This window comes from Bufo bufo, chromosome 9 (genome assembly GCF_905171765.1).
Source record: "Bufo bufo chromosome 9, aBufBuf1.1, whole genome shotgun sequence".
In the NCBI taxonomy this organism is placed as follows: domain Eukaryota; kingdom Metazoa; phylum Chordata; class Amphibia; order Anura; family Bufonidae; genus Bufo; species Bufo bufo.
Window position 1 is genome coordinate 6,124,872 of NC_053397.1, and position 72,089 is coordinate 6,196,960.

At 44.9% G+C, this 72,089-nt stretch overlaps 1 protein-coding gene across 3 annotated transcripts; it reads left to right on the forward strand.

The window, feature by feature from the left end:
- Positions 1 to 22,442: 22,442 nt before the first annotated feature.
- On the forward strand, positions 22,443 to 56,260 carry LOC120979167. Of its 3 annotated transcripts, none has more exons than XM_040407730.1 (22): positions 22,443 to 22,662; positions 28,943 to 28,972; positions 29,088 to 29,376; positions 29,749 to 29,903; positions 29,985 to 30,023; positions 31,852 to 32,137; positions 32,315 to 32,469; positions 32,646 to 32,669; positions 34,916 to 34,945; positions 35,283 to 35,327; positions 35,420 to 35,452; positions 35,999 to 36,284; positions 36,357 to 36,514; positions 38,156 to 38,200; positions 41,258 to 41,299; positions 41,378 to 41,636; positions 42,982 to 43,136; positions 44,003 to 44,050; positions 44,858 to 45,143; positions 45,505 to 45,668; positions 55,295 to 55,339; positions 55,549 to 56,260. In XM_040407730.1, the coding sequence occupies exons 1-22, from the start codon at positions 22,458 to 22,460 to the stop codon at positions 56,145 to 56,147; spliced, it is 3,378 nt and encodes a 1,125-aa protein (XP_040263664.1). In that variant the 5' UTR covers positions 22,443 to 22,457; the 3' UTR covers positions 56,148 to 56,260. The 3 variants fall into 3 exon arrangements, with proteins under 3 accessions (XP_040263664.1, XP_040263665.1, XP_040263666.1); XM_040407732.1 differs by lacking the exon at positions 22,443 to 22,662 and adding an exon at positions 27,820 to 27,951; XM_040407731.1 differs by lacking the exon at positions 34,916 to 34,945.
- The last annotated feature ends 15,829 nt before the right edge of the window (positions 56,261 to 72,089 follow it).

Sequence of the window (72,089 nt, forward strand, 5' to 3'; positions counted from 1 at the left end):
TCTATGCATACATATGGTTATATATTTTTGTTTTTTCTTTCATTTAATTTTCATGAGAAGAGTTAACTGGAAGTGTGGCACCTTTTCCTGGGGGCGGTTACAGGCCTGTGGAAACAATCAGTGAACACAGGTGCACCCTCCCCTTTAAAAGGTCTCACTTTTAATGTCTTTCTGTGTCATGAAGAAGGGCTGGAAATGTCTCTGATAGCCCGAAACATGTAGACAAGACAAGACTGCTAAATTTTGTATTTCTTGGATGAGTTTTTAACCGCAAGCTGAATAAACGCAATTCCTTTAAAGTGGAGCTGGATTTTTCTCAACTTCTTTCTGCATTTGCTGCCCGCACCTGACACGGGCCATCCGTGCTCACAACTAAAGGAAGGGCAGGTGAGAGCTGCTACATTTCTCTTTTTCTATCCTTTATATTAAATACCAATTAATATTATATCACATATTATTTAACATTTCCCCCTCTTGAGGGTGAGATAATCTTTTCAAACCCACAACATAAAATTTTACGATTATCTTGGACTCTTCCTTCTTTTTTTTTTCTATATATTAATTGTCCATCAATTATTTATTTGACAACAAAATAATAATGTGGGGGATTGGGTCAGCACAACCCGTATGTAGGTGCATATCACTATGGCGAAATACATATACAAACGGAAAATGCAAATGTGATCGCACACTACATCCAGCACTCTGCACTGCCTCCATGCTGGATGAGACATTAGTGTACATTTTGGCCAAAGCGTAATAAGCCACTCACCACGTCAAGGTCGCCTCTATGGAGTGGTCCCTAACACTTGTTCCTACCTGTTTATGGGCCATGACAGCCACATAAAGTCCAGGGAATGCAGGTCAGCATGCACGCCAAGCACACTCTGCTTTTAACCCCCTTCCGGTGCCATTACAGCTTTCATCGGATCCAGGGATGCAAGTACCAACATGCATGCTGAGCCCACCATATACTTCTCCTGGAGCCAAATGGCTACTGGTAGGTTCTATATAAGCAGACTCAGTTTTATACTGACTTTAAAACCAGCCTCCAGGACAGATTGACTGGTCAGGTGTGCATGACTCAAAGGAGATCGCCACGCCTCCAATATATACTACAAAGAAAAAATGTGGGGGATTGGGTCAGCACATGATTGGGTCATGGCCCATGAACAGGTAGGAACTAGTGTTAGGGACCACTCAAATGAGACGACCTTGACGCGGTGAGTGGCTTATTACGCTTTGGCCAAAATGTACACCAATGTCTCATCCAGCATGGAGGGCAGAGTGCTGGATGTAGTGTGCGATCACATTTGCATTTTCCGTTTGTATATGTATTTCGCCATAGTGATATGCACCTACAGGCAGGTTGTGCTGACCCAATCCCCCACATTTTTTCTTTGTAGTATATATTGGAGGCGTGGCGATCTCCTTGGAGTCATGCACACCTGACCAGTCAATCTGTCCTGGAGGCTGGTTTTAAAGTCAGTATAAAACTGAGTCTGCTTATATAGAACCTACCAGTAGCCATTTGGCTCCAGGAGAAGTATATGGTGGGCTCAGCATGCATGTTGGTACTTGCATCCCTGGATCCGATGAAAGCTGTAATGGCACCGGACGGGGTTAAAAGCAGAGTGTGCTTGGCTTGCATGCTGACCTGCATTCCCTGGACTTTGTGTGGCTGTCATGGCCCATGAACAGGTAGGAACTAGTGTTAGGGACCACTCAAATGAGACGACCTTGACGCGGTGAGTGGCTTATTACGCTTTGGCCAAAATGTACACCAATGTCTCATCCAGCATGGAGGCAGGGCAGAGTGCTGGATGTAGTGTGCAATCACATTTGCATTTTCCGTTTGTATATGTATTTCGCCATAGTGATATGCACCTACATACGGGTTGTGCTGACCCAATCCCCCACATTTTTTCTTTGTAGCGTATATTGGAGGCGTGGCGATCTCCTTGGAGTCATTGCACACCTGACCAGTCAATCTGTCCTGGAGGCTGGTTTTAAAGTCAGTATAAAACTGAGTCTGCTTATATAGAACCTACCAGTAGCCATTTGGCTCCAGGAGAAGTATATGGTGGGCTCAGCATGCATGTTGGTACTTGCCTCCCTGGATCCGATGAAAGCTGTAATGGCACCGGACGGGGTTAAAAGCAGAGTGTGCTTGGCTTGCATGCTGACCTGCATTCCCTGGACTTTGTGTGGCTGTCATGGCCCATAAACAGGTAGGAACAAGAGTTAGGGACCACTCAAAATGAGACGACCTTGACGCGGTGAGTGGCTTATTACGCTTTGGCCAAAATGTACACCAATGTCTCATCCAGCATGGAGGCAGGGCAGAGTGCTGGATGTAGTGTGCGATCACATTTGCATTTTCCGTTAACAAAATAATAATAATATTTGCTGAACATATGGTAAACTGTGATTGAATGCTAATGAAATAGATTTATAGGGAACCTATAATCAACTTTTTACTGACCTCACTGAGGGCAGCATAAAATAGTGACCGAAATGCTGATCTCAGCAGTGTGTCCCTCATGAGCTAAAAGTCAGTGGTTTCTGAGAACCGCCATCATAACCATTGCAGCCTAAGCCTTGAAAAGAGTCAAATCTGCCTGAGAAGAGTCCTGGTTGTTATAATCTCCTGCTCTCCCCCCATCTACTGATGATTGGCAGTTCTCTCCTAGAGAGAAAGAGAGAAAACTAGGTAGAAGCCGGTCAGTCATCAGCAGGTGGGCAGGAGATCATGAATAACCAGGACTCTTCTCAGGAGGCCGGGACTCTTCTCCAGGCCCAGTCTGCAATGATTGTGATGTTGGTTCTCGGCAACCACTTACTTTTAACTTTTAAATGACCGACCGCTGAAATCATCTCACCTGTCTCTACTTTATGCTGCCGTTAGTGTGGGCAGCATAACGTTTATGACAGGTTCCCTTTAAGAACTAATCTAATATCTTATTAGGCATCATCTTCTCTTCATCATCTTCCTCTGGTCTCGTCATGGTCTTGATATTGTAGTTTCACTTATTCATCTTAGATTTGACTCACATGAAGTCTATGATAGATTGTTTGATAGAACTGTATGAAGATGACGTGCAGTCCTTAAATTGTTCATGTACAAGATCTATCACCTCTGACAACTTGTGGTGACACAGCTTTCCTGAGCTCAGATTTTGACTTACATATCAGGAATTCCTTGGTCTTCTTCAGGAGCGTCATGTAACTCACTCTGACATCTTTGTCTTTCCCCTTCTTTCTCACCAGGTTTAACATGGTAGAACTTTATAAGGCATTTGGAGTAACTGTCCATTTTGCCTCATGTGAGGTCTTCACGCTCTCAGCACGGTTGTTGACAATCAAGTAAAATGAACGTAGACCTTTAACAAAGCATTTAGCTTTAGTATCACAAGTATCAGATTCCTGAACTTCACAGAGGTGTTTATGGCAATCCAATGGAATAGCTTTTTTAGGAAAAAAAACAAGCACCCTAGGCCGTACATAGGCGCTAAATATCTCACTTCTGGAACCCTAACTATTCTAACTCTAAATCACTTACTGAAGCTCTTCAGCACTCGCTCTCCTTGAGCTCAATTCTCCGTTTTGGATGCCAGTCCTTCTGTCACAGACCTTTCTGTGTGGACAGAACTTTCTTTCTATGAGCTTTACCTCTGGAGTTGTCTATGGACAGGTGTGCTTCAGGTGCTCTTCACCCTTGTCTTGGGTCACTCTCCAGTGCCGCTTATCTTCACACCTTTCCCAGAATATGAGATAGATTTCTTTACCTCCAAGTCTTTTCCGGGGACTCTGTGCACATCAGTCTTTATGTTTATAGACGTCATGAATATTACAGTCTCTAGAAAACATATTTCCTGTTGACTTTAGTCTTGATTGAAGATATCTTCTTCTTCTTTCCTATTGCTACACCAAAGTTGGTGATTATAGCTAATCTATAATATCACAGTGTACCATACCATTCATTTATTACCATATTATATTTCAACATAATATTAATGTTTATATATTATTGAAAATATCATTCTAATATAAAATCCTTTATGTACAGTCCCTGACAAAAGTCTTGTCGCTTGTGTACAAATTGACCTGAAGTGCCGCTAAAATATATTTCTAATCAAGATTTTGTTACAAGAAATGGGTCATTTTAATCCCAACAGCTTTTGTAATAATGTTTCTGTGCAAAACGAAACTGACAAAAAGTATTCTAATATTCACAGCTTGGTAAAGCCCATTGAGTCCATTTTTGCCAAGACATAAGTGTTGTCGCCTTGTCATATGAGCTTCACCTGTGACTAATAATGGATCAATTAGGTCTCAGGTGTGTATAAAAAGAACCCCAGTACACTAGACCTTCACATCAACTAGACCTCTGCAAACAGGCCTAAGATTCACCCGGAGACTAAAGTGTTGATTATCAAGAAGCTGAAGACCAGATCCACTGCTGATGTGGCAGACACCTTCAATGTGTCTCAGCGTCAAGTTCAGAGGATAAAAAAAAGATTTGAAGAGACTGGAGATGTTTTGGACAAGGCCAGGTCAGGCCGACCCCGCAAGACAACTGCTCGAGAGGACCGTTTGTTGGCTCGAAAATCCAAGGCCAGTCCATTTTCCACTGCAGCAGAGCTCCACGAGACCTGGTCCCCTGAAGTCCCTGTGTCAACCAGAACAGTTTGTCGGATTCTGTCTCGAAATGGCCTCCATGGTCGAATCAGTGCCCATAAGCCAGCCCTAAACAAAAGACAATTGAAAAAACGTATGGCATTTGCCAAGGGCCACAGCCTGCTAAAAGGATGGACGCTGGAAAAGTGGCAGAAGGTGGATTTTTCAGATGAATCTTCTGTTGAATTACACCACAGTCGCCGCAAATATTGCAGGAGACCTACTGGAACCCGCATGGAGCCGAGATTTACCCAGAAAACAGTGAAGTTTGGTGGAGGCAAAATCATGGTCTGGGGTTACATCCAGTATGGGGGTGTGCGAGGGATCTGCAGGGTGGAAGGCAACATCAATAGTCTAAAATACCAAGAAATCTCAGCTACCTCTTATATTCCCAACCATAAAAAAGGCCTAATTCTGCAGCAGGATGGTGCTCCATCGCATACTTCCATCTCCACATCAAAGTTCCTTAAGGCGAAGAAGATCAAGATGATCCAGTATTGGCCAGCCCAGTCTCCAGACATGAACATCATTCAGCATATGTGGTGTAGGATGAAAGAGGAAGCATGGAAGACGAAACCAAAGAATATTGATGAACTCTGGGAGGCATGCAAGACTGTTTTCTCTGCTATTCCTGATGACTTCATCAATAAATTGTATGAATCCTTGCCAAACCGCATGGATGCTGTCCTTCAAGCCAATGGAAGTCATACAAGATATTCAATTTGGATCTCACAGCACCACTACTTAATTTGCTGACATATTTTTGGATTTGCAGTAAAGTTGTCCAATTTCTGTATAGGCGACAAAACTTCTGTGTTGCCAAACTTTGACCTTTCTGTCTTGATTAAATGATAAATCTTTTTTCAGTGAAACTAATTTATTTCAGTGCATTAAACATCATTTGGGAGGGCTTCAGCTTTTCATATCAGCTATTTCTAACACCAATTGATTAATTAAAAGTCAGGTTAATAGCAGGAGTTTCTACAAAATAGAGAAGCGACAAGACTTTTGTCAGGGACTGTAAGTGTAGCCTTTTTATCTTTATTCCTTCAGTCATGTATCTTTGTGGAATTTTTATTACTAAAAATTATATTGATTAATTTAATTGATCATACAAAATATATCTTTGCACAGTAAAACCAAATCTTTACCTTTTTAATAAAGTAATATTCTGCATGAAATATGACCTATTACTCTATTAAATATCATTGTGTTCTTCTTCTTTAACCACCTCCGGACCGCTGTACGCACAGACGCGTCCTGGAGGTGGTTGTTTCATTCCGAGTGGACGCGCCGGCGCGTCTTCTCGCGAGACGCGAGATTTCGGTCTCAGCCGGCCCGCGCATGCGCATCGCGGGCCGGCAAAAGTTCGAGGAGAGTTGCATCAGCAACCTGCCAGCCAATGATCGTCGCTGGCAGGTTGCTGATTTTTAAAAAATCGAATCACAAGCCAGATAACAGATCATATTAGTAAATATGATCTGTTATATGGCTTCTCTGCTCCTCTGCTGGTCCTTTTCGTCGGTTGGATCCAGCAGAGAAGCAGACTGAACTGTGAGTACCCACCAAACACTGCCCTTAGCCCCTGATCACCATCCATCACCCCCATCATCCAAATTAACCCCTTGATCGCCCCCTGTCAATCACTTAGTGAAAGACAAAAAGTGATCAGTGTAAACTGACACTTTTTTTTTTCACTAGTATTGGCTGTTAGGTTTTAGGGATAGTTTAGGCCCCTTGGTTAGGTAGTTAGCGTCAGTTAGCGCCCACCCCACCGCACCGCAGTCACTTTTATTCGCTGATTAGCGTATCGCTAATCAGCATTTGTACTTTTATAGTATCTGTAAGTGATCAAAACTGATCACGGTCAGATCTATAATAGTATTAGTGTCACCTTAGCTCGCCCTCCACCCAAAACGCAGTGTTTGCCCGATCAGGCCTGATCGGTCGCCCACACGTGCGTTCACCCACGCCCGCCCCACCGCAGTGACAAAAAATTATTATTTTTTGATCACTGCACATTCATTTTACACGCACTGCGGCGATAAAAAAATCTGTTTTGATATTTTTTATCAACCGCAGCGGCCTCCGGTACTTCGCTAGCCTCCCCTTTGTAAGACAGGTTTGCTTTTTTTCTTGGGTAGTCTCAGGGAATACCCCTAAATTTAGTAGTCCAAAATGTCAAACAGGGGGTATTCTTCTGAAGAGGCCTACAGGATTCTGACCCAGTCGGATGAGGAGTGGGAACCCTCATCTGACGAATCTAGCGGGTCAGAATATGAACCTGTGGAAAGCAGTGGCTCTCTGACCCAAAGTTCGGACGAGGAGGTGGAGGTCCCTGATAGCACCAGGCGTACCCGGCCCCGTGTCGCTAGACCACAGGTTGCGCAGGATCCGCTTCAAGGGCAGCAGAGTGGGGCTGTCGCTGCCGGATCACGTGGTGAGGCATACACCAGCAACGCAGCCCTTCCTGGACCTAGTACCAGCACTGCCGTACAACCTGGTGAAGTAGCGAGCACCAGAAGGGCAGTTGAAGCTGGTACGGTGGCACGTGCAGTAGTTACCCCGTCGCAGCCACCGCGCAGACAGGCCCGTAGACCCCCTAGAGTCCCTGAGGTGCTGGCAAACCCTGATTGGCAGTCACCAACTTCAGCCGCACCTGTAGTTCCCCCTTTCACCGCCCAGTCTGGAGTTCGGGTTGAGACGGCTCAAATCGGTTCGGCCCTGGGATTTTTTGAGCTGTTCTTGACTGCGGAGCTCTTGGACTTAGTCGTGGCAGAAACAAATCGGTATGCCACACAATTTATAACCGCAAACCCGGAAAGCTTTTATGCCCAGCCTTTCCGGTGGAAACCAGTCCAAGTTTCCGAACTTAAAATTTTTCTGGGCCTTCTCCTCAACATGGGCCTGACAAAAAAGCATGAATTGCGATCATATTGGTCCACGAACCCGATTCATCACATGCCCATGTTCTCTGCTGCTATGTCCAGGACACGATTTGAGACCATCCTGCGTTTTCTGCATTTTAGCGACAACACCACCTCCCGTCCCAGAGGCCACCCAGCTTTTGACCGGCTCCACAAAATTCGGCCCCTCATAGACCATTTCAACCAGAAATTTGCAGATTTGTATACCCCTGAGCAAAACATCTGCGTAGACGAGTCCCTAATACATTTTACCGGGCGCCTTGGCTTCAAACAATACATCCCAAGCAAGCGTGCCCGGTATGGGGTCAAATTGTATAAGCTCTGTGAAAGGGCCACAGGCTATACCCACAAATTTCGGATCTATGAGGGAAAAGATCAGACCCTGGAGCCGGTCGGTTGCCCTGACTACCTGGGGAGCAGTGGGAAGACAGTCTGGGACTTGGTGTCACACTTATTCGGCAGGGGGTACCATCTTTATGTGGACAATTTTTACACAAGTGTGGCCCTCTTTAGGCATTTGTTTCTAGAACGGATTTGCGCCTGTGGCACCGCGCGAACTAGTCGCGTGGGCTTCCCCCAACGGCTTGTAACCACCCGTCTTGCAAGGGGGGAGAGGGCTGCCTTGTGTAACGAAGAACTGCTCGCGGTGAAATGGAGAGACAAGCGTGACGTTTACATGCTCTCCTCCATTCACGCAGACACGACAATCCAAATTGAAAGGGCAACCCGTGTCATTGAAAAGCCCCTCTCAGTCCACGACTATAATGCGCTCATGGGAGGGGTGGACTTCAATGACCAGATGTTGGCTCCCTATTTAGTTTCCCGCAGAACCAGACGCTGGTATAAGAAGGTGTCTGTATATTTAATTCAATTGGCGCTGTACAATAGTTTTGTTCTCTACAGTAAGGCTGGGAGAACAGGATCCTTCCTCAAATTCCAGGAAGAGATCATCGCGAACCTCCTTTACCCAGGAGGTTCCGTGGCCCCATCCACCAGTGTAGTTAGCCGTCTACACGAGCGACATTTCCCCAGTGTCGTTGCTGGTACCTCAACCCAACCGCCACCCCGAAAAAAATGTCGTGTCTGTAGCAGGAGTGGAATAAGGCGTGACACCCGCTATTTCTGTCCTGACTGCCCTGACCACCCTGCCCTATGCTATGGAGAGTGTTTCCGGAAGTACCACACACAGGTACACCTAGCATAGGGATTGCATCTCACAGGACAGGCACACAGGGCTATTAGGGCCCTTTTACTCACAGCTGCTGCAAACCTCTCCTTTCACCTGGGATAAAGTGCATAACGTACTTCGCCACATCTTTGGGCGATTTGCGCTTTGCACATTGTCCCATGGGGAAGGAGAGGTTTGTTCTATAAAGGTAAAAAAAACTAAACAAAAAAAAAATTACCGGTAAGTAAAAAAGTTAAAAAAAAGTTAATATGTTCTGTTCTAAAGTTAATAAAGTTATTGCTTTGCGGCCTGGTTTTTTCTTTTTTTTTTTTTTTTTTTTACCTTTCAGGTGGACCAACCGATCGACCAGCTGCAGCACTGATGTGCATTCGGACAGAAGCATTGCGCTGCTGTCAGATTACACGCAAGTCGGTGTATGCGGCGCTGCAAGACGAGATTTCTCCTCTGCAGTAAAAGATACGTTTGCCGAGGCATATGAGCTGAGGAGGTGGCGGTGTTCATATACTTTGGCAAACACTTTGTATATATAAAAAAAAAAATCCCGGCAATGATTTATTCATCCACATCGATTGATGTGAATGGAGAAATCTGGTTTGCCAGGACATACGAGCTAAGTGGGCATGGATGTTGGGCGGAGCTCCTATGTCCTGGCAGGCGCCTTTCCCCTCCTTTTTCTTTTTTTGGCAGAGATTTTTTCATCCACATTGATCGATGCGAATGAAGAAATCTGTGCCGTTCATTTTTTTCTTTCAGCCCAGAGGCTAAATCTCATTACCTGTATGCTCAATATAAGGAGAATAGCAGAAACTCCTAATGCTGGCCATACATGTAATGATTGCGGAGACCCTCAAATGCCAGGGCAGTACAAACACCCCACAAATAACACCATTTTGGAAAGAAGACACCCCAAGGTATTCGCTGAGGGGCATATTGAGTCCATGAAAGATTGAAATTTTTGTCCCAAGTTAGCGGAAAGGGAGACTTTGTGAGAAAAAAAATTAAAAAAATCAATTTCCGCTAACTTGTGCCAAAATTTTTTTTTTTCTATGAACTCGCCATGCCCCTCATTGAATACCTTGGGGTGTCTTCTTTCCAAAATGGGGTCACATGTGGGGTATTTATACTGCCCTGGCATTTTAGGGGCCCCAAAGCGTGAGAAGAAGTCTGGTATCCAAATGTCTAAAAATGCCCTCCTAAAAGGAATTTGGGCCCCTTTGCCCACCTAGGCTGCAAAAAAGTGTCACACATCTGGTATCGCCGTACTCAGTAGAAGTTGGTGAATGTGTTTTGGGGTGTCATTTTACATATACCCATGCTGGGTGAGATAAATATCTTGGTCAAATGCCAACTTTGTATAAAAAAATTGGAAAAGTTGTCTTTTGCCAAGATATTTCTCTCACCCAGCATGGGTATATGTAAAATGACACCCCAAAACACATTCCCCAACTTCTCCCGAGTACGGCGATACCAGATGTGTGACACTTTTTTGCAGCCTAGGTGGGCAAAGGGGCCCACATTCCAAAGAGCACCTTTCGGATTTCACAGGTCATTTACCTACTTACCACACATTAGGGCCCCTGGAAAATGCCAGGGCAGTATAACTACCCCACAAGTGACCCTATTTTGTAAAGAAGACACCCCAAGGTATTCCGTGAGGGGCATGGCGAGTTCCTAGAATTTTTTATTTTTTGTCACAAGTTAGTGGAAAATGATGATTTTTTTTTTTTTTTTTTTTTTTACATACAAAGTCTCATATTCCACTAACTTGTGACAAAAAATAAAAACTTCCATGAACTCACTATGCCCATCAGCGAATACCTTGGGGTCTCTTCTTTCCAAAATGGGGTCACTTGTGGGGTAGTTAGACTGCCCTGGCATTCTAGGGGCCCGAATGTGTGGTAAGGAGTTTGAAATCAAATTCTGTAAAAAATGACGAGTGAAATCCGAAAGGTGCTCTTTGGAATATGGGCCCCTTTGCCCACCTAGGCTGCAAAAAAGTGTCACACATCTGGTATCTCCGTATTCAGTAGAAGTTGGGGAATGTGTTTTGGGGTGTCTTTTTACATATACCCATGCTGGGTGAGATAAATATCTTGGTCAAATGCCAACTTTGTATAAAAAAATGGGAAAAGTTGTCTTTTGCCAAGATATTTATCTCACCCAGCATGGGTATATGTAAAAAGACACCCAAAAACACATTCCCCAACTTCTACTGAATAAGGAGATACCAGATGTGTGACACTTTTTTGCAGCCTAGGTGGGCAAAGGGGCCCATATTCCAAAGAGCACCTTTCGGATTTCACTCGTCATTTTTTACAGAATTTGATTTCAAACTCCTTACCACACATTTGGGCCCCTAGAATGCCAGGGCAGTATAACTACCCCACAAGTGACCCCATTTTGGAAAGAAGACACCCCAAGGTATTCCGTGAGGGGCATGGCGAGTTCCTAGATTTTTTTATTTTTTGTCACAAGTTAGTGGAAAATGATGATTTTTTTTTTTTTTTTTTTTTTTTCATACAAAGTCTCATATTCCACTAACTTGTGACAAAAAATAAAAACTTCCATGAACTCGCCATGCCCATCAGTGAATACCTTGGGGTCTCTTCTTTCCAAAATGGGGTCACTTGTGGGGTAGTTATACTGCCCTGGCATTCTAGGGGCCCGAATGTGTGGTAAGGAGTTTGAAATCAAATTCTGTAAAAAATGACGAGTGAAATCCGAAAGGTGCTCTTTGGAATATGGGCCCCTTTGCCCACCTAGGCTGCAAAAAAGTGTCACACATCTGGTATCTCCGTATTCAGTAGAAGTTGGGGAATGTGTTTTGGGGTGTCTTTTTACATATACCCATGCTGGGTGAGATAAATATCTTGGTCAAATGCCAACTTTGTATAAAAAAATGGGAAAAGTTGTCTTTTGCCAAGATATTTCTCTCACCCAGCATGGGTATATGTAAAAAGACACCCCAAAACACATTCCCCAACTTCTACTGAATACGGAGATACCAGATGTGTGACACTTTTTTGCAGCCTAGGTGGGCAAAGGGGCCCATATTCCAAAGAGCACCTTTCGGATTTCACTCGTCATTTTTTACAGAATTTGATTTCAAACTCCTTACCACACATTTGGGCCCCTAGAATGCCAGGGCAGTATAACTACCCCACAAGTGACCCCATTTTGGAAAGAAGAGACCCCAAGGTATTCGCTGATAGGCATAGTGAGTTCATAGAACTTTTTATTTTTTGTCACAAGTTAGTGGAATATGAGACTTTGTAAGAAAAAAAAAAAAAAAATCATCATTTTCCGCTAACTTGTGACAAAAAATAAAAAGTTCTATGAACTCACTATGCCCATCAGCGAATACCTTAGGGTGTGTACTTTCCGAAATGGGGTCATTTGTGGGGTATTTGTACTGTCTGGCCATTGTAGAACCTCAGGAAACATGACAGGTGCTCAGAAAGTCAGAGCTGCTTCAAAAAGCGGAAATTCACATTTTTGTACCATAGTTTGTAAACGCTATAACTTTTACCCAAACCATTTTTTTTTTTACCCAAACATTTTTTTTTTTATCAAAGACATGTAGAACAATAAATTTAGAGCAAAATTTCTATATGGATCTTGTTTTTTTTGCAAAATTTTACAACTGAAAGTGAAAAATGTCATTTTTTTGCAAAAAAATCGTTAAATTTCGATTAATAACAAAAAAAGTAAAAATGTCAGCAGCAAGGAAATACCACCAAATGAAAGCTCTATTAGTGAGAAGAAAAGGAGGCAAAATTCATTTGGGTGGTAAGTTGCATGACCGAGCAATAAACTGTGAAAGTAGTCTAGGTCAGAAGTGTAAAAAGTGGCCTGGTCTTTCAGGGTGTTTAAGCACTGGGGGCTGAGGTGGTTAAAATATAACTGTATAAATCTTGGGAGACATAAGTCTGCATTGACCACCTGTGGACATCACTCCTGTATAAACAAAACATGAGTGCTTTACCATAAAGTAATCTAAGAATCTTGAAAACCTTACAAATGTTCAGTTTGAGTAAATATATATATATACAGTCCTGATCAAAAGTTTAAGACCACTTGAAAAATGGCAAAAACCATATTTTATATTGTTTGATCTTAACAAGGTTCCAAGTAGAGCTTCAACATGCAACTGTCATGGGTGAAGTTGCAGATAGCTGAAACTTATAAATAAACGACCGACTGGCTTGATCCCAAACTAAGGAGCATATAGGTGAGACCTTTAAAACCCTAAGAGCTCTCTCTGACTGCTATGCACATGCAAGGATCTCAATGGTAGACGATTGCATGCCCACGTACCTAAGACTGTGTGACACCTGAAAACCCTATAATAGTGAGGGGACACGACCACCGGCTTCCTGCACTTAATACGGACGGAGTCAGGGTCACCTAGAATCAAGCCAGCAAGGAAACACAATAAAGGAAAAGACTTATCTGAGCAAACAGCAGCAGCCTCCAGCAGTGAACACTTCATCCAGGAACTAGTATAAACCAGAAAGTGAGGCAGTATGGGAGGGAATATAAAGGAAGATGATTATGTCTAAATAAGTGACACCTGGGAGAAGGAAAGGAGATGACAAAGTGAAACCAAAACAAAGAACGTCATACAAGAGGTAGAGAAGAATGTCTGCCAGAACTTCTCACAGAACTGGCTGTGACAGCAACAAGAAGAAATGGGAGTGAGACAAAACATTTTTTGAGCATTCAATTAATTAAAAATAACGATTAAACTGAAACAGGCTGTTTTTCAGCTGATCCAAATTTTAGGACCACATGCCTTTAAAAGGCCAAATCTGTGCAAAGATGTGGATTCATTGTCATTTTCTGTCAGGTAGTCACACGTTGTGATGGCAAAGGCAAAAAAACTCTCCCTTTTCGAACGTGGTCGGGTTGTTGAACTGCATAAGCAGGGTCTCTCACAGCCGCCATCGCTGCTGAGGTGGGACGCAGGAAGACAGTCATTTGGAATTTCTTAAATGATCCTGAGGGTTATGGAACAAAAAAGTCAAGTGGAAGACCCAAAACAATTTCATCAGCACTGAGCCGGAGGATCCAATTGGCTGTCCGTCAAGACACTGGACGATCCTCGACCCAAATTAAGGCCCTTACTGGTGCTGACTGCAGCCCCATAACCATCAGACGGCATCTGAGACTGAAGGGCTCCAAAAACAAAAAACTTCTTCAAAGACTTCGTCTCCTTGAACGCCACAGAACTGCTCGTTTGGACTTTGAAAGAGAGAGCACCAAACATGGGACATTCAAAGGTGGAAGAAAGTTTTATTCTCTGAGAATTTTTTTTACCTTGATGGTCCTGATGGTTTCCAACGTTACTGGCATGACAAGCAGATCCCACCTGAGATGTTTTCTACGCGCCACAGTTGAGGGGGCGCCATAAAGGTCTGGGGTGCTTTTTCCTTCTGTGGAACAATGGAGCTTCAGGAAGTGCAGGGGCGTCAAACGGCCGCTGGCGATGTCCAGATGTGGCAGAGAGCATTCCTCATGACTGAGGGCTCTCGTCTTTGTGGTAACGACTGGGTTTTTCAACAGGACAACGCTACAGTACACAATGCCCGCAGGACAAGGGACTTCTTCCAGGAGAATAACATCACTCTTTTGGCCCATCCTGCGTGTTCCCCTGATCTAAATCCAATTGAGAACCTTTGGGGATGGATGGCAAGGGAAGTTTACAGTTCCAGACAGTAGATGGCCTTCGTGCGGCCGTCTTCACCACTTGGAGAAATGTTCCCACTCACCTCATGGAAACGCTTGCATCAAGCATGCCGAAACAAATTTTTGAAGTGATAAATAATAACGGCGGAGCTACTCATTACTGAGTTCATGTTTGGAAGTTGGATTTCTGTTTTGGGGGGGTTTAGTTTTTTTTTGGAGGTGTGGTCCTAAACTTTTGATCAGCTGAAAAACAGCCTGTTTCAGTTTATTCGTTGTTTTCATTAAATTGAATGCTCAAAAAATGTTTTGTCTCACTCCCATTTCTTCTTGTTGCATGTTGAAGCTCTACTTGGAACCTTGTTAAGATCCAGCCATGGTAAATAGGATTTTTTTGCCATTTTTCAAGTGGTCTTAAACTTTTGATCAGGACTATATACACTCACCTAAAGAATTATTAGTGCCCCCATACTAATACGGTGTTGGACCCCCTTTTGCCTTCAGAACTGCCTTAATTCTACGTGGCATTGATTCCACAAGGTGCTGATAGCATTCTTTAGAAATGTTGGCCCATATTGATAGGATAGCATCTTGCAGTTGATGGAGATTTGAGGGATGCACATCCAGGGCACGAAGCTCCCGTTCCACCACATCCCAAAGATGCTCTATTGGGTTGAGATCTGGTGACTGTGGGGCCATTTTAGTGCAGTGAACTCATTATCATGTTCAAGAAACCAATGTGAAATGATTGGAGCTTTGTGACATGGTGCATTATCCTGCTGGAAGTAGCCATCAGAGGATGGATACATGTTCTCATTCTGTTTACGCCAAATTCGGACTCTACCATTTGAATGTCTCAACAGAAATTGAGACTCATCAGACCAGGCAACATTTTTCCAGTCTTCAACAGTCCAATTTTGGTGAGCTCGTGCAAATTGTAGCCTCTTTTTCCTATTTGTAGTGGAGATGAGTGGTAGCCAGTGGGGTCTTCTGCTGTTGTAGCCCATCCGCCTCAAGGTTGTGCGTGTTGTGGCTTCACAAATGCTTTGCTGCAGACCTCGGTTGTAACGAGTGGTTATTTCAGCCAACGTTGCTCTTCTATCAGCTTGAATCAGTCGGCCCATTCTCCTCTGACCTCTAGCATCCACGAGGCATTTTCTCCCACAGGACGGCCGCATACTGGATGTTTTTCCCTTTTCACACCATTCTTTGTAAACCCTAGAAATGGTTGTGCGTGAAAATCCCAGTAACTGAGCAGATTGTGAAATACTCAGACCGGCCCGTGTGGCACCAACAACCATGCCACGCTCAAAATTGCTTAAATCACCTTTCTTTCCCATTCTGACATTCAGTTTGGAGTTCAGGAGATTGTCTTGACCAGGAGCACCCCCCTAAATGCATCGAAGCAACTGCCATGTGATTGGTTGACTAGATAATTGCATTAATGAGAAATAGAACAGGTGTTCCTAATAATTCTTTAGGTGAGTGTATATATATATTATTCATTCATATTAAGACCAATATATTACTAGCATATAATATATAATAGCTTCCTGTATATATAGTTGTGCATGTGTGTGTAGTATCAATAATAAATCATCACTATAAATAAAAAAAACTATTTTGAAAAAAAATCAAAAAACAAACCTTATAGAAAGTAAATCCCATAAATTATTACCATGAAACATTTGAAAATTAAATTTAAAAATCTACATGTGAATCTTTATGATTCTATATACTGGATCATCAAATATTAAACTTTATATAATCTATAATGTTATAGAACCTTTAACCTATAACACTAGGATCAAGTGTCTTCTTGTACATGTGTGGCACTTTACTATTATAAGGCCGCAATATTATCCATATTCTTAACACAATTTAGACAAATTACCTTTATCTCATTTCCAGTATAAATGTTAGATATATAATTGTTAACACAAATAATAAATATGTTGTATAATCCTACAATATATCTGACATTATTATAAGTAATATGACCTCTTGTAACTACTAATTGTTTGTTCATTTCTAACTCAAATAGTGTATGCTTGGTCATAGAATAGCATTCATACATACTCACATAACACAGCAGCTGCTCACATCTCTCTTACATCATCACACGCTCATATAGCCAATTAACTTCAATTAATAAAATTATATAATTTAACCCATACGTATGTATATTTTGTAATGCGGATTATAAAATAAATTTCAGTTATAAACCTGAAATACTTCATCCGTGGACCACACATAAACAATCAATTTAGTATGTTGCATAAACTTCAGATCTTTGAATTTCTAGAATTAGACCTTTGCATAAACATAGACATACCATTAACCTATTCTTAGACAACACAAATGTCATCATGTGTTCCTGTCCATCAACTGACCACATGCTTTCTCACCATGGCTAAACACAAGAACCATGCTTCATGCACAATGTAAGTTTTCTCTTTACTTTTAGTGTTATTCTGTTACATAGATTAACAGTTTGATTACTAGATATTCCATGTAATTATGAAAGTTATTTAGTAATGTGGAGAAAATAGCTATGGAAGGAAGATTTTTCTTTCGGTCAAATGCTGCTTCTCAACATATTTCCCAGCAATATTATCTGTATAAAGAATATACAAAAATCTTATTCTTCTATTCTCTGACCTCCTGCAGTATATAGAGGATCCTGCTACTTCTATAAATAGCTTCTGTCTTCTATACTATATAATTAAATTTTATCAATTTTATTTCTTGTTGCCCTTAACATATATATGGACCCAACCTCTACGTGTCCTTGTACAAAAATAGAAAAGAGAGGATGGAGCCATATTGTAAATACATGGTTTATCCTACAATGTGCTGATCTTACAATAAGTATCACATTCCTCTGTATATACTTATGTATACCATATAATAATGTCATACATTGTCTTATAATTAATCAGAACTTTTATTTAGCTAACTTTAATGGAAAAACAAAATCTTATCCTTATCCAGGCCAAAACCATTACCTATATGTCTGTCCTCAATAGACTTATTTCTAGCCAATACTTAAAGAGGACCTTTCACTTGTAAAAACTATGTGAACTAAGTATGCCGACATGTAAAGCGGCGCCCGGGGATCTCACTGCACTTACTATTATCCCCGGGCGCCGCTCTGTTCTCCCGTTATGCCCTCTGGTACCTTTACTCTGTAAGTTATAGTAGGCGGTGTCTGCACTTGTCCTGTGGGCGTCTCCTTCTCCTAGGCTGCAGCGCTGGCCAATCGCAGCGCACAGCTCACAGCCTGGGAGTTTTTTTTCTCCCAGGCTGTGAGCTGTGCGCTGCGATTGGCCAGCGCTGCAGCCTAGGAGAAGAAGACGCCCACAGGACAAGGGAAGACACCGCCTACTATAACTTACAGAGTAAAGGTACCAGAGGGCATAACGGGAGAACAGAGCGGCGCCCGGGGATAATAGTAAGTGCAGTGAGATCCCTGGGCGCCGCTCTACATGTCGGCATACTTAGTTCACATTGTTTTTACAAGTGAAAGGTCCTCTTTAACCCTCTTCTTATAACTTCTCTGTTGATAAGATCCTCGGAATATCCTGCTCAATGTGACTGATTTCATTTAAGAAATCCATTGACTGCATTTTCTTAAATTTTTTATCAATAATGACAGGACAATCACATTTAAAACCCATCTGGTTCTGAATATCTTTACCCTTGGTCTATAAACTTATATCTACCTCAGAAATCTGACCTTGTTCCCTCTGTAGATCCTGCTCTGGAGTCGGTCTATTTGTAGATGGCTGACACTGAGAGTTATGTTCAGTGACAATTGGTGTCTGTGGATTTGTGTCTGTGACTGAGTTTGTCATATGATAAAGTCTAAACATTACATGTAACTTTCTACAGTCCTCATAAAGAGTATATTTGCTTCTTTTAAATGTATATGAAATTTGAGTCTTCTTAGGCCGGATTCTGTCTATTTTTACATCTACCGCTGTTCTATCTACAGTCGTGGCCAAAAGTTTTGAGAATTAGATAAATATTGGAAATTGGAAAAGTTGCTGCTTAAGTTTTTATAATAGCAATTTGCATATACTCCGGAATGTTATCAAGAGTGATCAGATGAATTGCATAGTCCTTCTTTGCCATGAAAATGAACTTAATCCCAAAAAAACCTTTCCACTGCATTTCATTGCTGTCATTAAAGGACCTGCTGAGATCATTTCAGTAATCGTCTTGTTAACTCAGGTGAGAATGTTGACGAGCACAAGGCTGGAGATCATTAAGTCAGGCTGATTGGGTTAAAATGGCAGACTTGTCATGTTAAAAGGAGGGTGATGCTTGAAATCATTGTTCTTCCATTGTTAACCATGGTGACCTGCAAAGAAACGCGTGCAGCCATCATTGCGTTGCATAAAAATAGCTTCACAGGAAAGGATATTGTGGCTACTAAGATTGCACCTCAATCAACAATTTATAGGATCATCAAGAACTTCAAGGAAAGAGGTTCAATTCTTCTTAAGAAGGCTTCAGGGCGTCCAAGAAAGTCCAGCAAGCGCCAGGATCGTCTCCTAAAGAGGATTCAGCTGCGGGATCGGAGTGCCACCAGTGCAGAGCTTGCTCAGGAATGGCAGCAGGCAGGTGTGAGCGCATCTGCACGCACAGTGAGGCGAAGACTTTTGGAAGATGGCCTGGTGTCAAGAAGGCCAGCAAAGAAGCCACTTCTCTCCCAAAAAAACATCAGGGACAGATTGATCTTCTGCAGAAAGTATGGTGAATGGACTGCTGAGGACTGGGGCAAAGTCATATTCTCCGATGAAGCCTCTTTCCGATTGTTTGGGGCATCTGGAAAAAGGCTTGTCCGGAGAAGAAAAGGTGAGCGCTACCATCAGTCCTGTGTCATGCCAACAGTAAAGCATCCTGAGACCATTCATCTGTGGGGTTGCTTCTCATCCAAGGGAGTGGGCTCACTCACAATTTTGCCCAAAAACACAGCCATGAATAAAGAATGGTACCAAAACACCCTCCAACAGCAACTTCTTCCAACAATCCAACAACAGTTTGGTGAATAACAATGCATTTTCCAGCACGATGGAGCACCGTGCCATAAGGCAAAAGTGATAACTAAGTGGCTCGGGGACCAAAACGTTGACATTTTGGGTCCATGGCCTGGAAACTCCTCAGATCTTAATCCCATTGAGAACTTGTGGTCAATCCTCAAGAGGCGGATGGACAAACAAAAACCCACTAATTCTGACAAACTCCAAGAAGTGATTATGAAAGAATGGGTTGCTATCAGTCAGGAATTGGCCCAGAAGTTGATTGAGAGCATGCCCAGTCGGATTGCAGAGGTCCTGAAAAAGAAGGGCCAACACTGCAAATACTGACTCTTTGCATCAATGTCATGTAATTGTCGATAAAAGCCTTTGAAACGTATGAAGTGCGTGTAATTATATTTCACTACATCACAGAAACAACTGAAACAAAGATCTAAAAGCAGTTTAGCAGCAAACTTTGTGAAAACTAATATTTGTGTCATTCTCAAAACTTTTGGCCACGACTGTATACTTCTGATATGTGATGGAGGCATGTTCTGTTTCATGTGCTTCCTCATAATGTCCAGAAACTTTTCAGCCTGAAATAATGTTTTTTTTTCTCTGATGACAACACAAATATAGAAGGATTTAAAAATGTAAACTTTCTAACAAACATGTGAATGATATGTGAAAGTTTGGCATTCTCAATAACCACTTTGTATGTCCGTTCAAACATGGACATAAACCCAAATGTGGATTCCTTTCTGCCAATTTTTTATTCCTTTAGATTTTCATATGTGGACATGCTGTCCCTTCTAGTGCACCAAATCAGCTCTTTTATTCTTTGAACATCATTATGAAAAATCCACAAGTTTGAATCATTATCAACCTGTTTCATTGCTAGATTCTTAGAAAAATTCACAGGAAGCCACAATCTAAATAATCGATTCCTTTGTTCATTTGATAATTCAAATCTGTCTGTATGGCTCTCAAAAATCTCAGAATTCCTGCACACATGGAGGTTTGCATAATATGTGGGGATTTCATTGCATATTTTCATTAACTGCTTCTGCAATTTTAATTATAAGCTGGCCTCTTTAATATGCAATGTCTGCTGGTGTATAGATTTGTCATTGTCTACTGACACAAAGTCACTTTCAGCAGAGATCTGCAATGTTTTCTCTAGTTGTACTGACCCTTCTTCATCTATAAGGTTACGGTCACCTTCAGCAGAGATCATACATATGTGTTTCATCTCATCCTGCTGATTTCTCAAATCATCATTATTCTTACTTTCCTCTACTTTATTGCCAATTCCACCCTCGGTTGATGCATCTTTACAGATCACAGCATCTGTGGTTGGAACTGCACTGGTACAATTATATATGGATCTATCTGACACTAATAAAAAATACCTTCACCATATGGACAATATTCCTTATTTTCTCTTTCTCTTTACTGACTAAAATACGGATAAAAGTCTATCTTCTCGTTTTCCTGTTCACATTCTGCATATAAACTAAACTATATCATCTGCAGATCTAACTGTTCACTAGGCATACACTTAAATTGTAAGCTACTCTTATCAGCAATAGAATGTATTATTTCCATACTCACAACCTTAGTAGATTCGAGGCTGGGCTTCGTTCATCAGCATGTCTTGGTATGTCTGGCACTTGTTGACCTCCTTTAGAAGAGTAGATTCTATGACTTATTAAAGCTTGAAAATTCTTTTTGAGTTCACTCTTCCCCCTCTTCAAGCTTTATATAGCGGTATGGTAGCTCGCCAATTGTAATATCTCGCCAAATGTAAAATAAATATTTATGAAAAATATCAAACTGATTTGTTAATCCTCTCCAAATATAGTGTATGTGTTATTTGGAGTAAAGAACACCAGAAGGACTTGTTCACCAGGATTCAACAATAGTTATATAAAAAATTAATAATGTGATTTATTTTAGGTCTTCATAAAAGTTGATTACTTACAAAAATAGTTTAGGAAAAGTTCTAGTCTATTGTCCATGCATGAATATGAATGTCCTTAAAGTATCCTTTCTGAAGGGGAGTAATTCCTTCTCAGGCTCCATGTGTGTCTTCAATCATGTTCAGCAGCAAACAACCCCCAACACAGTGAGAGTAAGAAGACGACCGTCTCTGTCCGTCATTTATACCATAGATACAGGCGTGTCTTACTAATGTACATTGTCATATATGGAGACTTCAAATATAGGTCTTGACGTCCTCATACGGACCTCCCATTGCCAAGTGTATTACTATAGATGGTGTCAGTGTGTAGTGTAATAAATCCTTTATATTAAATACCAATTAATATTATATCACATATTATTTAACAATCTGATGACCTATACAGAGCTATTCTGTAATACTGCATATGAAGTCCCTGTTCAGACTTGTTTCCTGGTGGGTGCAGGCAGGACATGACCCCCCAAGATTGTGCAAGAAGCCAGATTTTTTTTCTCATGTAAACGCAGGTGCATTGTACTTAGTGGCTTCACAACACATTGCAGCAGGTATACCGCCAGACACACTACCTTTACACCGTGAACCTAAAGACTTGTGTGGACAGCTGGGTGCACTGAGAACTGTGTGCATAGCACTATCATGGAGGACACATTTCCATGGGTTTCTGCTCGTCTCTGGGGTTCGGACGCTCTCTAGCCCAGCGTCATCACGTATGGAGGGGTTTCCCAGAAATCTGTGTGGGAGGCACTTGTTCGGGTCTGCAGACACTAAGAATAAACCTTGGGGCATATTCACATGTAGCAGATCTGACAATCACTTCCATTCACTTGACTGGGGCTGTCTCCGCACCACATGGATTTCTACAAGCATCAGCCATGTGTGAATAGACCTAACAAAATATCCATAATGAGGTGACTCCAGCATATCAGGACCTGCGGTCAGCTCCCCTGCGGCTTCTGCCGAAGGTGATGTTTGTGACACAGCAAATGAATATTTCGACTGATTTATGTTACTTTGACCTTTTCACGGTCTCTCTGCAACATATAAAGAAGAAGAACCAGTCGAAAGGGTGGAAGCTTCCTGCGGAAACTTCTCTGCTCCACACCATGACCAGAGCTCTGGCATGTGCCATCATTGTGCTCCTCAGCATCCGGGGATCATATCATGGAGGTGGTGAGTTACAGGAAAGAAAGGGGATAGTCTAAATTTGCTTAGCAAAATTTATCTTTCCTTGATTCCAAAGGCAGCACAACACAAAGGGTTAATGTCTTGCTCCTCCCGTCTAGGACAGAAGTTAAATTATTAGTAAATCAGACTAACTAACTCCCCTATAAAGCAGTGCACACCCACTAGGTAGATGTGTTTTTTCCAAGCAGTGTATTTCTTAAGGGAGGGATATTTGTGCTGCCTTTGGACTCAAGGAAAGATAAGTTTCGGTAAGCAAATTTAGACTTTCCTTATCGTCCTTCAGGCAGCACAACACAAAGGGATCTGAAAAGCTGTATTAAACAAGGGCGGTCAAAATCGCAGCCTTAATAATTACTTGTCTGTCAAAGACAGAATTGCAAGCACCAGATGCATCCAACTTATATTGTTTTGTAAAGATGCATGGAGAAGACCATGTAGAGGCCCTGCAGAGTTGATCCAATGCTTATTTTTTTCTCTCCTCTGTCCAAGCAATTAAGTGGACGGAGTGGAGTGTGCTGTAACTCCACCTGGTAACTGGAGTACTCAGAATTTAGAAGCAGAATTTAATAGTATTCTTAATCCAAGCAGTGTAGGCTTGCTGGTTATTATACTGCTGGTCAGCTGACCTGAAGGACCCTGGTTCTCCAATAACCAGTAGATGAAGCTTGTCTTGTTCATCAGATTGAGGATTCTGATAGATGAATTTCTTAACTTACATTCATGTCAGATGAGAGCTTTGGTAGGATATAGGGCATCAACCTTAAAATCGAGTCTTTTTGATGTACTTACAGATATGGCCCTTGCAAAGTCTGACACCTTCTTGGCTGATGCACTTGCCACCAGAAATAAAACCTTCCAAGATACAAGTCTTACTGGTGCTTCTGTAAGAGGCTGAAATAGAGATTCAACCAGGGTCTTGAGGAGAACAGCCTGATCCCAGGCTGGAATAGGAGGCTTAACCGATTAAATTAAGAACGTAAAAAAAAAATGCATGAATGCATGAAAGCTCCATCTATGCAAGCAGTGGGGGTCGTGAAATGCGCTCTTACAGTGTTGGATTTTAACCCAAACTGGAAACCTTCCTGTAAAAAAAAAGTAAGACTTCAGACTGATCAGGCTTCTGCAAAGTTTCCTCCACCACATCTTACAAGCCCTTCTCCAGTCCTAAACAGTCAGATTCCATCTATGGTGGATTCTGTAGGCCTGCTTGAACAAGAAGGTTCGTCTGGACTGCATCTCCAATAATGTCCTCTGGAAAGTTGTAGCCAGTGAGGGATCATGCCCTCTTGGCCAGATGAGCACTATGGCTGAGACTCTTGTAGAGGAAATGGAGGAAAATTTGGATGAAAAATTCCCTCCCAACTGAGAGACAGGCCAACAATTTTTTCTGGTGGACCTGCTGGATTCAGGGAGCAGAACTTCTTGAACTTTGTATAGGAGGCTTTCCCCTTAGCATCTAAATGGGGGTACCCCATCTGCACACAATCTGTTAAAAATACAGTCGCTGAGACTTCAACTGTGACCTACTTACAGATCCGTCTGATTATTCAGAATACCTTGAATGTGGATGGCTGTCTACGGTTTAAGTCTAAATTTGACTGCATTGACTGTACCGTGGATCAGAGCAAATCCTGTGCCAATTGGTGATATAGCACATGTGGAGATACTATCTGTTTGCTCCCCCACTGACTGATTCTTGAACCTCCCCTAAATGAAGAGCTAGATATAGTGCTCCCAAGTCTATTGGATCACAGATACATCTATTGAGGAGATCGCCTCCCCTGAACTCAAAGAATGTGGAAGTGTACTTCCCGACCAGACTTATCGGAATGGTCAGAAAAAATCTACTTTGTTCAGTATTTCTTGGACGAAGCCATCAATACAGGTCTTCCCGAGTTTCTGGCTTGGTCACCACAAGACAAACCAGACTTGATAAACATTGGTCTCTTCCTGGAACAATGCTGGTTTGCAATGTACACTAATGCCCATGTTATGGCTTCTATCTAAGAGGTCAGAAAAATATATATTTGTAGAAAGAGCAGCTGCCTGGCCTGATCTGATAGCGATCTTGACTAGCGACAGGAGCGGCGGATGCACGGGAGGAAGGGGGGCTTGCACAGAAGATGCTGGGGAGCCCTGTTCAAATATTTGCTGTGTGGCCCAGTTATTTCTAGTTACTCCACTGGCACTTGGTGATGGGACCTTAGAACTCACATCCACCTTGATTTCTGGATGAGAGCTTAAGCAACCAGTTTCTGGAGTCTAACTGGAAGCCTAACTGGAGTTAGTGCCACCACTTAGTAAAAACACCAGGTGATGAAACCAAAGGCCAGTGAATTGAAGATGAGCTATCCTGGTGAGTGATGGCCAACCTGAGAACTTGCAATGGGTTGGGAGTAACGTGCATATCAGTATATATGCGATCTTGGCTATAAAATCATCTTGCTGGTGAATGTTACATCACGAAATTGTTCCGAGAAGGTATTTGTTTAGACACATCAGATCTAACCTCCATCTTACCTGTGGCTTTGGCACGGCATACACTCTTGAAAAGACCCCAGAAATTTCCTGGTAAAGAGGTCAAGATTTTCCTGTGAAGTCCTGAAACAACCACCATTTGAGGCTTTGTGAAGGGTTGACCATTTTGCCTTGGGGGTCAACTTCTTTAACCTGAGGGAGTGACCTGGGTACAAGATTCTATCCAGGAGTCTGACGTAATCCTTGCCCAATTTGAGAAAAAGTACTGTAATCCCTGTAGCTGGCCAGCTAAGACCTGTCCTAGGTTGCTAATATAGCTTATGTTTATACAGCTAAGGCTACTTTCACACTAGCGTTATTCTTTTCCAGCATTGAGTTCCGTCCTAGGGGCTCAATACCAGAAAAGAACTGATCAGTTTTATCCTAATGCATTCTGAATGGAGAGCGATCCATTTAGAATGCATCAGGATGTCTTCAGTTCAGTCTTTTTGCCTTTAAAGGACGGAGATAATACCGCAGCATGCTGCGGTTTTATCTCCGTCCAAAATTCCGGAACACTTGGTGAAATGCCGAAATTTTTTCCCATTGAAATGCATTAATGCCGGATCCGGTCCCGATTTTTCGTCAAAATGCATCCCGGCATTGCGGTCTGCGCATGCCCAGACCGCAAAAAATGTGAAAAAAATTTAAAAAATGCTGGTGGGGTGCGAGTGTAAAATAAATTGCACTGTTTGGACCTGAAACCCAGTGGTTATGAAGATCATTGTGAGAATGACCCCGAATAAGAGGCGATCCCTTACAATATATACACATATACAGAATATGTGCAGTACAGACCAAAAGTTTGGACACACCTTCTCATTCAAAGAGTTTTCTTTATTTTCATGACTATGAAGGCATCAAAACTATGAATTAACACATGTGGAATTATATACATAACAAACAAGTGTGAAACAACTGAAACTATGTCATATTCTAGGTTCTTCAAAGTAGCCACCTTTTGCTTTGATTACTGCTTTGCACACTCTTGGCATTCTCTTGATGAGCTCCAAGAGGTAGTCCCCTGAAATGGTTTTCACTTCACAGGTGTGCCCTGTCAGGTTTAATAAGTGGGATTTCTTGCCTTATAAATGGGGTTGGGACCATCAGTGGCGTTGAGGAGAAGTCAGGTGGATGCACAGCTGATAGTCCTACTGAATAGACTGTTAGAATTTGTATTATGGCAACAAAAAAGCAGCTAAGTAAAGAAAAACGAGTGGCCATCATTACTTTAAGAAATGAAGGTCAGTCAGTCAGCCGAAAAATTGGGAAAACTTTGAAAGTAAGGGCTATTTGACCATGAAGGAGAGTGATGGGGTGCTGCGCCAGATGACCTGGCCTCCACAGTCACCGGACCTGAACCCAATCGAGATGGTTTGGGGTGAGCTGGACCGCAGAGTGAAGGCAAAAGGGCCAACAAGTGCTAAGCATCTCTGGGAACTCCTTCAAGACTGTTGGAAGACCATTTCAGGGGACTACCTCTTGAAGCTCATCAAGAGAATGCCAAGAGTGTGCAAAGCAGTAATCAAAGCAAAAGGTGGCTACTTTGAAGAACCTAGAATATGACATATTTTCAGTTGTTTCACACTTGTTTGTTATGTATATAATTCCACATGTGTTAATTCATAGTTTTGATGCCTTCATAGTCATGAAAATAAAGAAAACTCTTTGAATGAGAAGGTGTGTCCAAACTTTTGGTCTGTACTGTATGTACTACATTTATTGTCTTTTTGTGAAACCTGATGAAGGGGAAATTTTAATCCCCAAAACGCGTTGTTTCTATTAAATAAGAAGAATTCATCCATTAAGACCGTCTTCACTGGTGATTTTGCGCCGAATCAGAACCCCTCTTTTTCTACTGCAAATACCGTTTGGGGGACTGGACATCCCATCCAAAAGAATACACAGTCTGAGGCTGCAGTCCCGGTACAAAGGTCTTATCTTCACTAAGTCTACAGTAGAGTTGAGCCTATATTAGCACAACCTCACAAGGGGAGCCTGGATATTTCTCACTATATTATTCTATTGTTTGAACATACTATCCTATTGTGCGCCCCTTTTTCTTCCTTTCTCTACTCCACTCATTCTTGGAGGGGAATCTAGATTGGTCCACACTATAAGATCACAACACATTGCAGCAGGTATACCGCCGGACACACTACCCTTACACCGTGGACAGCTGGGTGCACTGAGAACTGTGTGCATAGCACCGTCATGGAGGACACATTCCCATGGGTTTCTGCTCGTCTCGGGGGTTCGGACGCTCTCTGGCCCATCACATATGGAGGGGTTTCCCAGAAATCTGTGTGGGAGGCACTTGTTCGGGTCTGGACACACTGAGGATAAACCTTAGGGCATATTCACATGTAGCAGATCTGACAATCACTTCCATTCACTTGACTGGGGCTGTCTCCGCACCACATGGATTTCTACAAGCATCAGCCGTGTGTGAATAGACCTAACAAAATATCCATAATGAGGTGACTCCAGCATAACAGGACCTGCGGTCAACCCCCTGCGGCTTCTGCCAAAGGTGATGTTTGTGAAACAGCAAATCAATATTTCGACAGATTTATGTTACTATGTTACTATGTTACTTTGAGCTTTTCACGGTCTCTCTGCAACATATAAAGAAGAAGAACCAGTCGAGAAGGTGGAAGCTTCCTGCGGAAACTTCTCTGGTCCACACCATGACCAGAGCTCCGGCATGTGCCATCATTGTGCTCCTCAGCATCTGGGGATCATACCATGGAGGTGGTGAGTTACAGGAAAGAAAGGGGATAGATAGATAGATCATTACTTTTAGCTGAAAGTAATGGCTTTCTTCTGGCCGCTCTGCCATAAAGCCCAACTCTATGGAGCGTACGGCTTATTGTCATCCTATGTACAGATCCTCCAGTCTCTGCTGTGGAACTTTGCAGTTCCTCCAGGGTCACCTGAGGTCTCTGTGCTGCCTCTCTGATTAATGCCCTCCTTGTCCGGTCCGTCAGTTTTGGTTGGCGGCCGGCTCTTGGCAGGATTGCTGTTGTGCCATGTTCTTTCCATTTGGTTATGATAGATTTGATGGTGCTCCTGGGGATCATCAAAGATTGGGATATTTTTTTATAACCTAACCCTGACTTGTACTTCTCAACAACATTGTCCCTTACTTGTTTGGAGAGTTCCTCGGTCTTCATGGCAGTGTTTGGTTAGTGATGCCTCTTGCTTAGGTCTTGAAGCCTCTGGGGCCTTTCAAAAAAGGTGTGTATATGTAATGACAGATCATGTCACACTTAGATTGCACACAGGTGACATCATTTCACTAATTATGTGACTTCTGAAGGTAATTGGTTGCACCAGAGCTTTTTATGGGCTTCCTAACAAAGGGGGTGAATACATACGCACATGCCAAATTACTGTTTTCTATTTCTAAACAATAGTTTTATTCATATATTTTTCTCATTTCACTTCATCAACTTAGACTATTGTGTTCTGATCCATCACATAACATTCAGATTAACAAAACATTGAACTTAAGGCTGTAATGTAACAAAATAGGAAAAAGTCAAGGGGGGTGAATACTTTTGCAAGGCACTGTAGATAATAGATGTGAGATAGATAGATAAGATTAGATAGATAGATAGGTAGATAGATGAGATTAGATAGGTAGATGTATAGATAGATAAAAGACAAACCACGTTTTAAGCCAAAAATGATGTATCTAATTTGATAAATGCCCCACATTTTTATTTCATGTTCTTCTTGGCAGGTGCGAGTCCTGAGGGTTTAGTTCAACCAGGTGAGGAGATAATGTTTATGTTGTGGTCGTCGGTCACATTGTATCTCTTCTTCTTCTTCATCTTCTTCTTCCTCTGATATTTGATACAATTTCGTGGCCCCGTCTTGTCTTGCAGCTCCTAACCTCGCCCTGCAGGGGATCGCCACTCAGTCCTCTACTTATTCTTATTTTGGAAGCGCTCGGAACGCCAATGACGGATCTTTGGCCGCAAATTATTTAAGGTCACAATGTTCTTACACGAAGAAGGAATTGGATCCGTGGTGGATGGTGGACCTCAAAGCCCAGTACAGGATCATATCCATAGCCATTACTAACCGGGTCTTGGAATGCTGCAGAGATCGGATTTTTGGATCAGAGATCAGAATAGGAAACAACCCGAGTAATGGAGGAAAGTTAAACCCCAGGTAAGATTAAAGCTCCACTCAATCTCCAACCCAGTCTCCTGGCATTCCCTGCGTGTTCAGTGTCTGCAGAGTTTTTCTGGTGGTTTGCATTCCTGGAAATGCTATCTTTACATTGGGTTCGGAGCGGTCACTTTTATGTAGGACAGTCTTTTTGTCCTGCAGATAGCTTATGGGTGCCTTTATCTATTACAGACAGAGCAGTGGGGGGGAGGGCTCCTAATGCCGCCAGTTGCCTTACAGCTACTTGCAGGCTGACGAGGAGGTGGATGGCAGATCAGCATTGATACATCATAAGACAGAACGAAGGGAGGAACTGATCAGAGCTTTCTTGTAATTTTCTGAATTTTGCCCCATTCTATGACCTTTTTCCAGGTGTGGTGTCATCTCATCCATTGAATCTGGAGAAACTGTGTCGTTTTCTTGCCAAGGGATGGTCGGTCAATATGTGACAGTGACAATTCCTGGCCGGGAGGAACATTTAGTGCTGTGTGAAGTCCAAGTCTTCGGATTTCCTGCAGAAGGTTCAGGTGTGGTATATGATAGAACGAAAGGATAGAAAACATGAAAATGTCCAGATAATTACAAGTTCTCAATATCTTCAATTCCAGATTATGCGACTCCAACAAACCTGAAGACACCAAATGGAGGTAAGGAGAAGGGGGGGGGGGGGGGGGGGGCTAGGTACTGGCATCTAGTACAGGCAAGAAGCAGGCTTTATGTACCTGTACCATCATTGAGAGGTGCACATGGAAGGGGGCAAATCAAGAAATCATCGTCTTTCCCCCTCAACTAATCTCAGACCAGAACTGTCTATGGCTATAAGGCAGCTGGCTGGCGCAGGAGCCCCCCCCCCCCCCCCTTAATGAAGTCGAGTCCAATCTGAAGTGAGTGGGCTGTAATGAGGTCATGTGTACAGGGCCGTGTCTGTGCAAACAATGAAGAGACGTTGCGCCTGCAGGATACTATGGCCCCCATTTTGCATCCAGAAGGTCCCACTGATAAAACACTGATGGCCTATCCTAATGTGTCACTACTGGAGCATTATATAACAGAATGTTCTGCAACTTTCTGACCTACATTGAGTATTAATCATTTTCAGTTTTCCATCTCATTACTTCCACGGATGAAGATCTCTTCTAGTTTCATGTGGTGACCACACAACTGCGTGGCTCCTTACAGTACAGATATTAGAGAGATTTCTTGTAACGAACCCTGCACCGGTGAAAAGCCCACCCTCACGTCACACTGACTGTTACTAGGCCTTGTTTTGCCATGCGCGTATTTGACTGACCTGTAGTGTATGGTGGTCATCCTAGGTATGTGGCAGCATACTATGGTGGAAATCCATGATGTGTGGTTGCCAAATCTGATGTGTGGTGGTCAACTATGGGGTGTGCTAGCTGTCTGTGGTATGTGGTGGTCATCTATGGTGGTCATTTGTGGTGTGTGTTGGTCATCTATGGGGTGTGCTAGCCATCTGTGGTATGTGGCGGTTATCTATGGTGGTCATTTGTGGTGTGTGGTGGTCATCTATGGGGTGTGCTAGCTGTCTGTGGTATGTGGTGGTCATCTATGGTGGTCATTTGTGGTGTGTGTTGGTCATCTATGGGGTGTGCTAGCCATCTGTGGTATGTGGCGGTCATCTATGGTGGTCATTTGTGGTGTGTGGCGGTCATCTATGGGGTGTGCTAGCTGTCTGTGGTGTGTCGTGGCAATCGATGATGTGTGGTTGTCATCTATGGGGTGTCCTAGCCATCTGTGGTATGTGGAAGTCCTCTATGGTGGTCATTTGCGGTGTGTGGTGGTCATCTATGGGGTGTGCTAGCTGTCTGTGGTATGTGGAAGTCATCTATGGTGGTCATTTGTGGTGTGTGGTGGTCATCTATGGGGTGTGCTAGCTGTCTGTGGTGTGTTGTGGCAATCGATGATGTGTGGTTGTCATCTATGGGGTGTCCTAGCCATCTGTGGTATGTGGAAGTCATCTATGGTGGTCATTTGTGGTGTGTGGCGGTCATCTATGGGGTGTGCTAGCTGTCTGTGGTGTGTCGTGGCAATCGATGATGTGTGGTTGTCATCTATGGGGTGTCCTAGCCATCTGTGGTATGTGGAAGTCCTCTATGGTGGTCATTTGCGGTGTGTGGTGGTCATCTATGGGGTGTGCTAGCTGTCTGTGGTATGTGGAAGTCATCTATGGTGGTCATTTGTGGTGTGTGGTGGTCATCTATGGGGTGTGCTAGCTGTCTGTGGTGTGTTGTGGCAATCGATGATGTGTGGTTGTCATCTATGGGGTGTCCTAGCCATCTGTGGTATGTGGAAGTCATCTATGGTGGTCATTTGTGGTGTGTGGTGGTCATCTATGGTATGTAATGGTCATCTGTGGCCTGGAGGCTAGTTAGATATGTAGAGACTGAGATGACCAGGTGCCTCATACTTGAATTCTCCTTGATCTGACCCTTTTATGTAATTATTTTGCAGCTCCAAATGTGGCTCCTAAAGGCCTTGCCCAACAATCCAGCCTGTACAACATGTACGGAAAACCAGAGAATGCCATTGACGGATCTCTAGACAGCAACTACCTGTACATCCAGTGCGCCGGCACGTCTGACCAGGAGAACCCATGGTGGATGGTTGATCTGAAGTCTGAATATAAAGTCTTCACTGTTGCAGTCACAAATAGAGGAGATTGCTGCCCTGAGAGAATAAACGGAGCAGAAATCATGATTGGGAACTCGGATGAAAACGCAGGCACCAAAAACCCCAGGTTAAAAAATATCTATAAAGTGGACTAGGACAGGAATTCCGATCCCAGATACGCTAAGTCCATCAATGTCAGGATCCAACAACAGCCACTCGTCTATTAGCTCCTGTACTGTTATCTATAGGTGGGGACGGGGAGAGCTGTGGATGTTTCTGCTCATTACTCCTCTACCCTCTTCAGATGCGGAGTAATTACATCCATGGACTACGGACAGACTCTTGCCTTTGAATGTGATGGTATGAAGGGTCGGTACGTGAGCATCTTCATCCCCGGAGCCAATCGCTCAGTGACCATATGTGAAGTTCAAGTCTTTGGACTTCCAAGTGATAAGTCTGGTAAGAAAATCTATCTATCTATCTATCTATCTATCTATCTATCTATCTATCTATCTATCTATCTATCTATCTATCTAACTATCTATCTCATATCTATCTATGTATCTATCTATCTCATCTCATATCTATTATCTATCTATTTTACTAAACAATTTTAATCTCTTTCTTCCTTCTAGATGAGCAGGTTCCCAGCAGTGAATGTAAGTCATCTATTCTGTTATATACTTATATACATAGGAGCAGACCTGATCACAGGATGGAAAACACAGAATATAATTCTATAAGGCCTCATCCACATTGATGTGTCACATTTTCAGTCTACAAAAAAATGGATGACCAAGATAATTTCTGTGGATTCCCATCAATCTTCATTGAATGAAATCTATATGTTAGTTTTCTGTTAAATAAATTTCAGCAAATGATCCTTAGTTACATCCTGTATTATACTCAAGAGCTGCACTCACTATTCTGCTGGTGGAGTCACTGTGTACATATATTACTTATCCTGTACTGATCCTGAGTTACATCCTGTATTATACTCCAGAGCTGCACTCACTATTCTGCTGGTGCAGTCACTGTGTACATACATTACTTATCCTGTACTGATCCTGAGTTACATCCTGTATTATACTCCAGAGCTGCACTCACTATTCTGCTGGTGCAGTCACTGTGTACATACATTACTTATCCTGTACTGATCCTGAGTTACATCCTGTATTATACTCCAGAGCTGCACTCACTATTCTGCTGGTGCAGTCATTGTGAACATACATTACTTATTCTGTACTGATCCTAAGTTACATCCTGTATTATACTCCAGAGCTGCACTCACTATTCTGCTGGTGCAGTCACTGTGTACATACATTACTTATCCTGTACTGATCCTGAGTTACATCCTGTATTATACTCCAGAGCTGCACTCACTATTCTGCCGGTGCAGTCACTGTGTACATACATTACTTATCCTGTACTGATCCTGAGTTACATCCTGTATTATACTCCAGAGCTGCACTCACTATTCTGCTGGTGCAGTCACTGTGTACATACATTACTTATCCTGTACTGATCCTGAGTTACATCCTGTATTATACTCCAGAGCTGCACTCACTATTCTGCTGGTGCAGTCATTGTGAACATACATTACTTATTCTGTACTGATCCTAAGTTACATCCTGTATTATACTCCAGAGCTGCACTCACTATTCTGCTGGTGCAGTCACTGTGTACATACATTACTTATCCTGTACTGATCCTGAGTTACATCCTGTATTATACTCCAGAGCTGCACTCACTATTCTGCTGGTGCAGTCACTGTGTACATACATTACTTATCCTGTACTGATCCTGAGTTACATCCTGTATTATACTCCAGAGCGGCACTCACTATTCTGCTGGTGCAGTCACTGTGTACATACATTACTTATCCTGTACAGATCCTGAGTTACATCCTGTATTATACTCCAGAGCTGCACTCACTATTCTGCTGGTGCAGTCACTGTGTACAAACATTACTTATCCTGTACAGATCCTGAGTTACATCCTGTATTATACTCCAGAGCTGCACTCACTATTCTGCTGGTGCAGTCACTGTGTACATACATTACTTATCCTGTACTGATCCTGAGTTACATCCTGTATTATACTCCAGAGCTGCACTCACTATTCTGCTGGTGCAGTCACTGTGTACATACATTACTTATCCTGTACTGATCCTGAGTTACATCCTGTATTATACTCCAGAGCTGCACTCACTATTCTGCTGGTGGAGTCACTGTGTACATACATTACTTATCCTGTACTGATCCTGAGTTACATCCTGTATTATACTCCAGAGCTGCACTCACTATTCTGCTGGTGTAGTCACTGTGTACATACATTACTTATCCTGTACTGATCCTGAGTTACATCCTGTATTATACTCCAGAGCTGCACTCACTATTCTGCTGGTGCAGTCACTGTGTACATACATTACTTATCCTGTACTGATCCTGAGTTACATCCTGTATTATACTCCAGAGCTGCACTCACTATTCTGCTGGTGCAGTCACTGTGTACATACATTACTTATCTTGTACTGATCCTGAGTTACATCCTGTATTATACTCCAGAGCTGCACTCACTATTCTGCTGGTGCAGTCACTGTGTACATACATTACTGATCCTGAGTTACATCCTGTATTATACTCCACAGCTGCACTCACTATTCTGCTGGTGCAGTCACTGTGTACATACATTACTTATCCTGTACTGATCCTCAGTTACATCCAGTATTATACTCCAGAGCTGCAATCACTATTCACTACATTGGTCATGGATTGTATATTATGATTGAGTTACTGATTTTAGTTGATTTCTGTTTTTCGGTTTCTTATTTATCTTTTCAGTCTCTTTCTTGAGATTTATCTCTTTTTCATGCAGTGATCTTTTTGTCTTCTCTTTCTTGCAGATCCTGATTTCTTTCCCACTAAACGGCTTTGTAAGTTTGGGTTTTGTAATTCTGTCGGTGTAATATCTTCCTTATTGATGCGCCCTCTCAGGACGTGATGTAGGACGCAGTCACGTATCGCTATACAGAGACTGGTCCTGCTCTTTCCATTCCTGTGCAGTCACATCCCAGTAGCAGTACATTACTAGAAGGCACGCTGACTGTGGCGTAAGAACGTCCACGCAACGGCCCACGTGCCTCCTGGCAGCTGCACACTTTACAACAAGGATTTCTGTTAATTTCAACATTGGGCGACCTGTGTGAGAAAATTGCTATAAAGTACCATAAGTTACATGATCATGTATTAATAAATGTCTCCTCCTTGTAGTCCCGGATATCTGGCACCTGCTCAGTGACTACTACTTTGATGAGGGTAAGTGTTCCCACCACGCAGTAGAACTTGCTTTACTGCAGAGGATAATGGACGCCCGCTGACACTACATTCCATGCTGTTTGATTTTCTAGATTCTAAGGAGGAAGAAGTTGTAGAATACGAAGGTTTGTAATAAAAGAGTCCATGATGTAACCTAAAGTCTCGGGTAATAATGTTTCCTCGTGGAGGCCACCAAATTCAATGGCGGACCTTCTACTAGACCTTGCAACATAACTAAGGATCCAACAAGAACCTTCTCCATACGGGAAGCAGGTCTGTCAGCCGACAGCCGTTTCTGGGTCTTTGCCTCTTGTCAGTGCAGAGCAAGGGTCAGGAACTGGGTTGAGTGAGAAGGCTAAAGCTTATCCCCATGGACAATTAATGTCCATCACCCAGACAAACCAGTGCCCTGCTCTGCACTGCGGATGGTCCTACTTTTCATATAGAGAAGATTCTGCTCGGCGTAGGTCCTTACTTATGTCACAAGGTCTGTTAGAGGGTTAGAGCTTTGTAGAATAATTTAGATCTTTTGCTCCATATTCATTCATTCAGGATTTTTGGGTGGAGTTACCCTCTAATTACACATAAGTCATCACAAATTGTGTGATGGGGTGGAGCTTTGACAACTTTTCAGATTTCTCATAACCAAAAAGACACGTGTTTGATCATAGGAGACAACTTGGCTTTCAGAGGAATCACCTCTCAGTCCAGCACTTATGATAAATTTGGCGCGTCTGAAAATGCCATAGATGACTCTCCCAGCACCATATACATGTCCGGACGGTGCTCGCATACTGACCTGGATGTAGAACCCTGGTGGATGGTGGACCTTATAAACGTCTACAACATCACCAAAGTGAAAATTAGAAATCGAGGTGATTGCTGCCAGGAGAGGATCAACGGAGCGGTAATTAAAATTGGAAATTCTCCAGAAAATGGTGGAACTCAAAATTCCAGGTAAATGGATTGTCCTAGTGTAAAAAGAGACAGACAGGTATCCAGATAATGTCAGCTCCCACTTTCTCACAGATGCACCAAAATCGAATCACTGGGTCTTGGAGAGGAGGGGGAATATGTCTGTGGAATGGTGGGTCGGTACATTACTATCACAATCCCAGGCAAAGCTGCATATCTGACTCTGTGTGAGGTGAAGGTCTACGGTACTAATGTCTCCGAACAGTACACAGGTAAGAGAATGACTGGAGACGGCCAACACATGAAGAATGTAAGGAATATTTCATAAAACTCTGCAGTTTAATATATTGTTATTAGGCCCAACATTGATCTAATTAATTTCTGATTTGATCTCTATAGAGATCAGAGCACCATTTTCTTGTCTGCCTTTAGCCACCACTAGAGGGAACTCAGCATCTTACTGTATATAGATATATACAGCCACCACTATATGGAGCTCAGGAGATTACTGTATATAGATATATACAGCCACCACTAGAGGGAACTCAGCATCTTACTACATACAGATATATACAGCCACCACTAGAGGGAGCTCAGGAGATTACTACATACAGATATATACAGCCACCACTAGAGGGAGCTCAGGAGATTACTACATACAGATATATACAGCCACCACTAGAGGGAGCTCAGGAGATTACTGTATACAGATCTATACAGCCACCACTAGAGGGAGCTCAGGAGATTACTACATACAGATATATACAGCCACCACTAGAGAGAGTTCAGGAGATTACTACATACAGATATATACAACAACCACTAGTGGGAGCTCAGGAGATTACTACATACAGATATATACAGCCATCACTAGAGGGAGCTCAGGGGATTACTACATACAGATATATACAGCCACCACTAGAGGGAGCTCAGGAGATTACTACATACAGATATATACAGCCACCCCTAGAGGGAGCTCAGGAGATTACTGCATACAGATATATAGAGTCACCACTAGAGGGAGCTCAGGAGATTACTGTATACAGATCTATACAGCCACCACTAGAGGGAGCTCAGGAGATTACTGTATACAGATCTATATAGCCTCTACTAGGGGGAGCTCAGGAACTTACTGAACACAGATTCTACATTGACCTCACAAACAATACAGTATGCAGTTGGATCTTGAGCTCCCCCTGGGAGAGTGCAGGCAGACAAGATTGTATTATGCAACTCTATTTCGGGAGTTTTAAAGAGGACCTTTCACTAGTTTAAAAACTAAAAACTAACTATATCAGTGGGCAGAGCGGCGCCCAGGGGTCCCCCTGCACTTACTAGTATGTCTGGGCGCCGCTCCGTTCGCCCGGTATAGACTCCCAGGCTATGAGCTGTGCGCTACGATTGGCCAGAGCTGCAGCAAGGGACAACCCTAATACAAAAACTCCGCCCCGTACAAAAGAGGGAGCTACAGACACCGGAGCCTATACCGGGCGAACGGAGCGCCCAGACATACTAGTAAGTGCAGGGGGACCCCTGGGCGCCGCTCTGCCCACTGATATAGTTAGTTTTTAGTTTTTAAACTAGTGAAAGGTCCTCTTTAAACTTCATATTGGAATAATGGTGCACAGAATATTAGACCTATTTAGAGGAACTGCCCTTTTTCACATGGAGATGTTTGTACTAAAGTGGTCACATGAGTTTCTAGCCGCTATCCACATAAATTACAGCTCTAGGATGCAGAAATGTATTTATGTTCCCTCCCATCAAAGGATGATAAGATTGAAAAGACATACGGAGAAAACCTTCTCCAATTCCTCCCAATGTAAACATCACCAACAAATCCCACCGTCTAGCCTTCATTTTTTATGCTTTATAATAATAACAGTAGTAATAATGTATCTTTTTCTTTTCAGGCGCTCCATCAAAGCCAGATTTATATGACAGTGAAGAACAGCAACGTACGTCTGGTAACTTTGTATCAATGACCATTACTGAAACAACATATTGTAACATTTATTATCTCTATAAATATATTGTAACATACATAGTTACATAGTTACATAGTTAATACGGTTGAAAAAAGACATAAGTCCATCAAGTTCAACCAAAGGGTTGGGTGGGGACGCAAATCCCTGAAGGAAGTGAGACTCAGATTTCTATACGTTTTCATAAGCATTAATGTTGTTTACTTTTAAGAATTCGTCTAAACCCTTTTTAAACCCGTCCACTGTTCCTGCTGTGACCACGTCCTGAGGACGTCCATTCCACAGATTCACTGTTCTTACAGTAAAGGAGTTTTGACGCTCCTGGAGACTGAACTTTTTCCTCTCCAGTCGGAGGCAGCGCCCCCTTGTCTTCTGAGGGCATTTTACATGGAACAGTTTTTCACCGTATTCTTTGTATGGCCCATTTATATATTTGTACAGGTTAATCATGTCCCTTCTTAGACGTCTCTTCTCAAGACTAAATACATTAAGTTCTTCAAATCTTCCCACATAACTCAGACCCTCCAGGCCCCTCATCAGTTTAGTCGCTCTCCTCTGTACTCTCTCCAGCTCCAGGGCATCCTTTCTATGGACTGGTGCCCAGAACTGAACTGCATATTCCAGATGAGGCCGCACCAACGCTTTGTAAAGTGGTAATATTACATCCCTGCCCCGCGAGTCCATGCCTCGTTTAATGCATGACAATATCCTGGTGGCCTTAGAAGCAGCTGATTGACATTGTGCTGTTATTTAATCTACCATCTACAAGGAGACCCAAATCCTTCTCTATAAGTGACTCTCCCAGTGTTACATCCCCTAGGACATATGAAGCACGGAGATTATTACTACCAAGATGCAGAACTTTACATTTGTCCACATTGAACCTCATTTGCCAAGTTGATGCCCAATCACTCAGAGTGTCCCGGTCAGTTTGTAGCTTATGGACATCTTCCATAGACCGTACAGTATTACACAGCTTAGTGTCATCTGCAAAAATACAAACAGTACTACTACTCCCATCTTCTATATCATTAATAAATTAAATAATAAAGGGCCCAGCACTGAACCTTGGGGTCACAACTTATAACCTGGGACCATTCTGAACAGGAATCATTGACCACAACCCTCTGGACACGGTCCTTCATCCAGTTTTCAATCCAATTACAAACTATACTTTCCAAGCCTATAGGTCTATAATTACCTGTGAAGGACCTTGATCCTTTTTTGAGTATGGGCACCACGTTTACCTTGCGCCAATCACTTAGCACTGTACCAGTCCCTAGAGAATCTTAAAAAATTATAAACAGGGGCACAGCAATGACTGAACCAAGCTCTTTATTTAGCGGACCTACCTGCTCAGACCTAGGATTTTTAGCATTTATATATTTAAAGAATTTTTTGGGATTTGATTTGCTCTCTTTTGCTACCTGCTGTTTGTTTTGTATTTTTGCAAATTTTATCTCCTTTTTACAAATTTTATTAAGCCCTTTGTAATCTTCAAAAGCTCCAGCTGACCCCTCAGATTTTTTTTTTTAAATGCCTTCTTTTTGTCTTTTATTGCCCTTTTTACAGTAAGCCATGGGGGGTTTAATTTTAGCCATTTATACTTGTTACCTAAAGGAATAAATTTTTTAGTGCTATTACTCAATGTGGATTTAAAGCTCTCCCATTTATCCTCAGTATTATTATGTCACAGTAGCTGCTCCCAGTCTATGCCCTGAAATGCTGCCCTCAACCCGGGGAATTTAGCCTTTTTGAAATTTAGTGTCTTTGCTCTGCCTGACAGAGTTTGCTTCTTATAGTTTAGGGGGAATATAATTATATTGTGGTCACTATTACCCAGTGTTTCTCGAACAGTAACATTACCAACAAGCTCTGCATCATTAGAAATTACTAGATCCAACAGAGCATCGCCCCAAACTGGCCCATAAAGTGGTCCTGCAGCAAGTTGAGGAATCTTCTCCCCTTTGCGGTTGAGGCAGAACCATGACCCCAGTGAATGTCTGGGAAGGTAAAATCTCCCATTATGACCACTGTACCGCCTGTGCAGCCGCTCTATTTGGTTAGAAAGTTGTGTTTCTATCTCCTCTGTGATGTTAGGGGATCTATAGATTACACCAAGTATTATTTTTTCAGTGTTTACATCCCTTTAAACTTCCACCCATAAGGTTTCCACATCCTCACATCCGCACCCACCATTGCCTCTTTCACACTTGTCTTCAGATCCCTCCTCACATACAGGCACAGACGCCACCACCTTTTCTATTGACCCTGTCTTTCCTAAATAGTGTAAAACCCTCAATATTAACAGCCCCGTCATGTGAAGAGTCCAACCATGTCTCAGCCCCACCAACTGCATCTATGTGTTCTTCTAGTTCCAAAGCCTCCAGCTCCCCCATTTCTCTAGCTGGACTTCTGGCATTTGTGAAAATACATTTTAAATTACTATTACCTGTAAAGTGAATATCCAGGATTTTTGGTTACCTTGGTTGATGTTTGTATGTAACAGGTTCTTGTTACCAGCAGTTCTATTTTTCATCGGTGTATAGTTCTACCCAGTCTTCTCCCTACTTTCCTCACTAACCCCAGCCCCCACTAAAACCCCACTGTCCCCTTCTATATCCCACTCCCTATCTACACTACCTACCCCCTTATTAGTATGACCCCCCACCCTCCCACCAGATCAAGTTTAAAAGCTCCTCCAGCCGTCTAACCATTCTTTCCACCAGGGCAGTTGCATCCTCCCCATTAAGAGCCCGTCCCTACTGTAGAGCCTGTAACCGACCGCGAAGTCGGCCCAGTTCTCCATGAACCCAAACCCTTCCTTCCTGAACCAGCTTCTGAGCCACTTATTTAACTCTCTAAGCCTATGATCTCTATTGATATATTGTTAAATTTGTTATCTCTACTGATATCTGATATATTGTAACATTTATGATCTCTATAAATATATTCTATTATTTATTATCTCTATAGATATATTGTAACATTTGGTTTCTCTGTATTTTGACTTTGTTTCCATTTCCACAGTTGCTACTGAGCTGAGAAATATTCTGAAACACTCGAATGCTGGTAAGGGTCTCTGCAACCGATGCTTGTGATTTTAAGACGTTCGACTTCTCCAGGTAATGCATCTCCCTTGTTCATTAGCACCTAATGTGGCGATGCATTTACCTACAAAGCAGTCCAGCACAGATGGCGGAGAGTCACATGCTGCTAATGATGGAAACCTGAAGAAATGCTCTAAGACCGCAGTGGAGAAGACACCATGGTGGACCTTAGAGCTGCCCTCAGATCATAAAGTCTTCTCCATCGCAGTGACGAGCCAGAACGACTCCAGTGCTCAAGACCTTCATGAAGCAGAGATTCACATAGGATCTTCTGCGACTGGCTGGAAGAAGAACCCAATGTATGCTTCATATTCTGTACATGTATGGTATATATAGGGGTCAATGCCTGAAAACATGGGACTTATGAATCATATTGTGGTAGGTAGTCCTTAGATCTGAGCAGCAGTTCCTTACGTGTGTGTGTGTCCTCCCTCACATTTTCCAGTCCATATATAGGACACAATAGGGCGATCGTCACCACATTTGGAGATCTCAATGTTGGGGTATGCTTAATAGCAAATAACTTAATTTCCATTTAAGTTTCCAACTGCATGACATGCAGCCTTACCTGGCACATGTGGTGGCAGGGGCATTCAAGATGGGACCATGTTTGAGAAACCTTGTACTCATGTGTTGAACCAAAATGGAGAAATGAAGCTTGCCAGCCGCACATCCACGCACGTTACCCCTCCTCAGGGAAAGCATGCTTGCTTCCTCGCAGATTCCTGATTTCGGTAATAATCAGGCAGAGTGTTCCTAAATTACCCTGCCCAATCATAGACAGAACTGTATGGTAGTTCAGAGCCTGGAAAGTAACCACAGGACCCCAGGTACACAGCATTAACCCTTCCACTACTCTCTACCAGGAATCTTGACTTTAATCATTTGATTGCCATAGTTCTCTAGGGTTTCTTACCTTAACTCCTACAACACATTAGACCAACAGGAATTTTACAATTAACCTCCTTACTGCCCTAGACCACTGGGTATATTGACATTAACCACTTCACAGCACTAGACCACCAGGAATGCAGAATTACTCTCATCTCTGCCATAGACCACCAAGAATACAGACCTTAACCCCTTTACTACCCTAGACCATCAGGGAGCCTTACATTAATCCTCCAACTGTCTTACACCGCCAGAGAAACGTATATTATCCCTTGATTGTCCTAGACAAACAGTTACACTAACATTAACCCCTTCAGCACCCAGCTTACCAGAGATTCTGAGATTAACCCCTTCACTACTCTAGACCATCAAGGATTCTTACATTAACCTCTTTGCTGTCCAAGACCACCAGAGATGTTGAAGTTAGCCCTCTGACTGTCCTAGATCACTGGGGAAACTTATATTGCCCTCTTCAGTGCTCTTGATCACCAGGAATATTGAGATTAACCCTTTAACTGAGTAGAACATCTACTGCTTTACCTGGATGCTATGTGGCCCTGTATATCTGCCTTCTGTAGAGTTAATTATTAGAGTGATGTACGTTAATAATATTTGATGTGGCTCTCTATTGCCCATCTGTATTGCCTGAGTGCCACGTCCCAAACGGCGCACTCTCAAAGTCTTAGAAGGAACATTGCAGTGCAGAACGTCTTCTATCATGGCTCTCTATGGTTTTCATATCTTATCTCATAGATGTGGCAAGATGTCGACTATTGGTCCTGGAGAGACGTTTTCATTCAACTGTGATGGGTTAGTGGGCCGATTTGTGACCATCGTTATCCCAGATAAGGAGGCATCCCTCAGCTTGTGTGAAGTCCAAGTTTTTGCCCTCTCGGTGGATATTCCAAGTAAGTTCCTAATGTAGTCACTTAATATAATTGGCATCCTATTACTTTATAGTCCACACATGGGCATGTCGGCTGAAAATCCTGGAGAACTTCTCATATAGGAAAAGCTGCAAAAAGGGAATTAAACACCTGGTGCAGTGTTGTCTGTATAGAGTGTGGGATGGGAGATATTAGGTGCTCACCTTTGGTGGTTGTGCTAGCAATAAGGACAACCCTAGTGTAGGAAAATAAACATAAGATCTGCTGCCTAACCCTCTGGACAAAGATTCACATGAACAAGAAGCGGTAAGTAGGGACTTGACTGATGCTGGTACTGAGAGGTCTTCAAACAAAGTTAATCTAAGATAGAAGCTTTATTGGGACTACGCCTTTTGGGACTGGTGAAGACACTGGTTCAGTGCCGAAACATCTAGTCTTAATAAAGCTTCTATCTTGGATGAACTTTGTTTGAGGACCTGCCAGCACCAGCGGTCGGTCAAGTCCCTACTTACCTCTTCCAGTCATCCATCCGCTCATCTTATAATCATATAATGGAAACCGTCTATGAAAGACACAGGTATTTAAGTTTACACCGCCGGATGCTGAATGTCTCTTTTCTCCTATGTACCTTGTGCTGTCTTCTGTACTCCTGGACTGTGCCCAAATATCAGGACTCAGTGCCCAAAGTCTATGGACACCAAAGTCTCAGTGAAAACCAAAACTATGCGCCCCCTGCAGGTGGACAAGATGAGGAATGATCCATTCTGAGGAGCTCGTGTGGTTTGTCTAGGGCAGGAGTTGGCGACCTTTCGATCGATCCCAGGCAGTGGACCTCACTCTGTTGCATCCTTTACTGGAATGATGTGAACACAGATTTTCTGTTTCAGGTGGAGACTGGAATACAGATCTTGAATCTCAGAAGAGTCATCATGGAGGTAATGTAATTTATTCTGTATCCATATGTGCACTGCAGAGGGAAAGCTTTACTTACCGCTGGCACCGCCATCTCTAACGCCTTGTCTATAATTATAGCATGGCATCAAATGTGTCGGCCTCTTTGTAAGATAATTGTGTGCAGCCTTACCTTCTTTTTCTAGGAAAGCTCAGTGTCCAACATGTCCACCATTACAGCTTCTACAGATCTGTGCAGTACAGGCTTCAGGGACGTGTCCTCCACAACCAGTGGTCTCTGGTGTAGTGGACCCCATTTAAATTAAGTTCCCTGCATAGTTGGGTGGTTGAGTACCGCGGTGCAAGGAAAGACTGTAGAGGGACCACAACTCTGAATCAGCACGGTGGCCCCTTCATTCTCAGTATCAGTAGGGGTCCTAGAGTGGGAATCCATCTTTGGCCTTCCTTGTGTGGGTTTAGTGGCACAAACTTTCCAATATTTTTATCTCCAAACTTCGGGCATTCAAACCTCACCCCTATGACTATCCAGGAACACCTCCAGAACATCTGCTAAAGCCTCCAGAAAGCCTACTCTTGGGGTGGAGTTTACATAAGCCCCTCCCTTTTTGTGGCCCGCTTCATGGGATTGTCTCAGCAAAAATGGAGGTACTGGCGGCCATTTTGAAAGACACCTAAAAGATAGTATGGTTAAGAGATGACCAAGGAGAATATTTAACAAAGCACTTTGTATAGGAGTGATTCAATCAAAATGTGCAGGAAAACGGTGGCACACATCAGATATTCCTATATAATTCTGATACATTGTGTCATGTGTTTACTTCCTTTTCTAGTAAAAAACCTGGCTCCTCAAGGCATTCCATCCCAGTCGTCTTATTACGGCAAACGATCTGAAATAAGAGCATCCATCGACGGCTCCCTGTCCAGCAATTACATGGCGGGTGAATGCACGCACACCAGAAAGGAGCTGAGACCCTGGTGGAATTTAGACCTTAAGTCCAGTTATCGTATATCATCCGTCGCAATCACCAATCGGAGGGACTGTTGCCAGGAAAGGATCAACGGGGCTGAGATTCGTATTGGGAATTCAGCTGAGAATGGTGGAATTGGGAACCCCAGGTAAGACTGGTTAAGGGCTTGTCATCCAATGTCAGATCAGAAAAGCTCCGGGGTGGATGCCGATCGCAAGAACAGGGAAGCCTAGTGGAGAAGAGGCCATGATAAAGTCAAGGTGACCCATGGAAACAGTCAAGATCACTGACTCCATATACAGTGGAGAGCAGTCATTTATGTGCAGCCAGTCCTCCAGTAGGAAGATCCTATCAATCATTTATCCACTAGTCTTTCATGGGAATACTCCATGGTCCACATCCCATCTTATATGCACCAGTGTTAGAGTTTGACTTCTCCCGTCCCTCCAGTGTATGGAGCCCCGTTAGACGAGCCGGAGGCAGTGTTGAACAATCGCCATTTCTTTCAGGTGCGGGTTCGTGTTCCGAATGAATTATGGAGAGACATTGTCTTTTGACTGCAAAGGGATGGAGGGGAGATACGTGACCGTCGTAATACCAGACCAAAAACAGTACCTGACATTGTGTGAGGTTCAAGTCTTTGGTGAACCTGCTGAAATAGCTCAAGAACAAGGTCAGTAAAGTACAATACACAGTCCTGGGCATCGCTGGGGGCACATAACCCAGGCGCTGGGTACCAGGATGAGAACCCACAGTCCGTCCTGATCTTTAGATACTAACCTAGGTCAGCAAAATAGATCTCTGCCCCGGATGAAGGGAAAATCTATGTATTGACTCTGTATATACTGTAGTATGCAATGGAGGCAAGTGGAAGGTCACAAGCTAACAGTAACATAGTAGGACTAGGAGCAGCACAGAGTATTTCAGGATGTAGGCATACTGGTGCTATAGGGGCAGTGACCCATTCATAAAAATGCTCGATGTGACGGGGCAGTGTAAGATACAGAAGAAGGGTCACTTCAGCAGCACAGAGGAGATCAGGTTTATAATATTGTGGTATCAGACTTAAAGGGTTTCTATCACTTCGTTTCACATATTTAGCTGTCAGACACTAGCGATCCGCTAGTGTCTGCTCTACCAAACCATCCTAATATAATAGGTTTTGGGGCAGCCGTTTTGCTAAAAAAGAACTTGTAACTATATGCTAATGAGCCTCTAGGTGCTATGGGGGCGTCATTAGCACCTAGAGGCTCGGTCTACCTTCACAAACTGCCGCCGCCCAGCGCGTCCCTCCAGCCCGCCCATCTCCTCCGGAATGGGATCCTCCCTGTGAACGTATGTATTCGGCGCATGCGCAGTGAATGTCTGACCGCTTCCCTGCTCAGACATCTCCACTGCGCCTGTTCCTCGGAGCACTATGACGTCATCGGCGCAGGCGCAGTGGAGATGTCTGAGCAGGGAAGCGGTCAGACATTCACTGCGCATGCGCGGAATACATACGTTCACAGGGAGGATCCCATTCCGGAGGAGATGGGCGGGCTGGAGGGACGCGCTGGGCGGCGGCAGTTTGTTAAGGTAGACCGAGCCTCTAGGTGCTAATGACGCCCCCATAGCACCTAGAGGCTCATTAGCATATAGTTACAAGTTCTTTTTTTTAGCAAAACGGCTGCCCAAAAACCTATTATATTAGGATGGTTTGGTAGAGCAGACACTAGCGGATCGCTAGTGTCTGACACCTAAATATGTGATATGAAGTGATAGAAACCCTTTAAAGGCTATGGACACCTTTCTACTGATTTATTTCATTGCTGCAGAATTAAACATCTAATTATTCTTCAGTGATAATTTTCTACCATGTTGCTTCTACAGAGTGTGTCCTTAACCTCGCGGCTGGATCTGTAGAATTGGACATAAATCATTTAGAGCGCTGCTACTGTTTGCGGCATCTGTCTCTTCTCTCCCTTCTCCAAGTGTTAGATACAGCAGCCGGGAGGGGGAGGAGGATGCACACAACAAATCCAGAATTGTTAGAGAGATGAGATTATCCAAGGAGGCAGATCATACTGTGAACTGTAGACAGGCAGGAAGGCACATGCAAGTCAGTTATCAGAGAAGAATGGGACATCCTGGACACACAGACCCAGCATGTATTACTGGGAGGGACACACAGACCCAGCATGTATTACTGGGGGGGACACACAGACCCAGCATGTATTACTGGGAAGGACACACAGACCCAGCATGTATTACTGGGGGGGACACACAGACCCAGCATGTATTACTGGGGGGGACACACAGACCCAGCATGTATTACTGGGGGGGACACACAGATCCAGCATATATTACTGGGAGGGACACACAAATCCAGCATGTATTACTGGGAGGGACACACAGATCCAGCATGTATTACTGGGAGGGACACACAGATCCAGAATGTATTACTGGGAGGGACACACAGACCCAGCATGTATTACTGGGAGGGACACACAGATCCAGCATGTATTACTGGGAGGGACACACAGATTCAGCATGTATTACTGGGAGGGACACACAGATCCATGTATTACTGGGAAGGACACACAGATCCAGCATGTATTACTGGGAGGGACACACAGATTCAGCATGTATTACTGGGAGGGACACACAGATCCAGCATCTATTACTGGGAGGGACACACAGATTCAGCATGTATTACTGGGAGGGACACACAGATCCAGCATGTATTACTGGGAGGACACACAGATCCAGCATGTATTACTGGGAGGGACACACAGATCCAGCATGTATTACTGTGAGGAACACACAGATCCAGCATGTATTACTGGGAGGGACACACAGATCCAGCATGTATTACTGGGAGGGACACACAGATCCAGCATGTATTACTGGGAAGGACACACAGACCCAGCATGTATTACTGGGAGGGACACACAGATCCAGCATGTATTACTGGGAGGGACACACAGATTCAGCATGTATTACTGGGAGGGACACACAGATCCATGTATTACTGGGAAGGACACACAGACCCAGCATGTATTACTGGGAAGGACACACAGATCCAGCATGCATTACTGGGAGGGACACACAGATTCAGCATGTATTACTGGGAGGGACACACAGATTCAGCATGTATTACTGGGAGGGACACACAGACCCAGCATGTATTACTGGGAGGGACACACAGATCCAGCATGTATTACTGGGAGGGACACACAGATTCAGCATGTATCACTCGGAGGACACACAGATCCAGCATGTATTACTGGGAGGACACACAGATCCAGCATGTATTACTGGGAGGGACACACAGATCCAGCATGTATTACTGGGAGGGACACACAGATCCAGCATGTATTACTGGAAGGACACACAGATCCAGCATGTATTACTGGGAGGACACACAGATCCAGCATGTATTACTGGGAGGGACACACAGATCCAGCATGTATTACTGGGAGGAACACACAGATCCAGCATGTATTACTGGGAAGGACACACAGATCCAGCATGTATTACTGGGAGGACACACAGATCCAGCATGTATTACTGGGAGGGACACACAGATCCAGCATGTATTACTGGGAGGAACACACAGATCCAGCATGTATTACTGGGAAGGACACACAGATCCAGCATGTATTACTGGGAGGGACACACAGACCCAGCATGTATTACTGGGAGGACACACAGATTCAGCATGTATTACTGGGAGGGACACACAGATCCAGCATCTATTACTCCGAGGGACACACAGACCCAGCCTGTATTACTGGGAAGGACACACAGATCCAGCATGTATTACTGGGAGGACACACAGATTCAGCATGTATCACTGGGAGGACACACAGATCCAGCATGTATTACTGGGAGGACACACAGATCCAGCATGTATTACTGGGAGGGACACACAGATCCAGCATGTATTACTGGGAGGAACACACAGATCCAGCATGTATTACTGGGAAGGACACACAGATCCAGCATGTATTACTGGGAGGAACACACAGATCCAGCATCTATTACTGGGAGGGACACACAGATCCAGCATGTATTACTGGGAGGGACACACAGATCCAGCATGTATTACTGGGAGGACACACAGATCCAGCATGTATTACTGGGAGGGACACACAGATCCAGCATGTATTACTGGGAGGGACACACAGACCCAGCATGTATTACTGGGAGGACACACAGATTCAGCATGTATTACTGGGAGGGACACACAGATCCAGCATCTATTACTCCGAGGGACACACAGACCCAGCCTGTATTACTGGGAAGGACACACAGATCCAGCATGTATTACTGGGAGGACACACAGATTCAGCATGTATCACTGGGAGGACACACAGATCCAGCATGTATTACTGGGAGGACACACAGATCCAGCATGTATTACTGGGAGGGACACACAGATCCAGCATGTATTACTGGGAGGAACACACAGATCCAGCATGTATTACTGGGAAGGACACACAGATCCAGCATGTATTACTGGGAGGAACACACAGATCCAGCATCTATTACTGGGAGGGACACACAGATCCAGCATGTATTACTGGGAGGGACACACAGATCCAGCATGTGTTACTGGGAGGACACACAGATCCAGCATGTATTACTGGGAGGGACACACAGATCCAGCATGTATTACTGGGAGGAACACACAGATCCAGCATGTATTACTGGGAAGGACACACAGATCCAGCATGTATTACTGGGAGGGACACACAGATTCAGCATGTATTACTGGGAGGGACACACAGATCCAGCATGTATTACTGGAAGGACACACAGATCCAGCATGTATTACTGGGAGGGACACACAGATCCAGCATGTATTACTGGGAGGGACACACAGATCCAGCATGTATTACTGGGAGGACACACAGATCCAGCATGTATTACTGGGAGGGACACACAGATCCAGCATGTATTACTGGGAGGAACACACAGATCCAGCATGTATTACTGGGAGGACACACAGATCCAGCATGTAGTACTGGGAGGGACACACAGATCCAGCATGTATTACTGGGAGGGACACACAGATCCAGCATCGATTACTGGGAGGACACACAGATCCAGCATGTATTACTGGGAGGACACACAGATTCAGCATGTATTACTGGGAGGGACACACAGATTCAGCATGTATTACTGGGAGGGACACACAGACCCAGCATGTATTACTGGGAGGGACACACAGATCCAGCATGTATTACTGGGAGGGACACACAGATTCAGCATGTATCACTCGGAGGACACACAGATCCAGCATGTATTACTGGGAGGACACACAGATCCAGCATGTATTACTGGGAGGGACACACAGATCCAGCATGTATTACTGGGAGGGACACACAGATCCAGCATGTATTACTGGAAGGACACACAGATCCAGCATGTATTACTGGGAGGACACACAGATCCAGCATGTATTACTGGGAGGGACACACAGATCCAGCATGTATTACTGGGAGGAACACACAGATCCAGCATGTATTACTGGGAAGGACACACAGATCCAGCATGTATTACTGGGAGGACACTTAGATCCAGCATGTATTACTGGGAGGGACACACAGATCCAGCATGTATTACTGGGAGGAACACACAGATCCAGCATGTATTACTGGGAGGACACTTAGATCCAGCATGTATTACTGGGAGGGACACACAGATCCAGCATGTATTACTGGGAGGACACACAGATCCAGCATGTATTACTGGGAGGGACACACAGATCCAGCATGTATTACTGGGAGGAACACACAGATCCAGCATGTATTACTGGGAAGGACACACAGATCCAGCATGTATTACTGGGAGGACACTTAGATCCAGCATGTATTACTGGGAGGGACACACAGATCCAGCATGTATTACTGGGAGGAACACACAGATCCAGCATGTATTACTGGGAAGGACACACAGATCCAGCATGTATTACTGGGAGGACACACAGATTCAGCATGTATTACTGGGAGGGACACACAGATCCAGCATCTATTACTCCGAGGGACACACAGACCCAGCCTGTATTACTGGGAAGGACACACAGATCCAGCATGTATTACTGGGAGGACACACAGATTCAGCATGTATCACTGGGAGGACACACAGATCCAGCATGTATTACTGGGAGGACACACAGATCCAGCATGTATTACTGGGAGGGACACACAGATCCAGCATGTATTACTGGGAGGAACACACAGATCCAGCATGTATTACTGGGAAGGACACACAGATCCAGCATGTATTACTGGGAGGAACACACAGATCCAGCATCTATTACTGGGAGGGACACACAGATCCAGCATGTATTACTGGGAGGGACACACAGATCCAGCATGTATTACTGGGAGGAACACACAGATCCAGCATGTATTACTGGGAGGACACACAGATCCAGCATGTAGTACTGGGAGGGACACACAGATCCAGCATGTATTACTGGGAGGGACACACAGATCCAGCATGTATTACTGGGAGGACACACAGATCCAGCATGTATTACTGGGAGGGACACACAGATCCAGCATCTATTACTGGGAGGGACACACAGATCCAGCATCTATTACTGGGAGGGACACACAGATCCAGCATGTATTACTGGGGAGACACGCAGATCCAGCATCTATTACTGGGAGAGACACACAGATCCAGCATCTATTACTGGGAGGGACACACAGATCCAGCATGTATTACTGGGAGGGACACACAGATCCAGCATGTATTACTGGAAGGACACACAGATCCAGCATGTATTACTGGGAGGACACACAGATCCAGCATGTATTACTGGGAGGGACACACAGATCCAGCATGTATTACTGGGAGGAACACACAGATCCAGCATGTATTACTGGGAAGGACACACAGATCCAGCATGTATTACTGGGAGGACACTTAGATCCAGCATGTATTACTGGGAGGGACACACAGATTCAGCATGTATTACTGGGAGGAACACACAGATCCAGCATGTATTACTGGGAAGGACACACAGATCCAGCATGTATTACTGGGAGGGACACACAGACCCAGCATGTATTACTGGGAGGACACACAGATTCAGCATGTATTACTGGGAGGGACACACAGATCCAGCATCTATTACTCCGAGGGACACACAGACCCAGCCTGTATTACTGGGAAGGACACACAGATCCAGCATGTATTACTGGGAGGACACACAGATTCAGCATGTATCACTGGGAAGACACACAGATCCAGCATGTATTACTGGGAGGACACACAGATCCAGCATGTATTACTGGGAGGGACACACAGATCCAGCATGTATTACTGGGAGGAACACACAGATCCAGCATGTATTACTGGGAAGGACACACAGATCCAGCATGTATTACTGGGAGGAACACACAGATCCAGCATCTATTACTGGGAGGGACACACAGATCCAGCATGTATTACTGGGAGGGACACACAGATCCAGCATGTATTACTGGGAGGAACACACAGATCCAGCATGTATTACTGGGAGGACACACAGATCCAGCATGTAGTACTGGGAGGGACACACAGATCCAGCATGTATTACTGGGAGGGACACACAGATCCAGCATGTATTACTGGGAGGACACACAGATCCAGCATGTATTACTGGGAGGGACACACAGATCCAGCATGTATTACTGGGAGGGACACACAGATCCAGCATCTATTACTGGGAGGGACACACAGATCCAGCATGTATTACTGGGGAGACACGCAGATCCAGCATCTATTACTGGGAGAGACACACAGATCCAGCATCTATTACTGGGAGGGACACACAGATCCAGCATCTATTACTGGGAAGACACACAGATCCAGCATCTATTACTGGGAGAGACACACAGATCCAGCATGTATTACTGGGAGGGACACACAGATCCAGCATGTATTACTGGGAGGACACACAGATCCAGCATGTATTACTGGGAGGGACACACAGATCCAGCATGTATTACTGGGAGGAACACACAGATCCAGCATGTATTACTGGGAAGGACACACAGATCCAGCATGTATTACTGGGAGGGACACACAGATTCAGCATGTATTACTGGGAGGGACACACAGATTCAGCATCTATTACTGGGGGGGACACACAGATCCAGCATCTATTACTGGGAGGGACACACAGATCCAGCATGTATTACTGGAAGGACACACAGATCCAGCATGTATTACTGGGAGGGACACACAGATCCAGCATGTATTACTGGGAGGGACACACAGATCCAGCATGTATTACTGGGAGGACACACAGATCCAGCATGTATTACTGGGAGGGACACACAGATCCAGCATGTATTACTGGGAGGAACACACAGATCCAGCATGTATTACTGGGAGGACACACAGATCCAGCATGTAGTACTGGGAGGGACACACAGATCCAGCATGTATTACTGGGAGGGACACACAGATCCAGCATGTATTACTGGGAGGACACACAGATCCAGCATGTATTACTGGGAGGGACACACAGATCCAGCATCTATTACTGGGAGGGACACACAGATCCAGCATCTATTACTAGGAGGGACACACAGATCCAGCATGTATTACTGGGGAGACACGCAGATCCAGCATCTATTACTGGGAGAGACACACAGATCCAGCATCTATTACTGGGAGGGACACACAGATCCAGCATCTATTACTGGGAAGACACACAGATCCAGCATCTATTACTGGGAGAGACACACAGATCCAGCATCTATTACTGGGAAGGACACACAGATCCAGCATCTATTACTGGGAGGGACACACAGATCCAGCATCTATTACTGGGAGGACACACAGATCCAGCATGTACTACTGGGAGAGACACACAGATCCAGCATCTATTACTGGGAGGGACACACAGATCCAGCATCTATTACTGGGAGGACACACAGATCCAGCATCTATTACTGGGAAGACACGCAGATCCAGCATCTATTACTGGGAGAGACACACAGATCCAGCATCTATTACTGGGAGGGACACACAGATCCAGCATCTATTACTGGGAAGACACACAGATCCAGCATCTATTACTGGGAGAGACACACAGATCCAGCATGTATTACTGGGAGGGACACACAGATCCAGCATCTATTACTGGGAAGACACACAGAACCAGCATCTATTACTGGGAGAGACACACAGATCCAGCATCTATTACTGGGAAGGACACACAGATCCAGCATCTATTACTGGGAGGGACACACAGATCCAGCATCTATTACTGGGAGGACACACAGATCCAGCATGTACTACTGGGAGAGACACACAGATCCAGCATCTATTACTGGGAGGGACACACAGATCCAGCATCTATTACTGGGAGGACACACAGATCCAGCATCTATTACTGGGAAGACACGCAGATCCAGCATCTATTACTGGGAGAGACACACAGATCCAGCATCTATTACTGGGAGGGACACACAGATCCAGCATCTATTACTGGGAAGACACACAGATCCAGCATCTATTACTGGGAGGACACACAGATCCAGCATCTATTACTGGGAAGACACGCAGATCCAGCATCTATTACTGGGAGGGACACACAGATCCAGCATGTATTACTGGGAGGGACACACAGATCCAGCATGTATTACTGGGAAGGACACACAGATCCAGCATGTATTACTGGGAGAGACACACAGATCCAGCATGTATCATCCATGTGAGAGAAGTAGGAGCTGGTTGTAAACTGAATACAAGTGTGTCTAGAGATGAATGAAGGAATGAAGATTGTCTCACATTCCTATTCTTCTTGGAACATATAATCCAGTCTGAACAGAATGGAGCGCTACAGTTGGTCATGAAAGCCCCCCCCCCCCCCTTACCTAGACCTTCCTCCCTGTCTTCCCGCTTTTACCTTTTGAATTAGGTTACAGCAATAAGACTAATTGCCTAATTGTAACTGCAGTTATTGTTCACTTTTGATACGTCTCTAGATTTTGCCCACTTGGAAAGCTTCTTTAACTGAACATGCATTGCAGTAGCACAAAGGTTTACCAGTCCTGTAAAGACTGACCGTCATTAGCTTACGGACCGTTGTACTTTCCACTACTATCTCTATGTTTGTGACCTGTATCGCTTACGTTGTTGTTATATATTGAAAATGATAATATAAAGAATTTTGAAAAGAAAAGGAATGAAGATTGCAGCTTGAAACTTATTGCAATGTAACCACTAATATATGGAAAACAATTGCTCTCATGACAACGACGTCTTTAGCCTTTAAATGTATAACTGATCATTTCCTAATTCTTACAGGTAAAGTGGCAGTAATTGAAAATGAAAACCTTCCTGCGGTGATCGGTAAGTATCACAAGTATGAGACTGCTGGAAATACAGTCAGAGGATGTTACTGAGCTCCTCTGGCTGGAAATACAGTCCGAGGATGTCACTGAGCTCCTCTGGCTGGAAATACAGTTTGAGGATGTCACTGAGCTCCTCTGGCTGGAAATAAGTCTACTCCAACTGCACACAGAGCGTCCCGAGTGATTCCACTGTTCTGCCCTTTTCAGGTCTTGAAGGCAGATATTTGCTTTTCCCAGAGGAGAGTGTTACAGATTACGTCCTGCTGACCCCGAATCAGCCGATGAGCTTGACCTCCTTTACCCTCTGCATGAAGCTGGCTTTAAATGTCTCAGAGAACAGGGAGACCATCTTGTTTTCCTATCGTACCTTATATTATGATGAGCTAAATCTCTGGCAGGAAAGTAATGGGAACGTAGGGTTTTACATGAGTGGGGAGGGACTAATGTTCCCCAAACTGGATCATAGCAAGGAATGGAACCATCTTTGTCTGACTTGGGAGTCCCGGAGAGGTCGATGTGAATTGTGGATCAACGGCAGAAGATCCGGGAACAAACTCTACCGAAGGAGACACACCGTGCGTGCAGGCGGCATCGCAATTCTGGGTCAAGATCAAGATGAACTCGGCAATGGCTTCGATAAATCTCAGAGCTACATCGGAAAGATTAAAGATCTGAACATGTGGAACAAAGTGCTCTCAATAAAGTCCCTCCGAAAAGTATTTAATGGCAATGAAACCCCAAAGGGCGAGGTTTTTGATTGGAGCAACTTGTCCTACTCCACAAAGGGGAATGTAAAAGTCATTTAACAGATCAGTCCTGGCGGGGACATGATGAAGAAGGCGAGGCGATCAGTGGTGGAGATTTCATTATTCTGGTGGTTTATGTAGAAGTCACACAATAAAATCATCAATAAATTCTGCGTCATCTTGTCTTCCATGGATCCAGGGACATCGCCATGTACCAAGACTGCAAGAGAAGGGCTAAAAACATACTAAACATAGTCATGATAAAAAATATGTGCTAACCAGCATGATTTAGGGACATGTAGAGCATAGACTAAAGAACAGCACAATGTCAATCAGCTGCATCAAAAGCCATCAGGATACTGTCACATATTCACAGGTGCATGGACTCACAGGATGGATGTAAGGCCTCATTTACCTCAGTGAATCATGTACAGTACGTGTTCTGTCCGTGTTCTCCACGAACGTCACAAGAACCCATTCGCCTTTACACAGTCAGTATTTGGTCAGTGATTTCTATCAGTGATTTTGAGCCAAACCCATTTGGTCAAAAGCACAGAAAAGTTGAAGATATTTTCATTTTACCTTATCTCGGTGTAGCCTTCACTACTGGTTTTGGATCTTGGTCACTGATGAAAATCACGGATGAAATCCTGACCAGACACTGGTTGTGCCTTATATACCCATCAGTGATTTTCCGCTGACCATGGGTCAGTGAAAAACCCAGGAGCCCTGACCACTTTGGCCTGTGATGAGGACCAAACGTGCCTAAATAAGTCTATGGGTCAGAGAAAAGCACTGACACATCATGGATGGCATTTTCTGAAAATGTATTTTCAGGCTAGCGGTGTCCATGGAATATGGATGACACACGGAGATCAAAAAGTGGAAACGCTGACCATACACAGTCCCATCATGGACATCTTCATGGAGGAACTATTGACCATCTTGTCACCGATGTCATCACGGACACAGACATATGAAAGGGGCCTTGTATTACCACTGCGCCAAATTAGTGTAAGGAGACGCTTGTAAGAGGTTCCCATGAAGATGCCAGGGGGGCTTATACATTCTAAAAACACTCATGCACAGACACACGCCGACGACGTTCCCAGAGTAAACTTTTTTGAGGGAGATGGAAGTTAGAACTGACAATAAGAACTGAGGAGCTACGTGCAGAGATGGAAGATTAGGTCATAAAACCTCATGAAATTATTATGCAAAACTGCAACAATAACTTCACAAGAAAAGAAAAACAGAAGGTAGCTCACCTCCGCCCTGCCTACACAGGTCACAGGGCATGCCCACAAAACTCCTCCACAGTCCGTAGGCAATGGCCATAGCTTACCATTACTGCTCCCTACAGAATGACCTCCACACAGGTCACAGAGCATACTCACGTTACTATCCCATAGTCAATAAGTGATGGTCAGAGCATGCCCACAATATTATCTCATACCTCCCAACCGTCCAGGATCCGGCGAGACAGTTCTGGATTTCAGTGGCTGTCCCAGTATGGGGGAGGTATTTCTCGCTTTCTGGCAGCTGTCCCTGCTTCCATAGGAAGTCACGGCGGGGAGTGGGGGAAACCCCCCACCGTACGGTGTCAAAGGGTAAAAGGGGATCAGCCTGGCCAAAAGGAGTAATAAGGGAGCAGGTCACCTCCTACCGCGTCCCTAATCCTCTCCCTGACTCCTCACTATATGAGCGGACCCCGATGGTAGGAAGGCTCACACACTGGATTCCTAGAGACCCTGAGTCGCCCTGGTAATCCCTCACCAAGGAGCAGGGAAGAGACGACCTGTTCATCCCAGTCATGGAGGAACAGGAGTCTCTATCTGAGGCCAGGCTCCAAGGAGAGGGGAACACATACAGCATATGGAGATGGCAGGTAAGCGACACCCGTAACCAGTGGTGTATCTTGGTTTTGTGCTGCCCTAGGCAAAACTAAACTCGGGCATCCCCCTAATATAAATTTGACCCACCCCTTCCTGTCAAGACCAAACCCCTTTCTCTCTAAACCCCACCCCTTCCTGTCAAGGCCAAACCCCTTTCTCTCTAAACCCCACCCCTTCCTATGTGCCATCCACAGATCCCCCTCCCCTAAACAGTGCCATCCACGGATCCCCCTCCCCGAAACAGTGCCATCCACAGATCCCCCTCCCCGAAACAGTGCCATCCACAGATCCCCCTCCCCTAAACAGTGCCATCCACAGATCCCCCTCCCCTAAACAGTGCCATCCACAGATCCCCCTCCCCTAAACAGTGCCATCCACAGATCCCCCTCCCCTAAATAGTGCCATCCACAGATCCCCCTCCCCTAAATAGTGCCATCCACAGATCCCCCTCCCCTAAATAGTGCCATCCACAGATCCCCCTCCCTTAAATAGTGCCATCCACAGATTTCCCCCCTAAATAGTGCCATCCACAGATCCCCCTCCCCTAAATAGTGCCATCCACAGTTCTCCCCCCTAAATAGTGCCATCCACAGATTTCCCCCCTAAACAGTGCCATCCACAGATCTCCCCCCTAAATAGTGCCATCCACAGATCTCCCCCCTAAATAGTGCCATCAACAGATCCCCCTCCCCTAAACAGTGCCATCCACAGATCCCCCTCCCCTAAACAGTGCCATCCACAGATCCCCCTCCCCTAAACAGTGCCATCCACAGACCCCCCTCCCCTAAACAGTGCCATCCACAGATCCCCCTCCCCTAAACAGTGCCATCCACAGATACCCCTCCCCTAAACAGTGCCATCCACAGATCCCCCTCCCCTAAACAGTGCCATCCACAGATCCCCCTCCCCTAAACAGTGCCATCCACAGATCCCCCTCCCCTAAACAGTGCCATCCACAGATCCCCCTCCACTAAACAGTGCCATCCACAGATCCCCTCCCCTAAATAGTGCCATCCACAGATCCCCCTCCCCTAAATAGTGCCATCCACAGATCCCCCTCCCCTAAATAGTGCCATCCACAGATCCCCCCTAAACAGTGCCATCCACAGATCCCCCTCCCTTAAATAGTGCCATCCACAGATCTCCCCCCTAAATAGTGCCATCCACAGATCCCCCCTACACAGTGCCATCCACAGATCCCCCTCCCCTAAATAGTGCCATCCACAGTTCTCCCCCCTAAATAGTGCCATCCACAGATCTCCCCCCTAAATAGTGCCATCCACAGATCTCCCCCCTAAATAGTGCCATCAACAGATCCCCCTCCCCTAAACAGTGCCATCCACAGTTCTCCCCCCTAAATAGTGCCATCCACAGATCTCCCCCCTAAACAGTGCCATCCACAGATCTCCCCCCTAAATAGTGCCATCCACAGATCTCCCCCCTAAATAGTGCCATCAACAGATCCCCCTCCCCTAAACAGTGCCATCCACAGATCCCCCTCCCCTAAACAGTGCCATCCACAGATCCCCCTCCCCTAAACAGTGCCATCCACAGATCCCCCTCCCCTAAACAGTGCCATCCACAGATCCCCCTCCCCTAAACAGTGCCATCCACAGATCCCCCTCCCCTAAACAGTGCCATCCACAGATCTCCCTCCCCTAAACAGTGCCATCCACAGATCCCCCTCCCCTAAACAGTGCCATCCACAGATCCCCCTTCCCTAAACAGTGCCATCCACAGATCCCCCTCCCCTAAACAGTGCCATCCACAGATCCCCCTCCCCTAAACAGTGCCATCCACAGATCCCCCTCCCCTAAACAGTGCCATCCACAGATCCCCCTCCCCTAAACAGTGCCATCCACAAATCCCCCTCCCCTAAACAGTGCCATCCACAGATCCCCCTCCCCTAAACAGTGCCATCCACAGATCCCCCTCCCTTAAACAGTGCCATCCACAGATCCCCCTCCCCTAAACAGTGCCATCCACAGATCCCCCTCCCCTAAACAGTGCCATCCACAGATCCCCCTCCCCTAAACAGTGCCATCCACAGATCCCCCTCCCCTAAACAGTGCCATCCACAGACCCCCCTCCCCTAAACAGTGCCATCCACAGATCCCCTTCCCCTAAACAGTGCCATCCACAGATCCCCCTCCCCTAAATAGTGCCATCCACAGATCCCCCTCCCCTAAATAGTGCCATCCACAGATCCCCCCTAAACAGGGCCATCCACAGATCCCCCTCCCTTAAATAGTGCCATCCTCAGATCTCCCCCCTAAATAGTGCCATCCACAGATCCCCCTAAACAGTGCCATCCACAGATCCCCCTCCCCTAAATAGTGCCATCCACAGTTCTCCCCCCTAAATAGTGCCATCCACAGATCTCCCCCCTAAATAGTGCCATCCACAGATCTCCCCCCTAAATAGTGCCATCAACAGATCCCCCTCCCCTAAACAGTGCCATCCACAGTTCTCTCCCCTAAATAGTGCCATCCACAGATCTCCCCCCTAAACAGTGCCATCCACAGATCTCCCACCTAAATAGTGCCATCCACAGATCTCCCCCCTAAATAGTGCCATCAACAGATCCCCCTCCCCTAAACAGTGCCATCCACAGATCCCCCTCCCCTAAACAGTGCCATCCACAGATCCCCCTCCCCTAAATAGTGCCATCCACAGATCCCCCTCCCCTAAACAGTGCCATCCACAGATCCCCCTCCCCTAAACAGTGCCATCCACAGTTCTCCCCCCTAAATAGTGCCATCCACAGATCCCCCTCCCTAAACAGTGCCATCCACAGATCTCCCCCCTAAATAGTGCCATCCACAGATCTCCCCCCTAAATAGGGCCATCAACAGATCCCCCTCCCCTAAACAGTGCCATCCACAGATCCCCCTCCCCTAAACAGTGCCATCCACAAATCCCCCTCCCCTAAACAGTGCCATCCACAGATCCCCCTTCCCTAAACAGTGCCATCCACAGATCCACCTCCCCTAAACAGTGCCATCCACAGATCCCCCTCCCCTAAACAGTGCCATCCACAGATCCCCCTCCCCTAAACAGTGCCATCCACAGATCCCCCTCCCCTAAACAGTGCCATCCACAAATCCCCCTCCCCTAAACAGTGCCATCCACAGATCCCCCTCCCCTAAACAGTGCCATCCACAGATCCCCCTCCCCTAAATAGTGCCATCCACAGATCCCCCTCCCCTAAATAGTGCCATCCACAGATCCCCCCTAAACAGTGCCATCCACAGATCCCCCTCCCTTAAATAGTGCCATCCACAGATCTCCCCCCTAAATAGTGCCATCCACAGATCCCCCTTAAACAGTGCCATCCACAGATCCCCCTCCCCTAAATAGTGCCATCCACAGTTCTCCCCCCTAAATAGTGCCATCCACAGATCTCCCCCCTAAATAGTGCCATCCACAGATCTCCCCCATAAATAGTGCCATCAACAGATCCCCCTCCCCTAAACAGTGCCATCCACAGTTCTCCCCCCTAAATAGTGCCATCCACAGATCTCCCCCCTAAACAGTGCCATCCACAGTTCTCCCCCCTAAATAGTGCCATCCACAGATCTCCCCCCTAAACAGTGCCATCCACAGATCTCCCCCCTAAATAGTGCCATCCACAGATCTCCCCCCTAAATAGTGCCATCCACAGATCCCCCTCCCCGAAACAGTGCCATCCACAGATCCCCCTCCCCTAAACAGTGCCATCCACAGATCCCCCTCCCCTAAACAGTGCCATCCACAGATCCCCCTCCCCTAAACAGTGCCATCCACAGATCCCCCTCCCCTAAATAGTGCCATCCACAGATCCCCCTCCCCTAAATAGTGCCATCCACAGATCCCCCTCCCCTAAATAGTGCCATCCACAGATCCCCCCTAAACAGTGCCATCCACAGATCCCCCTCCCTTAAATAGTGCCATCCACAGATCTCCCCCCTAAATAGTGCCATCCACAGATCCCCCCTAAACAGTGCCATCCACAGATCCCCCTCCCCTAAATAGTGCCATCCACAGTTCTCCCCCCTAAATAGTGCCACCCACAGATCTCCCCCCTAAACAGTGCCATCCACAGTTCTCCCCCCTAAATAGTGCCATCCACAGATCTCCCCCCTAAACAGTGCCATCCACAGATCTCCCCCCTAAATAGTGCCATCCACAGATCTCCCCCCTAAATAGTGCCATCCACAGATCCCCCTCCCCTAAACAGTGCCATCCACAGATCCCCCTCCCCTAAACAGTGCCATCCACAGATCCCCCTCCCCTAAACAGTGCCATCCACAGATCCCCCTCCCCTAAACAGTGCCATCCACAGATCCCCCTCCCCTAAACAGTGCCATCCACAGATCCCCCTCCCCTAAATAGTGCCATCCACAGATCCCCCTCCCCTAAGTAGTGCCATCCACAGATCCCCCTCCCCTAAATAGTGCCATCCACAGATCCCCCCTAAACAGTGCCATCCACAGATCCCCCTCCCTTAAATAGTGCCATCCACAGATCTCCCCCCTAAATAGTGCCATCCACAGATCCCCCCTAAACAGTGCCATCCACAGATCCCCCTCCCCTAAATAGTGCCATCCACAGTTCTCCGCCCTAAATAGTGCCATCCACAGTTCTCGCCCCTAAATAGTGCCATCCACAGATCCCCCTCCCCTAAATAGTGCCATCCACAGATCCCCCTCCCCTAAATAGTGCCATCCACCGATCCCCCCTAAACAGTGCCATCCACAGATCCCCCTCCCTTAAATAGTGCCATCCACAGATCTCCCCCTAAATAGTGCCATCCACAGATCCCCCCTAAACAGTGCCATCCACTGATCCCCCTCCCCTAAATAGTGCCATCCACAGTTCTCCCCCCTAAATAGTGCCATCCACAGATCTCCCCCCTAAATAGTGCCATCAACAGATCCCCCTCCCCGACGCTCACAGGAGAACATATATAAACGAATCATTAACTTTAACTTTAATCATTGCTGATCTCTTTACTGGATATCTTACTCTGTCTTGACTCTTAGCTCTGGTAACAGCAGGTAGTGCGGGCGACGCTCACTCACTGACATCACGCGCCTGCTCCTCCCACTAGGCGGCGCAGGCGCGTGACGTCAGTGAGTGAGCGCCGCCCGCACTGCCTGCTGTTACCAGAGCTAAGAGTCAAGACAGAGTAAGATATCCAGTAAAGAGATTAGCGATGATTAAAGTTAAAGATTTGTTTATAAATGTTCTCCTGTGAGCGGCGTGGCCCTGTAAATTCTAACCCCCAGGCAAGCGTCCCTGTTACCATGGGAACGCCTGGGGGTTAGAATATACCATCGGATTTGAGTTTTTACGATTTCACTGAGATTGTGAAAACACAGATCCGATGGTATATTCTAACACCCAGGCAAGCGTCCCCGTCACCATGGGAACTCCTGGGGGTTAGAATATACCATCGGATCTTCTGAGTATACCGGCGGCAACATATAGGACGGATGGGACAGGGGCAAACAAGGCATTTTGCCGCCCCATTGGCAAGTGCCGCCCTAGGCAAATGCCTTGTTTGCCTCGTGATAGATACGCCACTGCCCGTAACACACTTACCTGCCACAGACACACTGACTGGAACCCGTGCACTAGTGCTGGTGTCCACACCAACATTAAAGGGCACAGCACACACCACAAACCACACAGAAACCCAGGACACCCATAGCTGCAATAAACATGAGACAGGGGAATGTCTAGTAAACATGACACCAAACACCACCAGACATGTAACACCAAACTAGACATACAGGGTGGGCCATTTATATGGATACACCTTAATAAAATGGGAATGGTTGGTGATATTTTTTTTTTAAATTAATTATCTTTATTAATTAGTATATCAAACAAATTACAAGACAAAAAAGAATACAGAAAATAATTAAATAACTCATGAAAGAATAAAGTTACGTTAAAACCAAGAACACCATTGTTTTTCTTGTGAAATTCCCAATAAGTTTGATGTGTCAAATGACCCTCTTCCTATTGAAAAAACAAAAGTTGGATTCAAAATGGCCGACTTCAAAATGGCCGTTATGGTCACCACCCATCTTGAAAAGTTTCCCCCCTCACATATACTAATGTGCCACAAACAGGAAGTTAATATCACCAACCATTCCCATTTTATTAAGGTGTATCCATATAAATGGCCCACCCTGTACAACACCCTGAACATAACTCACTCCATACAAATAGGGACAGGAAGGGAAGGCGACACCGGGATGACATTGATGACCACAAGGGTGGCCCTCACTGGACAGATGGTAAAGCCAGGAGCAGTGAACCACCAGCCCACACCAAGCCTGGAGGAACACTCAGCTACAGGCTGTCACGGCTGTATGTGAGCAACAAGAGCATACACAGTGAATTTAGCTACTGACCGGACCCAAACTAGGGAGGATAAAGGGTGACCCCTGTCAGACCCTAAAAGCTCTCCCTATGCTGCTAAGCACATGTCCGGATCCAAATGGTGGATCGAGACATGCCCGCGTACCTAAGGCTGATGACCACTGTAACCCCTACAATAGTGGAAGGGGCACGGCCACCGGTGCCCTGCTCAGTATATGGACGGAACCGGGGTCGCCTCGGATCCAGTCAGCAAACAAACCGATACACACAATGTCTGCACACTTAACTGAAGGAGCTTCAGCAGCAGTGAAAACAGATCCAAAGACAGCTGACAATATCCGAGACTTGCTTCAGCAGAACACAGGTCCAGTGAAATGATATCACACAAGTGAAGATACTCAAGCGAGAGATACAACTCAAATTAAAAATATAATCCGCACCCTACAAAGAAGGAGGGGTGATTTAAAGGCAGAGAAATCAAACACAGGAGGGACAGCTGGGAGGAAGGAAACAGAAAGTAAAGACCTCATCACAGGGGCGGAGAAACAGAGCAGAGAGAACTCCTCCAAGCTCTAGTAGTGACATCATCACAGGGGTGGAGAAACAGAGCTGTGAGAACGTCCCAAAGCTCTGGTAGTGACAGTACCCCGCCTCTACGGGTGGACTCCGGACACCCAGGACCCACCTTCTCAGGATGAGCCCTATGAAATGCCCTGATGAGGCGAGTGGCTTTAATGTCCGACACCGGAACCCACATCCTCTCCTCAGGACCATAACCCTTCCAATGAACGAGGTACTGAAGAGAACCGCGGACAATGCGAGAGTCCACAATTCTGGAAACCTCAAACTCCAGATTGCCATCAACCAAAATCGGAGGAGGAGGCAAAGAGGAGGGTACCGTGGGCTGGACATATGGTTTTAAGAGAGATCTGTGAAATACATTATGTATCTTCCAAACCCGTGGAAGATCAAGACGGAAGGCAACAGGATTGACGACTGACAAGATTTTATAAGGCTCAATAAACTTGGGACCCAATTTCCAGGAGGGAACCTTCAGTTTAATATTTCTTGTAGACAACTACACCAGATCACCCACATTCAGGTCCGGACCAGGCACACGTCTCTTATCAGCCACACGCTTATATTTCTCACTCATCTTTCTAAGATTACTCTGAATCTTTTGCCAAATGGTAGACAAAGACGAGGAAAATCTCTCCTCCTCAGGCAAACCAGAAGGAGCCCCTCCCGAGAATGTCCCAAACTGCGGATGGAACCCATATGCACCAAAGAATGGTGACCTATAAGAAGATTCCTGACGACGGTTGTTCAGAGCAAACTCAGCAAGAGGGAGAAATGAACACCAATCCTCCTGGTTCTCTGCCACAAAACAGCGCAAATATGTCTCCAGATTCTGATTGACGCGTTCAGTCTGACCATTCGACTGCGGGTGAAAAGCAGAAGAGAAGGACAGCCGAACCCCCAGGCGAGAACAGAAAGCCTTCCAGAATCTGGACACAAACTGCGTGCCTCTATCGGAAACAATATCAGAGGGAATGCCATGCAATTTAACAATATGGTCGACAAAAGCTTGCGCCAACGTTTTAGCATTGGGTAAACCAGGGAAAGGTACGAAATGAGCCATCTTGCTAAAACGGTCAACCACCACCAGGATCACCGACTTCCCTGAGGAACGAGGAAGATCCGTGATAAAGTCCATGGACAGGTGTGTCCAAGGACGGGAAGGTATGGGTAACGGGAGAAGGGGACCTGAAGGCCGTGAACGAGGGACCTTAGCGCGAGCGCACGTCTCACAAGCAGCCACAAAACCCTCCACCGACTTACGAAGAGCCGGCCACCAAAATCTCCGAGCAATGAGATCTACCGTGGCTCTACTCCCGGGGTGACCAGCAAGAACAGTATCATGATGCTCCTTGAAGAGTTTGTGACGTAACTCAGGAGGCACAAACAACTTCCCAGAAGGACAACGGGCAGGTGCATCAGTCTGGGCAGCCTGGACCTCGGCCTCCAAATCAGAATACAGAGCAGAAACAACTACCCCCTCCGCCAAAATGGGACCCGGGTCCTCGGAGTTTCCTCCTCCCGGAAAACAGCGAGAGAGAGCATCAGCCTTCACATTTTTGATCCCAGGGCGGAATGTAACGACAAAATTGAATCTGGAGAAGAACAGAGACCATCTGGCCTGTCTCGGATTCATACGCCTGGCCGACTCCAAGTACGCCAGATTCTTATGATCGGTAAAAACGGTGATAGAGTGCCTGGCCCCCTCCAACCAATGGCGCCATTCCTCGAAAGCCAACTTGATGGCCAACAACTCCCTATCTCCCACATTATAGTTTTTCTCTGCCGGGGAGAGTTTTTTAGAGAAAAAGGCACAGGGTCGCCATTTGGCAGGAGAAGGGCCCTGGGACAAAACCGCACCCACACCCACCTCGGAAGCATCCACCTCAACAATAAAAGGTAAGGAAACATCGGGATGCACTAAGACGGGAGCAGACGCAAAACTCTCTTTAATCTTAGAAAAAGCTGCAAGCGCCTCCTCCGACCAAGAGGAAAAATCCGCCCCCTTTTTTGTCATGTCAGTGAGGGGTTTGACAACAGAGGAATAATTCAAAATGAACTTTCTGTAATAGTTCGCAAAACCCAGAAAGCGCATCAATTCTTTCTGATTCTCAGGAAGCTCCCACTCAAGTACAGCACGGACCTTCTCCGGATCCATGCGAAAACCAGAAGCAGAGAGGAGAAAACCCAGAAATTTAATCTCCGATACCATAAAAACACATTTCTCCAGCTTGGCGTACAATTTATTTTCCCGCAGAATCCGCAGAACCTGAAAAAGATGATCCTGATGGGTCTAAACATCAGGGGAAAAAATCTAAATATCATCAATACAAATTTCCCCATTAAATGGTAGAAAATACTGTTAACAAAATGCTGAAAGACGGCCGGAGCATTCATCAGGCCGAAAGGCATAACGAGATTCTCGAAATGCCCGTTAGGGGTATTAAAGGCCGTTTTCCATTCATCCCCCTCTCTGACCCTGACCAGGTTGTACGCGCCTCTCAAATCCAATTTGGAAAAAACCTTGGCCCCAACAATTTGGTTGAAGAGGTCCGGGATCAGAGGAAGGGGATGGGGATCGCGAATCGTGATACGGTTCAGCTCCCTAAAATCTAGGCAAGGTCTCAGAGAGCCATCTTTTTTTTTAACAAAAAAAAAACCAGCGGCAAGAGGTGATTTTGAGGGACGAATATGCCCCTTATCGAGACTCTCAGAGATATAGGTTCGCATTGCGATTCTTTCCGGTTGTGAGAGATTGTAGAGGCGTGCTTTTGGCAGCTTGGCGCCGGGAATGAGGTTAATGGGACAGTCAAACTCCCGGTGAGGAGGTAGCTCCTGAACACTGCTCTCGGAAAACATGTCCGAGAAATCAGAGAGAAATGATGGCACAGTTTTAGTAGACACCTCTGCAAAAGTCGCTGTGAGACAATTCTCTCTACAAAAGTCACTCCACTCATTTATTTGCCTTCCTTGCCAATCAATAGTGGGGTTATGTCTAATGAGCCAGGGTAACCCCAAAACTAGAGGAGAAGGCAATCAGGCAATCCGTTAAGGACAAAACAAGATATATCCTCCACATGAGTGTCACCTACAGCTAACCGGATATTGTGAACAATGCCCTTCAGGGATCTCTGTGAGAGTGGAGCAGAGTCAATAGCAAAAACAGGTATATCCTTTTCTAATGTGCAAACCTGAAAACCATGCATGGCTACAAATTGAGTGTCAATAAGATTGACGGCCGCTCCACTATCGACAAAAATCTCACAAGAAATGACTTTGCTCTCTAGCGCCACCCTGGCAGAAAGGAGAAAACGGGAACTGCAGGTCAGAGGAAAAGCATCAATTCCTACATCAACTTTGCCCAAAGTAGCAGATGAAGCAGAGTTTGATGATTTACCTTTTGAGGTTTTTCTCTTATTATCACTCTTAGTACAGTTCAAGAATCTCCTAGACGGACAAACATTTGCCAAATGACCTATGCCCCCACAACAAAAACACACCATTCTCTGAGGACTAAATCCTCTTTTATCAGGGGCAAGTCGACCTAGCTGCATGGGCTCCTCCTCAGAGGGGACCGAGACAGGATGAGGCCCCTGCACACTGAATGAGTCCGCACCACTGCCCCTAGACTGACAATGGCTGGACAGAGAGGTCTCGTTTCTTTCTCTTAGACGCCTGTCAAGGTGTACCGCCAATGACATGGCAGACTCTAAGGACGTTGGTCTCTCATGGAAAAACGCATCTTTCAATCTCTCTGAGAGACAATGACAGAACTGACTCCGGAGTGCAGCATCATTCCAACCTGAATCAGCTGCCCATCTCCAAAATTCAGAACAATAAAGCTCCGCAGACAGTTTGTTCTGGCATAAAAAACTTAAGTTAGATTCGGCCAGAGCAACATGATCCGGGTCATCATATATCTGCCCCAGGGCCACAAAAAATCTTTCCACGGATCGAAGGGAGGGATCCCCCGATGGCAGCGAAAAAGCCCAAGTCTGAGCATTACCCCTGAGCAGGGAGATGACAATCCTCACCCTCTGCTCCTCATTACCAGAGGAATGGGGACACAAGCAAAAATGGAGTTTGCATGCCTCTCTGAAGCGAACAAAATTCTCACTGCCCCCGGAGAACGTTTCCGGAAGTGAGACCTTTGGCTCGCAACAGACTCCATGGGCCGGAGCAGAGCTCAATGCTTGAAGCTGAGTCATAGATTGACGGAGATCCGCTACCTCCAAAGAAAGACCCTGCATGCGGTCAACCAGGCCAGAAAGCGGATCCATGTCAAAAAGGACGGTTTTGGCGGATTATAATGTCACGGCTGTATGTGAGCAACAAGAGCATACACAGTGAATTTAGCTACTGACCGGACCCCATATTGGATCGAGACATGCCCGCGTACCTAACGCTGATGACCACTGTAACCCCTACAATAGTGGAAGGGGCACGGCCACCGGTGCCCTGCTCAGTATATGGACGGAACCGGGGTCGCCTCGGATCCAGTCAGCAAACAAACCGATACACACAATGTCTGCACACTTAACTGAAGGAGCTGCAGCAGCAGTGAAAACAGATCCAAAGACAGCTGACAATATCCGAGGTACTTGCTTCAGCAGAACACAGGTCCAGTGAAATGATATCACACAAGTGAAGATACTCAAGCGAGAGATACAACTCAAATGAAAAATATAATCCGCACCCTACAAAGGAGGGGTGATTTAAAGGCAGAGAAATCAAACACAGGAGGGACAGCTGGGAGGAAGGAAACAGAAAGTAAAGACCTCATCACAGGGGCGGAGAAACAGAGCAGAGAGGACTCCTCCAAGCTCTAGTAGTGACATCATCACAGGGGTGGAGAAACAGAGCTGTGAGAACGTCTCAAAGCTCTGGTAGTGACACAGGCATCCAGCAGAGACTAAATAGCCCAAGCAGCCGCACCCACAAACACATAAACCCAGTGTTCACAAAACACTAGGAAGGGAGTTAACCTTTCCAACACCAGACAGAGGAAGGAAGCCACTTAAAGGGGAAGTGCACACACAAGCAAACTAAGCCACACGTTACCACCGGCAACAGAATGCGTGGCAACAGTGTCACAGCGTTCACCATAGGCCGTGACACTCCAACCCCTCAAAGCCCCCCCCCCAAAAAAAGGGGGTAGTAGGGGAAAGTAACAGGATCAGCGTCAGAGCAAGGATGTCTAAGACTGCCGCCAGCCCCTGGAGCAACAAACAGGAACCAGGGCACCAGCCACCAAACAGCCCAGAGAAACCGCACTGAACGCTGCGTCCACCTCAGACACAGTTCACAGCAGGTCGCTGCCGGCATGCATCCCCAACCAGCACGTTACCACCGGCAGCATGCGTGGCAACCATGTCACGGCAATCACCCAGAAGGCCGAGACACTGCCACCGCATGCTCTCACAGCAACACGTTGCCGCGGGCAACCGCAAGTGTGGCAACAGTGTCACAGCGCAAACCAAAGGCCGTGACACAGAGACATTTGCCATAATGAAGCAGAGAGCCAGCATCGGCTCCCTGCTTCATCATTCCTGCCGACTCTCCTGTTGTGCATTTTCATACATATACAATATTATCTAATGACATTATAATCAAAATGAATGCTCATCTCATTGCCTTTAAGAATAAGATCAACTTGAACCAAAGTTATATTATGTGGCTGAAAAAGCCAAGATGAGTTCATGGCAAGTTCAGTCTATAAAAAAAATAATAATTGGGAACATAAATGGACATTGTATTTAAAAAGTTATTACTAAAGATATGAGACCATCTGTAAGATGTAAGTCAACTCCCTAAGACATATCTGTCTGGAGGGAACATGGTTACTTGATAAGGACTCATGTCCGTATCACACACCTGGTGTATGAGGTTCAATTTATATATTCATAATTATATATATATATATATATCTCTGCATGGTATATTTAGTTTACAACATATGTTAATCAATAATTCATATAATGTGTTATCTATGTGTAACAATGTATCGATTTATATATATGTCATACTATGTATTTACCATTTAGGAGGTATTGTAGAAGATACAAAAACAAGTAAGTTTAAGTTAATTGGATTCCAAAACATAGTTATTCATGGATGTAGATAAGTGAAATCTACAAGTTCCGATGCCCAGCATCAAAGCCGCTACATAAAATTTTCATCAAGTCAACCCATATTTCAAAAAGATAGGAGAAGACAGTCAACTCCAACAAGTCCAGGATATAGGTAATTACAAGTGTAAGGAAAAGACCTTCCTCAGTGGATTATGGTAGAAAGGTCAATGAGGTCCTGTGAAAGTATTATTAGATATTTAATTTTAATGCTTAAAAAGTTGTTACATTCACCTACAGTACCGCAGTGCCATCTGGAGGCAGATGGGCAACATTATATTATTTCATTATTTGTTCTAATACCATATTAGGAGTTGAGATAACGTCATGATGTTATTAGCATGCGAATACACCCACCCTACCTGATTGGGAATCCATAATCTAAAGGGGATGATTCTTAGATAAGGGGGGGAATAATTACTCGTGTGCAGAGTAACATGAGGGTAGCAAGAGAAAAAAAAGAAAGCTAGAGAAAAGATCCATATATCCATTGATCCATCCATTCATTCAATCAAAAAGAAAAACTTTACCAGAAGAAACTTGGATTATTCTTTTTGGATTACTAGGAAAGTTCCTCAGAACTGGTCCCATCAGAACTCTGTCTATCTTTGACCCGGTAACGTATATTTTGCCTACTACTCATGATATTAATAAGATATTTCTCTCGGTATATAGCCAAGAGTTCCCATATTGTGGGAATATATAGTGTTAGGTGCCTCCATAATGCTGATTATTCTCTTAGCAAAGATGCATATTGTTAATGGAAGATCTGACATTATTTGAAAAGAGGACCAAATCCTTGGGAAGTTATTTTCCTTAGTCTGATTGCCGAGTTGAATATTTTATCATATTGATATCATATATTTTTGATTGGTCATAGGAAAACAGAGTCAAGGGATAACAGTTATTTTCCTGTAAATCCGTGTTTTATTGTTATTGCCTGTTTGATAACAGAAGATCCTAAGTTTCTCTTGGTATATGAGTCCGTTTGTTAAAAGTATGACACTGGTTGTCATGAATCAATA

Excerpts from the sequence above, each read along its gene's own strand:
- LOC120979167 (XM_040407730.1), top strand. The coding sequence starts at position 22,458 with ATGTTTGTGACACAGCAAATGAATATTTCGACTGATTTATGTTACTTT. Across the intron at positions 41,300-41,377 it reads TCTGAAACACTCGAATGCTG|CACCTAATGTGGCGATGCAT; the intron begins GTAAGGGTCTCT and ends CTTGTTCATTAG. Across the intron at positions 41,637-42,981 it reads GGCTGGAAGAAGAACCCAAT|ATGTGGCAAGATGTCGACTA; the intron begins GTATGCTTCATA and ends CTTATCTCATAG.